Consider the following 71,710-nt stretch of genomic DNA (forward strand, 5'->3'; position numbering starts at 1 on the left):
TCTAAAATTTTGGAGTAGTATTCTAGTTAGTTCTTGATTATATATAACCTAGTTCTATTTTATTTGTTGTGTTATGCTTATGTGATCAGTCATTCTAAACCATCGGCTCTAGTACTATTAATAGGTTATGTTTCATACGTTACGGTTATAGTCATTGAGATATTGTGGTCAGCATATATATGACATTGGTTTTACACATATAAGGCATTTGACACCAAAACCTTAAGACAATAGTGTTATGGGTTTTTATTTTTATATAGTATTTAATTTTATATATTCTATCCAATGTGGGGCTTTGACTCACACTTGGACTATTCCCAACACCTGATCCACTATAAAAAAATCACTTGTTACTCGTATCTTTAATTGTCAAGTACCTATTTAAAAAATACCCATAAGGGTTTTAAAATTCACATACACATATGGATGCTCGAAAATATACTTTATAAAATTTTCAAACAAAATTGCAAAAAGATATATATATATATATATATATATATATATAAATTTTAATTAAATATAATATAATATAATATAATATAAATCAAATTTTAATTTTAACTAAATTTAATCTAAAAATATATATAAATTAAATTTTAGTTTTATTTAAATTTAACTTAATAAAACTTTTTTTTTGCAGGTAACAGATACCTACGCATACAGATAGTATAATATCCGCACCTGACCCGTTTATAAACGCGTATTAAAATACCTGCTACCCGTAGGTACCAACTATTTGTCGCTGATTTTATTCGCTGATATAAGTGGGTACGAATATTTTTGTTGTCCCAGTTACCACAATATATGTAACTTATTTTCGTTGAGATTAATCAGACAAGATTACTATTCTCACATTTGATGTTATATATACATATATATATATATATATATATATATATAATTTTTATAAAAAGTTAAGTTTGACACGATCATAATTCTTTTAATTTTTTTTTTACTTTTAAAATGATTTTTTTTTTCAAAAATCAAACTATTAAATTTGAATATTTGACATTTCTATCATAAATTGACTTTACTTGTTTGAAGTGCAATATGGATAGTACTATAAAATCAATGACCAAAAGAAATACAGAAAGTTTGACATTAATAAATAATAGACAAACTTATTTAAAATTTCACTGCAAATTTAAACTTAAGATCATAAAAACTATGATTTTGTAAGTGCTTATATATTATTTATATTATTCATTTATACCTTGTGACTTTTAGTTCATATTTAATAATTTTACGAGTATTTGCATAGTAGAGTATCTCTTTTTACAGTAAAAATTTTTTTAATCGTGAATAATTTAAGGGTTAAATATTTCTCCCAATTATAAAATTAAAAATTATTTTTTTCTAAACTTTAAAATAAAAGATATAATTCTTTTAATTTAATTATATTAATTTCTTTTGACATGTCAAACATACTTCAAATTAACAATTGAGTTATTTACAAATATTCTATATGAATATATTTTTTAAATATATAATAATTAAAAGCAAAAATAAATTCCAAAAAATAAAAACATATTTATCCCATAATTTTATAATAACTTTTGCTTAAACGAATATTTATCACCAGAATAACATACATGTAAACATGATACTTCTTACATAGACTTTTTATAAGACTAACTACCTATTTTATACTTAAGTCATGAAGTCAAGGTAATACCTTTAATAACACTTCTGTTTCTTTAATACCATTAATAACACTTTGAATTCTACAAAGAAAAACACTAAAATAATTGACACCTATAACCCAAGAATAGGTTCGAAAAGTACAAACATAATTAGTCAGACTTTCTCTACAGTCTCAATCCGCTAGATGATAGGAGAGTACAATTTTCAATCATTTTATTGTTTTTTTTTTTCTTTTGTATTGTTGAGTCCATTTCTTTTTTGTATTAGATTTGGGAAGGTGTTCCTCGCAATTAATAATTTTAATTTCTATTTTTTTTTCAAAATTTTGATATCTAATATTTAAAAAAATAATATTATTGTATATCAATATTATTAATTCGAAAATAATAAAAATATTTGAATAATTAAATTTGCATATTTATTAAACATTGAGGCATTAAACATATTAAGAAAAATAGAATTACCAATTTTAATATTTACCAATTTTACAGATACCAAAAACTTATTTAATCCAATTCTATTAATAGGATTAATTATAATCTTTAAACGTTTAAATATATGTGAAATCAATGATTTTTTATTTTTCTCCATATAATTTTTTCTATTTTTTATCCTTATAAAATTTTGAATCACTTCTTTTAGCACTTTGTAGAGTTTGGTTTTAAACCCTACATTTTTTTTAATCTCTAAACAGTTTTAAATTCTTTTTCTAATTCTTAATGTTTATTTTAAGATAGATGAATAAAATTTATTTTATGATTTTAAGATTATTTTTAGATGACATGTATCCACGCTCTATTATAACATTGCTATTCGTCATTTGGAATGATGATTTTACATGTTATTCCATATATACTTACTTAACTAGTAACATATAATACTATAGTTTAAAATTGCTAATTTTTAATTTTTGAGGTATTAAAAATAAATAATTGTTTTTACAAAAATCAAAATTCAAACTCATTCATTTTACAATAAATAAAAACACATTTAAACTGAATTCTTTTTTATATGTAATAATTCTCTCTCAAATTTGCCGGGGTAATTATTTTTTATTTAAAAAAATCTCTATTTTATTCTTAAAATCTTCGTATTCTCATTTTTAGAAAGTGGTAACTAATTCAGAATTATTATTTTTGTTCTAAAACGTTATTATATAAAGTGAAATGAAATATCCACTTAACATAATATCTCACTTTTAAAACATATATATATATATATATATATATATATATATATATATATATTTTAACGTGGTGCATACCAAATGAACATAAAATTAATCTTTAGGCTGGGTTCGTTTATAAAGATAAATTTGGAAGAGAGTGTGAAGATAAATTTGTGTTAATTTGAGTGAATGAATGTGTGTTTTTTTTAGTGGATTTAGAGAATAAAGTGAGTGGATTTGGAGATAAATTTTGTAAAAGTTAGTAATGATTTGAATGATGTGATAGATTAAAAAAAACTTTTAATAAACAAAATTTGAAGATTACTAAAATATTCTTGCTGATAAAAATAAAATAATTAATAAATCAGTTAAAAATATTAAAAATTATTAATATTTTAATTATTATAAAAATTTATATATTTTTATTATTTTTAATTATTATATACATATATTAATAATAATAAAATTAATTATATGTACATAATTATATTTTTAACAATATTTCAATTATTATTAATTATAATATACGTATATTATTAATTTATATATTAATATATTAATATATTAATCATAATATTTTAATTATTATATAAAAAATATTAATAATAAGTATTATTATTAATTATTATATATATATATATATATTGAGAATATTATTATCATGCAAATCTTTACATTTATGAAAGGGTGAGATTTGACTATTTAATCGCAAATCCATCGTCTCAAATTTGTTCAAATACTTTTATGTGAACATGTGAAAAGTAAAAATTCTATCATCACAAATTTGCATATTTACAAAATCGCGTACAAACACTACCTTAAAATATTCGTTGAGTTCGATTGGGATAATTAGACCATCAATATATCCAATTAGACTCTTTTCTTCTGCACTTTCATAACACCCATAAATCTTAAATTATTTTTAATTAAAATTATATTAAAAGTAAAATATATTTTCCACTTCTTTATTTTTTTAATATTTTTTAATTATGCCATCCAAAATGAAATTTTAGACCAAACATATATTTCAGATTTTATAATTTAGAATACAATAGAAAAACATAAAAAAATTCAAAAAATTCAAAAAATCGAGGAACTGACATGTGGCACTCCCTCTAATGACGTCAACTTTAACTTAACGAAAAAGGTAAACGTGAGACATTTTAACCAAAAAGAGACCAATTTGAGACTTTTAAAAATTTGGGTACCATTTTGAGATTTTAATTCCAAAAAGGGGACCAAAAATATAATTAAACCTAATTTAAAATATATTTTAAAATAGAGAATTATATTATTTATAAAATAAATATTCTGTTTTTATGTCCATATTTTAAAATACTAATTTTATTTTTTAAAATATAACTATTTATTAAATTTTTAAAAATTAACTGTTATTTTTATAATTTTTTTAAAATTATTTATCTATATTTTTTCTTTTCTTTTTATTGATATTAACCGTTATTCTCTCGTATTTTGTTACATATTTTGCTTTACTTTTAATAAATATAGTTTTATTTTATATATTAATTTAATAATATTCCGTTATCATCGTTTACTCATATAGTATCATAATATAATATCACTATTTTTAAAAGAATGGCTGCACACACGCCTCCGTCGCGCTTGTTTCGCGCCTGGTTGTACCAGTACCATCTAAAGTTTATACCTGTCGATACATTTATAATCTAAATTTTACATCCGCATTTTCATTTTCCTCATTTTTTTCCGCGTTTTCTCTGTTCTTCCCGTGCAGCATTCTCCCACTCTTCTTCATCCTTGACAACAACAATGGTTGGTGATGGCGGCAGCAGAGACAAAGGTGGAAGTGACAGCAGGTGCGGTGAGTAATTATGAGGTAGAGAAAGCAGGTTATGTTATTCATTAGCAGAACTTTTGATATTTACCTCCTAACACTTTATTAATTACTATTACTATTATGTATAATCCTATATCGATTCTATTAAGGATTTTATCCAATGACATTTTATATATAAGAAACTGCCTAATGTTATAGATTGTTGTTTTTAGGTCACTTTCCAAAATAGAACTGATCAAGTTTGACCTACTTTTTTGGCACCACAAAAAAAAAAGGTGGGATAGGTATGAACATTTGATTATTTTCCTTTTTTTGTTTAAAATCGTATTTAAAGGAAGGGATGCATTTAGCCGTAGATCCTTTTTTTCTTATTTCTTTTTGGACAAATGGTACAAACAACTGTGAATATAAAAGGCAAAAACAAAAGTGTAATCACTATAAAAAAGCTGTTTTATTTACAAGACTTTAACGTAGACGCACACAAAAGCAAATTTGCTACTTTTGGAACAATGCATTGACTAATTCAAACTTAGATATACATATTCCAATCATCAAGTAAAGCCTAACCTTACTGTAATTTCAACTTTCAAATTCAAGTAGAGTTTTAATACATAGTATAAACAGTTAAATGCGTGTGGAAAATGAAAATAACATATTTGTACTAGTTATGACACACTATTTCTGGAAGCCACTAAGCTTGTTTATGGTTATCATGCCAAATGGCTGGGAAATATAAGCTTGAGTAGTAGCCGATAGCTCTTGTGCCACAGCACGCATGATGGGTCTGGACTCTGGAGCCTCACGTGTGCATGCCAAAGCTATGGTCATTGTGAACACTACTGCTTCTGCCAATTGCCCTGTTGGAGGTGCAAGCCTTTGGTCTAGCACGTCCTTCAGTAGCACCTGTGGTTCCTCCGTTGATGACAAATACTTGTTCGAAGATAGTGTACCCAACAGTTCTCCAGGATGCTTTCCCATCATTATCTCCATCACCACCACTCCAAAACTATACACGTCACACTTCTCCGTCACTTTCATTGTTTGTGCTAGTTCTGCAGATTGCAACTTTTCTCAGTCTCCTCACACCCTTCAATTTACATCACACTATATATACATGTACTGAATAAAACTCTGAAGCATTGTAGTGAAACAAGAGTATATTCAGACAATGATTAAGAAACATATAAACAAGTGTCTAGAATATAAAACATGTAATACATATGTTTTTAAATTGTCAGAAGCATTTAAAAGAACATATTGAGACTGCCTTAGTATGATGCATACTATATAGTATACATAATGTAATTTAAATAGATTGGATGATGTACCTGGAGCCATGTAACCATAGGATCCAGCAACTGAGGTCCAAGTTGAAGTGTCTGAGCTTAGTAGCTTTGCTGTGCCAAAATCTGCAAGATGAGGTTCTAAGTCGGAGTCTAATAGTATGTTATTCAGTGTTACATCCCGGTGCACGATTGGTGGGGAGCAATCTGTGTGCAGGTATGAAATTGCATGTGCTAATCCTTGCACAATCTTTAGCCTTTTGGCCCACCTTAGCTCCAATTTTCCTTCCTCTCCATACAACACCTTTGCCAAACTTCCTCTGTCTATATATTCATAAACCAAGAACATTTGTTCCCTGCATGAACAGAACCCATAAAGCTTTATTATATTGCGGTGCCTCACTCCTGTAAGTGCTTCTATTTCATTCAAAAAGCTCTGGCGGTTCATCGGTGGAATGTCATCAGAGTCTGATATGTTGAGCCTCTTGACAGCAACGACTTGACCTGTGAGCAATTGTGCTCTATAAACACTTCCGAATCCTCCTTTTCCAATGCAGTACTTGTCATTGAAGTCATTGGTGGCCTTAACAAGATCAGAAAATGTGAATTTTCCATCTCTTCCCCACACCACGCTGATAGGCTGATCACTTTTTTCATTGCTTTTGGACTCTTCATCAAGGTGTTTTATGCTATGCCGCCGGCGAAGTATTACTCCAACAATAATTATTCCAATTAATACACAAACTGGTATGATAACCCCAAGAAGAACCTTTTTGTTAACTCCTCCAGATTTGTCCGGGGAAAGTGATTTGGTGCAAGTTAATCCATTTATCTCACCACACAAACCTGAGTTCCCAGCATAGGCTTCGGCAGTAGCTGTCTGGAAAACACGGCCTGTGGGGATTGAACCACTCAGTTTGTTATAAGAAAAGTCAATAGATTGAAGGCTGATCATGCTTGAATATGATCGTGGGATTGTCCCTGAAAGATGGTTGCGTGACACATTGAGAATCTCCAATGCTGTTAACTTTTCAAGGTTCTGGGGAAGAGCCCCGGAAAGAGAGTTGCTGCTGATGTCCAACATGATTTGCAGTGAGAACAGATTGCCAAGTTCATTTGGTATTTCCCCAGATAGACTGTTATGGCTTAAATTCAGGCTCAGTAATCCATCACAATCACCAAGCTCTTTAGGAATGCTTCCACTGAAGTTGTTATTTGATAAATCAAGAAAATCTAGCTTAGCCAATCTACCATAACTCTTTGGGATTTCTCCGGATAAATGGTTACTGCTCAAATTGAATCTGAAAAGCCGGCTTAGATTCCCGATTTCAGGTGGGATACTACCAGTGAATTCATTGGAATGAAGGTTTAGATACCCTAGTTGGCTCAGCTTACTGAGCGCAGAAGGAATTTTTCCAGAAAGTTTGTTGTTTCCCATATCCATACTGGTTAAACTGGCACACTCGCCCCATTCCGGGGAAAGCTCACCAACCAGTTGGTTTGTACTAAGTGAGATCAAATCAAGATTTGGGAGAACCCCAAATGCGTCTGTGATGTTTCCGGTGAGCTGATTATTATCAAGCCGAAGTCTAACAAGTGATGAACAATTTCTCAAGGACTTTGGCAATGGCCCTGAAAAGCTGTTGTTATTGACAGCCAAAATAGTTAGCTGCCCACCACTGCACAAGTCGAGTGGCAGTTCTCCGGAAAAGCTGTTGTTTGAAAGGTAGACATTAGTCAAAGAAGGGTTTCCCTTTCCAAATTCTCTAGGAATTATGCCTGTGAAGTTATTGCTGAACACAGAAAATTTTCTTAATGGAGTTAGTTGAACAATGGTTTCTGGCAATTCCCCATACAAGTTATTGCTGTTGACATCAAAGATTTCAAGAGAGGTCAAGTTTCCAATATCCGGGGGAATGATTCCAGAGAGCTCATTGAAGAAAAGATTCATGACTCGAATGCTTGTCATATTCCAAAGAGTTGATGGAATGGGGCCAGAGAGTTGGTTTTGTGAAAGGTCTAACTCTGTCATTTCCATCAGGTTTCCAATCTCAACAGGAATGAGACCAGAGAAGTGATTATTGTACAGATAGAGGTACTTAATTCTTTTCAACAAGCCAATCTCTGAAGGAATATTTCCAGTAAAATGATTGTTTTGGACTTGCAAGGAGGTAAGCTGGGTCCAATTAGAGAGGAGCGTAGCAGAAAGTTCACCAGAAAAGGAATTATCTGATAATCCCAGTTCTGATATTTTAGTCAGATTAGCCAATGACGTAGGCAAAGGACCAGTCAAATCATTCTCTGCTAAACTCATGAAGGATAAATTTGTGCACTGGCCAAGCTCAGAAGTGATTGTAGAGTTAAAAGAATTTAAACTGAGATCAAGATGCCAGAGCTCCCTAAGTTGGCCTAAGGAAGAAGGAATCTTCCCATAGGCAGAAATGTTATTCAGTTCAAGAAATTGAAGCCCAGATAATAATCCTATCTCAGTGGGAACAGGACCATTAAACATGTTATTACCGATACGAAGTTCTTTGAGATTAGAAAGCATGGACAAGTTGGGTGACAGTTTTCCTTCAAACCCACTGTTGGTGAGGTTGAGGTATTCTAGCTTGCCCAAATTGCTATACAAGGATTCTGGTATACTGCCATGCCATCCATTCTGAGAGATGTCAAGGTATGTGAGGTTATGGCAGTCCAGTATGAAACTTGGGAATTGACCAGTGAGTGATGGATTTAGATGTAAAGCAAGGCGTGTCAAGGAAGGCATGCATGAATATTGGGACCAGTGAGGAGGAGTTATAAAGTAATTAGATCCAAGGTCCATGTACCATACCTTAGGGAGATTCATGAGCTGATAAGGAATGGTGCCATTGAGATTGTTGTTGTAAAGGCTGAGGTATTGAAGCTCCCTTAGCTGGCCTAGCTCATTAGGCAGTGTGTCTTCAAATAAGTTGTTCCCCAAGTCCAACAGTGTGAGCTTGGAGAGGTTACCAATTGCTGATGGTATTGACCCCTCAAACTTGTTGGTATTGAGGTTGAGTTGGGTGAGGTTAGGGAGGGAAGCAAAATCCAAAGCAGAGAGAGTCCCAGTGATATTGGCAGCAGACAAGTTTATCTGTGAGACTGTTGTGTTGGTATTGTCACAAACAATGGCATCCCAAATGCAGAGGTTGGAAAGGTTGGTGAGAGACCATGAGTTTAGAGAAGGAGGAAGAGGAGGGGATAGAGTGTTTTTCCATTTGACAAGTGCTTCTGCTTCTGCTGTTGCTGATGAAGCGATTTTCAATGGAAGCAAACATAGGAAGAGAATAGGAAGGAGTAGAGTGTGAACCTTTTGAAAATTTGTCATGTCTAGCATTTGGCGTGGTCTCTTTGCAAATGGATTAGTCTCTTATATAGCAGAATCGGTCTGTTAAGTCTTTGGAATGGGAGCTGAAAATCCAACTAGTAATTTGTTAAGCCAGATTGTGTCCATGAACGGCAGTGAGGTAAATTTGAATATCATGAAAACATAGGTATGTGGACGGGTCCACACTATGTGATTTGTAGTGTAATCATAATTGTTATAAAAAATATGATAGTCTTTACTCGGAGTTGATTATTGACCTGAGAAGCACCATCACACTTTTATGTTGAGCAAGAACGGCTTTCTTTGGTTGAAATTAAAAAAAAAAAAAAAACTTAAATTTTAATTTCTTCGTAATTTTGTATATGTTTAATTGAGTTTTATTAGATTTTTTTTTTGTTACTCAAACTTTTTAAAGTTTTTTAGTTAAGTAATTATTGTTTAATTTTTAGTTATTTGAGTGTTAATATTGTTTTACATTAAACATAAAAATTCATTTTTTTCTATACATGAAAATGAAAAATCAAGATGATAAGATGAAATAAAACTCATTTGGTTCCATTAATAAAAATATTAAACAGTAAGGACACAATTAAAATACGTAAATTTATAGGAGACTAATTTTTTTTTTATCGAATCATTATACTTACTTATAGATTATGTATCATAAAGTTAACTTTTAAGAATATTTTACAAGTATATAAACAAATTCAAAGATTTCGAAAAATTCATAATTGTGAACAAGTTCTCAATTTTGTATACATTTTGAAATATTTTGACCCAATTTAACTCTAGATCTACTACAGTTATTTAAGTTACTAAAAATAATTTAATTATTTAAAATATAAAGAACATGTGAAATTAAGAATTACTATAAAATATACATTTTAAAATTTAAGCAGTAAAATCAAGAAAAATAGTAGGAAAATTAAAATTAAGAACTAGAAATTAAAGAGAGAAAAATACATTTTTTAACCTTAAAATTATTGACAAATTGCATTACTATAAGTAAATCTTTAAGTGAATAACTTATTAAATTATTTAAGGAGATATTTAGTAGAAACAAAATAATGAATAATCATGATTCTATACATAACTATAATATGTTTTGTTGATCATATATATATATATATATATATATATATATATATCCTCAACTGTTTACATAAGTTTATTATAATAAAATATTTTTATATTTTCTTATGTTTACTAATCTCATATTGTATAGATTTCGAGATTAAAAGTAAATTTGAGATTTAGGAAGTTAATTTTATCTTAATAAACTTAAAGTTGAAACATATTTTAATAGGATTTTTTAGTTCTTTTATATAAAATAATTTATTATCGTAATATTAAGTCATAAACCCTAAAAGATTTAATCGAATATGGTCCAAGTTGTTTGCGGAATACAGTTTTGTATGTGAACTCAAGAAAATAGAGATTATTATTAGAGCTTTTTCTTATTGCATTTTTAAAGAAAATAATGTTGGAGGAAACTCAGGTCAACCAATTGGTGCGACCTTTTAGGGGTTTTTACCAATACGAGAAACATTTCACAAAACACAATAAATGAATGTGTAGAAAACTTTTAGTGAGTGGGCCTTCAACTCCGTTTCTAGTCAAACATAAAGAAATAAATTAACCTTTAAATACCCTTTCTTTGAGTTTGGATATTAATTTATTAATATTTTAGAAATTGATATTTTACATTACTAAATAGTCAAATATGTATTTAAAACATTGGAAAATTATCATTATTTTAATAAAAGTCTCCATGTCAAAATTCTCTTTTTAATATGGTGTGAGAGTGTCAATGTTAAATATAAAAGTCATATTTATTTTGATATAAATGTCTTATGCATGTCCTATTTAAAATATTAGGAAAGTTGTTGATAATATTCTTTACAGAGTTTTTGTCAAACTCCCTAATTTATATTAATTTTGTTAGGGAACTAATAATTTTAATTGATTATGAATTTAAAATTAAAATTAAAATTGAACTAATATACAGTTTTCTATTGGAATAGCGTGCTAACTGGTTTAATTTAATTTAGTTTCTCAATATATATTTTTCTTAACAATTTAATCTCATTTTCTAAAAGATGTTCACTCTTTTGTTGGTTAACTTTGTAACATCCTATTTTAGTACTTAAAATTAGTAAAATAGAACAATTCATAATAATATTCAACATAAGTAATCACTTATATATTCAAACTAAACTAACAAGTAATGTATAAAATTAACCATACTAAAGGTTTCTTGAAATCTCCCATTACTCTAGTTGAAAGTTCTTTATCCTTTAGAGATGTCTCTAAACCTGTAATTTCAACTGCTCCTACCAATTAGGTGATTATCACAAAAGAAATAAACAAATTAACTTTTTTTTATTAATGTTAAAGCAATCAAACAAACGTGTGGTGTGTGTGTGTGTGTGTGTGTGTGTGTGTGTGTGTGTGTGTGTGTGTGTGTGTGTGTGTGTGTGTGTGTGTGTGTGTGTGTGTGTGTGTGTGTGTGTGTGTGTGTGTGTGTGTGTGTGTGTGTGTGTGGTGTGTGTGTGTGTGTGTGTGTGTGTGTGTGTGTGTGTGTGTGTGTGTGTGGTGTGTGTGTGTGTGTGTGTGTGTGTGTGTGTGTGTGTGTGTGTGTGTGTGTGTGTGTGTGTGTGTGTGTGTGTGTGTGTGTGTGTGTGTGTGTGTGTGTGTGTGTGTGTGTGTGTGTGTGTGTGTGGTGTGTGTGTGTGTGTGTGTGTGTGTGTGTGTGTGTGTGTGTGTGTGTGTGTGTGTGTGTGTGTGTGTGTGTGTGTGTGGTGTGTGTGTGTGTGTGTGTGTGTGTGTGTGTGTGTGTGTGTGTGTGTGTGTGTGTGTGTGTGTGTGTGTGTGTGTGTGTTTTATATATTTAATTATTATTACTGATATATCAAAAGTATATATAATTTTATTAAAATTCTTATATGTTTTTTTCCTTCAAAAAATTATAGTTTGAAATTGTATTTGATATGAAACTCATTTTAAATTAGTTTTTCTAATTTCATCTCTTTTCCTAAATATTCTCATATTTGAGCACGTTTTCTTATAATAAGTCCCAAAGAAGTAATATGACACATTCTGCCTAATTTAAAAGAAAGGTTAAATATGTTTTTGGTTCCTTAAGTTTGTTTCATTGAAATTTGGAATTAGTTTCTCTTCAAAACTTTTGACCAATTTAGTCCTCCATTTTTAGAAATGCGTGATTTAGTCATTCTAACCAAATTGTGTTAAGTTTATCTGAAGTTATAAATGCATTTCATGATAGTATTTAAATTGTTTATACCGTTTGACACATTTTCGCTACAATGTTAACTCAAATATTATCATAAAACGCGTTTGAAATGTCAACTAAACTAAATAAAATTTGGTTAGAAGTACTAAATTCACACATCTTTAAAGATAAATGACTAAATTGGTAAGTTTTAAAGAGGGACTAATTCCAAATTTCACTAAAAGATGATGGATAAAAAACATATTTAACCCTTGAAAGAATTAATATGAAACTTCCCATTTATAATTCTTTGAATTTTAATAAATGGTTCTCTAATTCAACAATTAAATTCATAGTATCATGCTTGAAAATAGGTGAAGAAGTAAATTTGTATTGTTTTTATCTTCAAGGGTATCTTTCCTTCTATCATTTTACAAAAAAAAATGAATCTATTATTTTATTTTTTAACAATATACCTATTTTAAAAAAAATTAAGACTAAAAAATAATTTATCAAAATCTAATCAAAATTTGAGAGACGTAATTATTAAAAAAAATATGATAGTCAAATCACATTTAATAAATGGTTATGAAAAAACATATAGTACACAACTTTTTTCTTTTTATATTCATAAAAAAAATAAATATACAAAAAAACTCACAAGATGAAAAATAAAATATCAAACAAATATTTTTCTATCAAGGGAGAGAGTTACTTTTTTTTTATTTTAGAAAAGAACAGATGAGAACTAAGAGATAATAAATTTATATCTAACTTTGTATTATTTTTTATAAAACAAAAACAAAATAAAATATGCAAGAGTAATAGAATAAGATATGTGAGAAACTTAAATTGGGAGAAAAAAAACTATCACAATAATTTTTATTATTCTTTATTATGTTTAATTTTTAATTTTATTATGTATTATATAAAATATTATATTTTATAAAAAAAATAAAAATCAATAAATAAAAAATCTTGGGGAACCCTGTCCTACCGAGCTTCTAAGGTCCATATATATATATATATATATATATATATATATATATATATATATATATATATATTATTACTACCTAGTATAATAACTGTTAAGTATAATTCATGTAAATACACGTCCATATAAAAAGAATAGATTATGGTTGAATCTTAACTGTACTTTACCACACACCTACACATTTTCATTTCAAAATCTCCGAACACTAATTTTAATAAATAAAATCTTTCTTGATGCTCAACAATCATATAAGCTCGTCCAATGCTTAATGAGCATTCTCACTTGTCCAATGAAACGCCTTGCAAGTATACTCACCCAACAAACACTTGACTTGTTTAGTGATCAATTTCCTCTTCTAAGCTCCCTAGATTTTAATTAAAAACAATTTGTTCAGTGAGGAGATTGACTTGTCCAACGAGCAAGTACTAGAAGCTTATGATAAAATAATTCACTCAACAAGACCAAATTTCGTAGTGATCCAACCACCCTGAGTTTTCTAAATTTTAATAAAATGAATCTCGTCCAACAAACAATTTAATCGCCTAACGACCTAAAAGTGTTTTTCTCATAGGCTCACTCAAAAAGTCTTGACTTTTTCCACCAGTAAAATGACCAAAGCTCTCTAGATTTTAAAAATTATAATTTCACTCAGCAAATGAATGGCTCACCCAACGAGTTTGCATAATTCCAGAAAATTTGATAAATATATTCGTTTGTTGCATTGGCTCCGATTGCCTTTCTTGGATCTCTTTTGCATATATCAACAAATACATTTTAATTTTAAAATATGATAGCATGAGCCAATTTAACCTAACTAATATATTAATCATCAACTTATTCCTCAATCACATAACAATATCTCAATCATCATCTAACAATGATATTTAAAAATCAACATGTCTTTAAATCCACAAAACAAAAAAATTAGATTGTAACATCCTTACAATGAAATCATTCAACTTATAGTACTAGTAGAAAAATAATATAGGTTCCCTTTCAACTAATTCTTACAAAAAAAACTCATATCAACATATCCTAACAATCCTAGACAAACATAGATTCATCTTTAAGTCCTTTTGAGCCACATGTAACAACTGTGAAACACATGTATGTAGAATCTCTAAAAATTGATTCAAGAGAAAGAATAAAGATGAACTTACTCAAAAAAAAAAAATTATGACCGAATTTTTATTACGGTCTCCAATTTTCAAAAAATAAATAGGTAGATAAAAAATATAAAAAAAATACAAAGAAAGGAAAAAGAATAATTTTAGGAAGACTATATATAAAATGAAACTCAACTGATCAAATTTTTTATTTATAAGCTTTTAAAATCTATTAATTTTCAATTTTTAAATAAATGAAGGTAAAGATTTTTTTTTTTTACGGAAATCAAAATTTAAACTCATTCATTTTCCGATAAATAAAAACATATTTAAACCTAACTTTATTTTATATGTAATAATTCTCACTTAAAATTTCTGGAGTAATCATATTTATTTCTAAAATAAAAAGCTTATCTTTATTTAACTTTTAAAAGAATGAAAAATGGGTCAAAGTGGTCTACCATAATAAAACGGATCAAAATTTGTAATCTGTCCCGCCAAAAATGGCGGACATTAATTAATTAATTCAAAACATAATTAATTTTCAAATTTTAAAATATATATATATATATATATATATATATATATATATATAATCAGATAAATATTTATAAACTTTAAATTAATTAATCAATATTTTAATTAAATAAATTGAAATAATTATTATATTTACGTATTAAATTCTTTTGACTAAAAAGTAAATAGGTAATGATAAGTATTAATAATTATTTTAATTTTTAATTTTAAAAAAATAGTCAGCAAACTAGTCTTCTCTATTCCACTTCTGACTGGTTAATTTAATATGTTAGGTTGGTCAAGTCAGACCAGGTTGACAGGTTGAAAATATTAATTTATCATGTTCCATTTTAAGTAAGTTGACGAGATAAACGCGAATTGAGACTTATTTTCTTATATCTAAACATGATTATCACTTTTAAAGCAAATATATATATATATATATATATATATATATATATATATATATATTTATGTCGTGAGCATAAACATTAATCTTTAAAGTATTTGTTTGGTTGGGCTAATTAAATGACTAGCTCTTCAACTATATATGAAAGTTTTCATTGCATGCTTACAGGAAAATATTCATTTTCGATGCATTGTAAACAAAAATTTCGTTTTCCAACACAATAAACTTTAATTTATAGTGTGTATTTATGAAGCTCAGTAATGCCAATTTAAATCTTCTCTCGTTTCTACATTTCTGCATTGGTTGAATTGCTGCTTCCAAAAGCACCTTTCGTGTTTGGAAATTTGAAAACACGGTAAATGAAAATTCACACTTTCCAAAACAATATATGCAGAATGAAGCGGGTTACCAACATTTACTTCCTCTGGAAAAGTATATTTTACTAGTTTTTTAAGAATATTTGTTAAATGATACTCTTACATTAAGAATAGTTGACACATTTTTAAGCGTATTCTTTTAGTATGTTCTTCGATGTGAATCACCATGACAACCAAACTACTAAATTTTCTATTATTTGATGTTTTTTTATTGAATACCATATGGAAGCTTTTGCAAGTGCGGCAAACACTGTCATTCCTTTTAGGATGGAACATCTGAAATGTGAACGACAAATCCATTTGTGCTTCTTAAAATAATGATGATTAATGATATAGTCAACCAAACAAATCAACCAAGCAAGACTATCAGCTTCCAAATTGCATATCTTTGTTTTAAAAACAACCAATGCAGTTATAATCAATCAAAACAAACCACATGGCGTGGACCAATTCACCATGTAGTTTTTTATGTTTTCCTTCTATTTATATTTAGAGGTTGTGCCATGAGCAGAAGCTAGCTCATTCATTTCAAGATTGAATTCTTGTTTCAGAATATTTTTGACAATTCTGAAGCCTTAATAAAAGAAATGCATTCTGCTATATAAGTGAGTAAAACATTGACATAGAGGTCACGCCAAGTCCCAGACATGACAACTTTCCAAAAGGTTCATGCTCTAGCCTTTCATATACTCTTGCTAGCTTTGCTTCCATTGAAAATCCTTTCATCACCAACAGCAGAAGCAGAAGCCCTTGTCAAATGGAAAAACAGTCTCTCCCCTCCTCTTCCTCCTTCTCTAAACTCATGGTCTCTCACCAACCTTTCCAACCTTTGCATTTGGGATGCCATTGTTTGTGACAATACCAACACAACAGTCTCACAGATAAACTTGTCTGCTGCCAATATCACTGGGACTCTCTCTGATTTTGATTTTGCTTCCCTCTCTAACCTCACCCAACTCAACCTCAATGCCAACAATTTTGAGGGGTCAATACCATCAGCAATTGGTAACCTCTCCAAGCTCACACTGTTGGACTTGGGGAACAACTTATTTGAAGACACACTGCCTAATGAGCTAGGCCAGCTAAGGGAGCTTCAATACCTCAGCCTTTACAACAACAATCTCAATGGCACCATTCCTTATCAGCTCATGAATCTCCCTAAGGTATGGTACATGGACCTTGGATCTAATTACTTTATAACTCCTCCTCACTGGTCCCAATATTCATGCATGCCTTCCTTGACACGCCTTGCCTTACATCTAAATCCATCACTCACTGGTCAATTCCCAAGTTTCATACTGGAGTGCCATAACCTCACATACCTTGACATCTCTCAGAATGGATGGAATGGCAGTATACCAGAATCCTTGTATACCAATTTGGGCAAGCTAGAATACCTCAACCTCACCAACAATGGGTTTGAAGGAAAACTGTCACCCAACTTGTCCATGCTTTCTAATCTCAAAGAACTCCGTATTGGTAATAACATGTTTAATGGTCCTGTTCCCACTGAGATAGGATTCATATCCGGGCTTCAAATTCTTGAACTGTGTAACATTTCTGCCCATGGAAAAATTCCTTCTTCCATAGGCCAACTCTGGGAGCTATGGCATCTTGATCTTAGTATAAATTCTTTTAACTCTACAATCCCTTCGGAGCTTGGCCTGTGCACAAATCTATCCTTCTTGAGTTTAGCAGTGAATGATTTGACTGGTCCTTTGCCTTTGTCATTAGCTAGTCTGTCTAGAATATCAGAATTGGGAATATCACATAATTCCTTTTCTGGTGAACTTTCTGCCTCGCTCATCTCTAACTGGACCCAGTTGATCTCCTTGCAAATCCAAAACAATAACTTTACAGGAGAGCTTCCTCCACATATTGGCCTGTTGAAAAAACTTAACTTCCTCTATCTGTTCAATAATCACTTCTCTGGTTCCATTCCTGTAGAGATTGGAAACCTGAAGGAAATACGAGAGTTAGACCTTTCACAAAACCAATTCTCTGGCCCACTTCCACTAACTCTTTGGAGTCTGACAAACATTCAAGTCATGAATCTTTTCTTCAATGAGCTCTCTGGAACCATCCCCCCGGATATTGGAAACTTGACCTCACTCCAAATCTTTGATGTCAGCAACAATAACATGTATGGGGAGTTGCCAGAAACCATTGCTCAACTAACCGCTTTAAGAAATTTTTCTGTGTTCAGCAATAATTTCACCGGCAGCATTTCTAGACAATTTGGAAAGAATAATCCTTCTTTGGCTCACGTCTACCTTTCAAACAACAGTTTCTCGGGAGAATTGCCACCTGACATATGCAGTGGGAGCAAGCTAACAATTTTCTCAGTCAATAACAACAGCTTTTCAGGGCCATTGCCAAAGTCCTTTAGATATTGTTCATCACTAACTAGAGTTCGGCTTGATGATAACCAGCTCACTGGAAACATCACAGACGCATTTGGGGTTCTCCCAAATCTTGTTTTTATCTCACTTAATTTAAATCAACTTGTTGGTGAGCTATCCTCGCTGTGGGGCGAGTGTGCCAGCTTAACCAGTATGGATATGGGAAGCAACAAACTTTCTGGAAAAATTCCTTCTGCGCTAAGTAAGTTGAGTCAATTAAGGTATCTAAGCCTTCATTCCAACGATTTCACTGGTAGTATCCCACCCGAAATCGGAAATCTAAGCCTGCTTTACACGTTCAATCTGAGCAGTAACCATTTATCCGGAGAAATCCCAAGGAGTTATGGGAGATTGGCTCAGCTAAATTTTCTTGATTTATCAAATAACAACTTCAGTGGAAGTATTCCTAAAGAGCTTGGTGATTGTGATCGTTTACTGAGTCTCAATTTAAGCCATAACAATGTATCTGGGGAGATACCAAATGAACTTGGCAATCTGTTCTCACTGCAAATCATGTTGGACATCAGCAGCAACTCTCTTTCTGGGGCTCTTCCCCAAAACCTTGAAAAGTTAACTGCATTGGAGATTCTCAATGTGTCACACAACTATCTATCAGGGACAATCCCACGATCATTTTCAAGCATGCTCAGCCTTCAAGCTATTGATTTTTCTTACAACAAATTGAGTGGTTCAATCCCCACAGGTCGTGTTTTCCAGACAGCGACTGCTGAAGTCTATGCTGGAAACTCAGGTTTGTGCGGTGAGATAAAAGGATTAATTTGCCCCAAATCACTTTCTCCGGACAAATCTGGAGGAGTTAACAAAAAGGTTCTTCTTGGTGTTATCATACCAGTTTTTGCCTTATTAATCGGGATAGTTAGTGTTGGAGTAATACTTCGCCGCCGGCATGACATGAAACACCTTGATGAAGAGTCCAAAAGCCTTGAAAAAGATGATGAGCCAATTAGCATGGTCTGGGGAAGAGATGGAAAATTCACATTCTCTGATCTTGTTAAGGCCACCAATGACTTCAATGACAAGTACTGCATTGGAAAAGGAGGATTCGGAAGTGTTTATAGAGCACAATTACTCACGGGTCAAGTCGTTGCTGTCAAGAAGCTCAACTTATCCGACTCTGATGACATTCCAGCAATGAACCGCCAGAGCTTTCTGAATGAGATAGAAGCACTTACAGGAGTGAGGCACCGCAATATAATAAAGCTTTATGGGTTCTGTTCTTGCAGGGAACAAATGTTCTTGGTTTATGAATATATAAACAGAGGAAGTTTAGCAAAAGTGTTGTATGGAGAGGAAGGAAAGTCGGAGCTAAGCTGGGCCACAAGGCTAAAAATTGTGGAAGGAATAGCACATGCAATTTCATACCTGCACACAGATTGCTCCCCACAAATTGTGCACCGGGATGTAACACTGAATAACATTCTACTAGACTCCGATTTTGAACCTCGTCTTTCAGATTTTGGCACAGCAAAGCTACTAAGCTCAGACACTTCAACTTGGACCTCAGTTGCTGGATCCTATGGCTACATGGCTCCAGGTACATCATCCAATCAATTTAAATTACAGTATGTATACTATATAATATGCATAACGATATGGCAGTCTTTAATATGTTCTGTAAGATGTTTTGACATTTTAAAAATTGTATTACATGATTTGTATTTTAACTAGAAATGTATAGTTTGTTTCTTAATGAAAATTGTGTATATATTGTTTTTAATTGATGTCTGAATATACTCGTGTGTCACGTACAATGCTTTGGAGTTTTATTCAGTATATGTATATATATATATATATATATATATATATATATATATATATATATTGTGATGTAAGTCTTAGTACAATGCATCATACTAAGGCAGTCTTTAATATGTTCTGTTAAATGTTTCTGACAATTTAAAAACATATGTATTACATGATTTATATTCTAGACATTTGCTTATATGTTTTTTAATCATTATCTGAATATACTCTAGTGACACTAGAGTTTTATTGAGTATATGTATATGTATATATAGTGTGATGTAAATTAAAGTGTGAGGAGACTGAGAAAAGTTGCAATCTGCAGAACTAGCACAAACAATGAAAGTGACGGAGAAGTGTGACGTGTATAGTTTTGGAGTGGTGGTGATGGAGATAATGATGGGAAAGCATCCTGGAGAACTGTTGGGTACACTATCTTCGAACAAGTATTTGTCATCAACGGAGGAACCACAGGTGCTACTGAAGGACGTGCTAGACCAAAGGCTTGCACCTCCAACAGGGCAATTGGCAGAAGCAGTAGTGTTCACAATGACCATAGCTTTGGCATGCACACGTGAGGCTCCAGAGTCCAGACCCATCATGCGTGCTGTGGCACAAGAACTATCGGCAACTACTCAGGCCTATCTTTCCCAGCCATTTGCCATGATAACCTTGAACAAGCTTAGAAGCTTTCAGAAATAGTTTAATGTAGAACTATCCCTGTGGGTTGTCTGTGTTCTGTTGATATTTTAATCTCAAATATTTAGTCCCGGTTGTAATGTTATATTTAAAGTTGAAAGTTAGAAATAGAATTTTATGACGGGAGCAGATGAAGCAAATTTGGTTATGTGTGTGTATATTTTTTTTATTTGTTGAAGAAAGAGCACAACTTGTTTTTGTGGTAGTATAGAATGCATCAAGATTGCATCCGTGTCACCTAACAAGTTTCATAGAAAATAAATTAACTTAATATAGCAATTAACTGTAAACAGGATCAGATATGGAAAATGGGTGCTGCTGCAAGTATTGACTTGAGTACTAATATTGTAGGAGTTCAGCATGCCCTATGTTGAGCTAGAAGTTGCTACTTTTATGAGAATATGACCTTGATTTCGTACAACATTTCCAGCAGCTACGACATCAAGAAAGACGAAGTTTTGGAGGATGGCAAATGTAATAGCCATATTACATTTCCGTCCACCGTTGTTAATAAGGACCACAAAAGTATATTTATATTTTATAGGATATAAATTAATACGACTTTTTTTTGTGTTTTCTAAATTTCCCTTTATTACAAGGATTGAAAGCATAATTTATCCCTTCTGATAGATTAAAATAAACAGTTCATATGGTAGTATTTGATAAGATGCTATCCTAATTCATTCCTCACTTATGATCTGATATTTAGCCATTATCTGTACTGTACACTAGAATCTCATTCTAACTAGGATGCTAAATACGAAGTTTGAAGAACGGTATGATCAAAAATTTGACTCATCATTTGTGTAACAAAATGACAGATACATATGCAAGTCCTCATTGAACACAAAGGACTGAGGGGGACTCAAGTTATGGAGCTCTAGACATCAATCTACCAAGTCTTCCTTACTAAATAAAAATCTTGAATGAATCAGTATCGTCTTGTCAGTTCAATGCTGATTCAGTATATCATATGGCTTAATCCTCAGTCCTTTGACGCTTTGGGGCTTGAGAACTATCTTCACTAGCATGTTGCTTAGGATTCTCAGAAGCTTTACTTTCATGAGGATCCTGCTTCTCATCCACTTTCGATGAGCTTTCCTCAACTTTGGTACTGCCATTGGCTTGATTAGGTCCTGACTCGCAAAGGTCCACTTTGACAGTTTCGGAATCAGTTTTGGCTGTAGAATCTTTCATGGCATCAGAAGAAACTCCAGATGGACTCTCAACGGCAGTCGGTGATGCCTTAAATGTTTCAATGCCAGATTTGCACTGTTTCTCAAACATCATCTGAAGGTACCTTCCTTGCTCTTCTATTCGCAACTGTAGATTTCTTTGAATCTAACATAAAAAATAAGAGAGAAATGTATCAAGATCACAGCATTGGAAAAAGGATATTAGAGCAAAAGTCCCATACTCCAAAATTGTAGTAGGCATAACCTATGAGCCAAATAATATAATAGAAATTACTTTCACGCTTCCAAGAAAAAAGCAAAAAGTTCTCACTATTGTCGCCAGGGATATCTGTAGTCTATGTGGCTAAATATAGTAATCATATTCTTTTATGCCTCTCAAAACAAAAAGGGTAAAAAGATAAAGAAAACACACAAAGTTCAAAAGAAAGTTTACAAGATTTGTCAATTCAATGAACATGCTCTGTTTATAAAGAGAATTAAAATCACCTCTTCCCGTTTTGAGGTAGAATGGCAACTGGTTTGAGGGTGTATGGTGTTAGGTAGCTAATCACCATTAGTAGTTAGTTATGTCAGTCTAATCACTACAAGGGGTTATGTTGACAGGTGTGCAACTTGATGAGGCCCATTGACAGTGAGATTATGTTAGTAGACCAATAGCTTTATATAAATTAGAATAGGGAATTAGAATAGGCATAGAGAGGGATTTCATCTTTTCAAAGGTGAAGAGTTGGGGCCTTTAGGTATAGCTGAGGTATAGACTTTCTAAGTTCAGCAGTATCTAATGTTTTCAGTATTTTGGGAATATCTAGAAAAGGCAGTTTTCCTTCTGTTTCTGATACAATTTTTTATTATCTGGTATCAAAGCCGGTTGTCAATACCTCTGGGAAAACAACCTAAGAAGGGTTTTGGTGATAGAGAGTTCCAATCAACGAAAAATTTTAATCAAGTATTACCCAGTAAAGTTTCACATAATGAAAGTCATCAAAACGTCAGCTTTCAGGTCTAATGCTTTGATAAGGAATTAGGTATTATGGGGTGTCTAAGTTCAACATTGAATAGTATGAGAAGCTTAATGAGGTGTTTAAGTGTTAGATTCTCCCTTCATATCTAGCTGATGCTTGCCAACTGGGCAGTTCAGAAATTACTGGAAGTCAGCCTGATCTGCAGGTTATGAAGGTATTGGGAGTAGGAAAGTGTCCTCTTCTCAAAAGAACTAGCTTATTCTGTTAAGAATTTAATTCCATAAATTTAGAAATATTTATCTTCCTCCACAACTTTTATGGGAAACACTTTCCTAGCCTCTTAGCAGGTTTCCCTTAAGGTTTTTTTAAAGTGTGATTCTAGATAGTACTTGCAGAGAGGCATGGTTGGTCTTTTGAGCAGCTTCTTTCTGCTGTTGATTGCTTAGTAGCTTTTGGATGAGTCAGGATCCTCCTGTTTTCTACTACAATTATCTAACATTGAAGTGAAACTAATCTATTGACTATATATTGAGACAGCTTTGTACTCAAACAAAAAATAAGAGTAAAAAGGCACGGAACACGAGAGGAATAGTAAACCATATTAACTCCTTTCCTTCTAGGCAAGTTACATTCTTTAATTACTTTCACCAAAACACCAGTTGAAGTTCATAATGCTAGCAAGTTCTGAAAGCTTATTCTCACTATTTCCATGAAGCTATAAATGATGGATTTTGATAGTCATGCTGTGACAGAAGTACACCTTGAAAACTAGCCTTTTGAATCACATTTCTAGGTTTTTAATAATTCAATGATCACATTAGAAGAAAATTTCCAGAAGAACAGAGTTTGTACCTCAAGCTGTTCATGCAACCGCTTCTGAACCTCCATCTGCAGTCGCAGAGCTTCAGTGATCTCAATACCACTGTCAACAATTCAGTTATAAAATCATTGTAACAATCAGTATTCATGTCTGTGCATGCATCAAATAAGAGCAAAAACTCTACATAGTGCCATTAAATATTAATACTATCGTAACCCTTGTCCTAGATGGGTCAAAGAAAAGCTCTTTCCTGATTCCAACATAACCCACTAAAAAGAACATTGATGCAAACTGTCACTATCTAAAAATCCTCCTCTTTTTTTATTACTTCCATATATTTATTCTTTGACCTTTCCCTAATTTTTTGTTTATCTACCTGTTATCTTCTCCAGTTAAGTGATAATAAGATTTGGATAATTACTGACAATAGAAGAAATAAGCTTTACAGGGATGAAACTCGATGCAAGTTGAATACTAGTGCTATGAGTGTTAGTGTCAGTCTCTAGGATCTAATTACTACCTAGCAAATGTAACTGGATATAAAATTTTCCAGCCAGACAGAACAAATAATTAACACAAATTAAAACTGGAAAACTTACGGTACACATTTTTAAGTTCCAAAAGCCATGTTTTCTTAAAATTTGAAGAGAAAAATACAACATATTTAACATATGCTGAAAATATGTATTAGCAAAGTCTCATCAGAGAACAAAGTGTTGCTGAACAGTTTGATGTATCAATTTTCATTGAAATACAAAACTACAAAAGAGAATTTTAAATAGAAATACATAGTTTACTTACGTTTTCAAATCTAGAGATGATATCTCTTCAATTGGACTTAGTTTTTTCTCTGCAGCTCCTGCCAATAGTCAACAAATTGTGAATTTTAGAACCACAGAGAAAGTTCATTGCTCTAGATTTCAAGAGATATACTACACGCTACTTCAAATAACAGACTTCAAATATGTAATGGCAACAGGCAAATAACAGACTTCAAATAGAGTTAGGACTCATAATCTCACAACTAAGTCAAGCCAAATATAGGAAAAGAATCCATGGAAACTTGCATATTAAATGGTTTCATAATAAAGAAGCCAATGACAAGGCAAAAGAAAAGAAAAAAAAAAGGTCATATACCATAAACAAAAGGTGAAGCCAAAAACATGTAATCAAAATATTACTCACAAAGGGATTAAGATCCACTGGCAATAATGTAAGACTTCACTTGCACCATTCAATAACCTCTTATAGAAGGTTTTATTATTGTTTGAAAAGCATATTTAGAGTAAAATTCCAATTATCTTTTATATACAGCAAATTAGCTTCCCATCAATATGAAATTCTATGAGAATCGTCAACTTGGTAAAAGCTTTTGCACAAGTTTCACACATGAAAGTGTTATTCAATAGCCAATTATCTCCGCATCCATACATGAAAAACATAAGCTATACAGTATACAGATGGTATATGTCCAAAGAATTGTGTACCTTCAGATGACTCGGGCCTATATCTAGCTGTCCTGTACTTCTGCATTTCATGAAGTAATATGTTTTATCAAAAGCATGCAAGGAAACAAACTAGGAAGACAAAGAAAATGGTATACACCTGTAAGTGGCTTTTAACATGGTATATAGTTAGTCCTTCAACTTTCATAAGCTTCAGCACACCTTTAGGGGTAGCTCCTGTAAAAAGAAAATGGGAAAAAATAAGAGCCAGAAGTTTAAGAAACTATGGCCTTTCTCTGAAAAGAGAAAAGAAGATCGACATACTTTCACTCCCACCAAGTTGGTTGACAGCCTCCACAAATGCCTCATGAAGCTCAGGTGTCCAGCGCATTCGTGGCTTGGAAGGTACCGAATTTGCTGACGAAGATGGGGCAACACCAACACGATTTTCTCCAGATGAAACACTAAGTTGTTGATGGCTTTGGGATTGGTGTCCTATTGGAAGTTGTGAAGATGAATTTGAGGCCTGGTACAATGCCTTATGAAATAAAATGAGTTTCTAACACATTCCTTGAATAAATAGCTAATAAGTATACTCTGCAAGCTCATGTTGGTTTGATAAATTAAAAAATTTAACCTTCGGTTCAAGATCTTGAATGTTGTCAGCAAGAAGATCATTCCAATTAGAAGTCAACGGATCATCATCACCGATTAACTGGTCAGCCCACTCCTGCCAATCACTTCGCTTAGAATACTCTTCATTTGCCATAATATTGCCGGCACTGCTTTCTACTTGACTATTATCAATTGAGGTATTGGGAGGGAAATCAAGAAAGCTAGACAGGGAATCTGTATGCCAGGAAACACTGTTTCCATTGGAATAAGGTGTTGATGTTGTAGAAGGTAATGGCTCACTATTTGAAGAATAAGATAATGGCAGTGAAGCCATGTTATTCAATGACTGTGAAATAAAAGGAGTATTTATAGGGTGCTTTTCATGAGATGAAAAGGATGAGTGATGAAGATCAGTTGAATATCCAGGAGAAGATGAAAACATATGCCCAACAGCTCCGCTGGTAGTTAAATGATTTGAACGAGTAAAAGGTTTTGCTTTAAGCTCTTTTTCCATAAATGCTGGCTGAGAATCAGATAATTTGGGGCATGTCCCTTCTAGAGTCATTGGAAGGACAGGCATCGATGAAGGAAATGCTTCAGACATCCCCAAGTTATTGTGTTGCTTAGCATTTGATCTTTCAATAGAGAAAGTAGGACGTGCTTCCATAATTTTCCTAAATTGTTAATTGAAAGGATAAAAGTGTCAGCTAACTAGTCAAACTGGGCAAAAGCTTTCAGACTTTACATTTTCCCTTGGATTGAAATGCTTACCAGAAAAATTCTACGAAGGTTGTTTTTTGTTCTTGATGCCCAAACCAGACAAGTTGTCATCAATCTTCACAACGTGAAAGAAAGAAAAAAAGATACCTTAGCATCAGTTAACCAAAATTAAAGCAACTCACTTGTTTCTTCAGACTGTATAACATCATAATGAATGTAAGACAAATAAAAATATTGTGTAATCATAAACACAAATCCAAACATGAACATATGGACAATTTAAAAACCTTAAACCATCATAACTGTTAATCACAAACCTTGAAATTGAGTACAAGGTAAATATCCAATGCCCTGGATTTCAATGTATTTGAAATATGAAAACTAGCTTTCTGGAAGTTACTGTTAATTAAACTTACACTCTTCTTGATTGGAAAATAACACCTATCTCCTTCGCAACTCCATTGCTTTGATATTGTGAAGGGTAATGTATGAATTGTTCAGATATAAAAATAGTGAGGTACGTCTTTCTTATAACAATGATTGGCAATGCATAATATATAAAGTAAAGGAGGTGAACTTCTATGGGAGATACAACTGTCTAAATTATAACTACAAAATATGCTTTGATACACTTCTATTTGTCAAAATAAGCTGCTAAATGGTGCAACAAAATTCAGACACTAAGTATCACAGTATGAAATGACAAAGAAAGGGGTTGAGTGAAAATTTTAGGAGTATGCAGAACGACCCTTTAAGTGTGATTGTATAATACACTGTCCTAAAGAACAGAAGATGAATTAAGAGAGCAAAATAAAGACTTTCTAAGTTCCCCTTGACAGAAAAAAATGCTTTACTGTCATCATGCAATAGGAAACAAAGTCTGCAAATTACACATCCCACTGATGTATGTATAAGTGCGAACATCTAGGTTAACTATCAACTTCACCATCGATGCTGCTGCTCAGTAAAAGTTTAGTTTACTGACTAAACAAAAGTCCACACATCAATAATGACGAGCTTACGCAGATATACAAAATTTGCACACGAATAACGAGAAAATACATGTTCTCTCCCACATAAACTGCAAACATCAAGTTTCACTGTTGCATTATGCATTGTTCATAGTAGGCAAAATATAAGTAACAAAGAGTTCTATCCGTATCCCAGACTCTACCAAGTGTCAGTTTCTTCCCAACAGTTTTCACACGGTTCAAACTTCAAAGTGTTAAACGGGCTCAAAAAACAACACAGATAAATCAACCCAACATGCAAGTCACCACTGTCAGGCTCCTCTATAAAAAGTAATTAAAAAAAATGTATAAACTGATGATCAAACATATCCATAGCAAAAAGAATAAGACCCCTTAGGACGCAATTCACACCCCACAAACAAATCTTCACGAGATATGCATAACAAAACGCATGCAAACTCACAACCTATAAAATTAATATAAAAGAAAAAATTGGGTAAATTAGGAACAGACTTCCTACCAAGGTAGAACCAGTACACAAAGAAAAGGAATAGAAGCCACCCAATGCGAATTGGACCCAACAATCAACGAAAAATGGGGGAATTTAAGAAAAGTGTGTCTTCGCAAATAACAGAAAATACAGAAAAGGAAGGAGGAGGAGGAAGAGCAGGAAAATTCACGAAATCGGTTGCGTCAAACTCTTACCCGTAAAGGGTTCACGTGAAGCTGGAAACTTTGATGCAAACTAGGGCGGGTGCTTTAAATTCCGTCACCGGCAAGGAGAAGGTTGGGTGCTGGCAAGGAGAGTGAACGGTGACAAAGGAATGCGCTTTGGCTTTGGCTCCCTTTTGGAGGAATAGCCGGAACCAACTCTACGCGCCAGCGTGGCGCGTGAATGTCACTCTCGGTGATTGAATTGGTGTGTGGTAGTACCATGTAACGTTCATTCCACAATGTAATTATGTTTGATTCTAACATAGGACCTTGTCTAAGACTATGGTCATCATGGAACCCAACACAAAATATCTAACGGTGTACACGTCAGGTACAGGTTCACTTGGTTTGCACCCTATAATTACCAAAATGTTTTTTCATTTCTCTCAAAAGCCAAAACTAGATTCATAATTTCAAAGGTAAATATTAATTATAGTAACTATCTGAAAAGTTAATTAAATTATAATAAATATATAGAACAAATTTTAAAATATTAAATTTTAGTTTTAATTTTGTTTAACTAATATAAATTTATGTTTGTCTTTTAAAGTTTGTTTTTCCTTGCTTTAAAAGTTATGTATTGAAAGGTAATTAAATATTAGTCTTTAAATTGATTTTATTTAATGCAGGTACACTTAATAAATTTTTATTCAAATTTGTATATAATTAATTAATACTAATGAAAATAGGTGTGTATTATTTTTTATTAATAATAAAAATTAATAAATTAATAAATTTATTATTATTATTTTATTATTATTACAGTTATAAAAATATAAATATTTTTATAACTTTATTTTAAATAATTTTATTTATTTTGTATGTAGTTTTATAATTAAGAAATTATTAGATTTAAAATAACGGTCTAATTAAAAATGGTTTACTTTAAAGAAATCACAATTTAAACAGTAAAATTAATAAAATAATTATTTAATTTAAAATATTTAAAGGATAAAATTGAAAAACAAATTATGTAAAAAAAAAACATTATATAGATATAGACACGTAGGAGAAATTTTAAAATTATATATATGACAATAACAATTTATACTTTTTATGTTTGACACGAATGATTTTTAATTAAAAGTATAATTAAATTGAACAATGATATTTTAACTCTTTTTTCATCTATTTTTAAAGGGTGATCGAAGTCATGGATTAAAATTGGATAAAAATATTATTATTTAATAAAATTAAATGTTAAGTATGTTTTTAATATTTAACACGTGAAATTAGGATTCATTCATATATGAAACTTTGATATAATTTGGTTCAAAATTTTAATAATATATGTACATAGTTATTTTACTCAATTACATTAAATTTCTTTTAGCGTATCAAACACTAGCATTTGAGTGATTATTACCATTATTTAACATCTTCACTACAACTTATTTAACACGTCAACAACGCATTTAATACGTCAAAAAGAAACAATTATATTAATTATATTAATGTAGTACACATAATATTTATTTATTGGACACTAATATATATTTGAACTATCAATTTTGGAAGAATAAGTATTTAATTGTGTCATTATAAAATCAATTAAGAAACATATTTTTTTATTCATGAAAAGTATTATTGATTGGATTTAATAATATTAAAATTAAAATTACTTTTAATATTTAATTTAATTTACTTTTATAATATTATTTTCCTTTAGTTACAATCCCATTAAATTAAAATAATTTATGTTATAACTCTTTTTTCATGTAATTATAATCACATTAAATTAATATTTGAATATATTAAATTAAATTAATTTTTAAATCATAAAAAAACTGAAGTGCTAATAAAATTTTATTAAAGTGTAACATTTTAATATTATTGTAAAACTTGCAAAAACAATTTTAAAATAATAATAATAATAATAATAATAATAATAATATCAGTGACGACTACGATGTAGGACGATGAGATCACGTCATAAAAGTATCTTGTGAAAAATTATATTGATATGATCTTAATTTTTAAATAATGCTCACAAAATTCATGCAAGTGGAGAACTTTGGTTTATTTATTTTTTTAAAGTGCGTGATTTTCTGTGGCTGGACAATGTTAATCAGAGATCAAGGAAATCCAAAGTGGAACCCATAGATTTGTGTGCTGGTTTGCCATTTTTACTCTTTTATCAAAGTTTTCATTGTTCAAAATATATAACAAAGGAATAAAGAGAGAGAATTATAAATATTTGAAGTTTTAGTGATTTGTGAAAAAAAAAGCAAATTGTAATCTTTGAAAACATTTATGCATGAGTAAAAATTAAATATACTGCTTTTTTGGATAGAAATTAAAACTTAAAATAAGAGAAAACAAAATAAAATAAATAGTTTAATTTGCAAAACAAAAGATAAAAATGAAATGGAAGAAAAGTAAAATGTTGGAACATAATAATAATTGGATTCTGTGTTGTCATCATTAAGACCCTCCCCCACCTTACACTTTTTTGTCTTCTTATAAGTCATCATGTGTGAAAGAGAGTCTCATTGGTACAGCTTCTTACAAGCAACTTGAGAAAATTAAAAGTATTTGGCCCATGGACCACATTATACATTATTTTCACATTTTAGTACTCACCTTAATTTAAGAGCTCTTCAAATAAGTAATTCGGATTGATTTAACTCCATCCATTACGGATCACAGTGAATTACCTCAATTTAATTTATTTATTAGTGAACTAAAAAAATTCAAATCTAATCTGATTTATCATGAATTAATGAAAAAAATATTTTTTTTCTAATATAAAAAAAAATAAATTATAATTTTGATTCAAATATAAATAAATTTTAATAGAATTCAAATGAATCAAAAAAGATATTAAACTTCAACTACAAATCAAAATTAAAGAAATATAAATGTGTCAGCTAAAAAAAATAACCTAACTAGACTAACCTCGAATTCAATCTAAGTTAGTCGGATTCAAGATAGACTGAGTAAAAAATTAATCCGAATTAAAATTTGTAAAAGAAATTCAATCCAATCCGGTCCAAATCCGTTGTGGATCGGGTTGACTCGCGAGTTTCAATTTATTTTGACAACTCTATTAATTATTATGTTAATTATTTTTACAAGCCAGATAAATTTGTTATTATTATTTCACAATATCAAATACTAACTTCAGAAAACATAATTGAAAGTTAACACCACACTAAAACCAATCAATCAATCAATTTTTTTTACAATAACTAGTGATCATAAAATCTATAAATATTAGGTATTCAAAAATATATTGAAAACCATGTCATCAACACTTGAAAGTTACTTTTATGTATTTTACATAGCATCTATTATTCCCAATGAAGAAGAAAAGTAGAAAATAGAGTTCATTATGTTGGCAAAGAAGAAGAAAAGCTAGCATGACCCTTTTCAATAAATAGCCTTTTTCCTTTTCCCACATGTTTTTTATTTTTATTTTTTTTCACAATGAAGTAAGAAGAGTTCCATTTTGATAAACCTTTGACATAGATGAAGGGACAAAAGCTTGTGGTAATGGTGATAAAGGTAAAAGCTTTATATATATAATGGTGATAAGTGGTAGAGAGTGAGAAATTTATGCTTTATAGTAAATGGAATTTGGTAGTTTGAATGTTCTATTTGGGATAGGAAGTCCATCAAAAGTGCTCCATTGATCTCCAACAATGCCCCATATGCGATAACCTTCATCAACCAATTCTTGTCTCACCTTAGAATTGTACTTTTTTACTTCCACCAATTCATCATCAAAACCCCTGCCAAGTTATTCAATTTTGTTTCACCATATCAATCTAAGCATTGAATTAAACTTTTTACTGATTAATGTCAAACAACTGCGAACATTCATAAAATATTGATTATTTATAAAAGAAAATAAACTTAGTAATTTAGTCGTCCATGATTCACTCTGATTTTTATATTTTTTTTTTCACTCATTCGAGTTTCAACATATTTTAACTTTGTCATTTTCATTAAATTGTTGTTAATGTATTGTGAAAGGCATCACATGTCAAAATCTAAGTCATGATTTATGTAGGAATTTCTTTGTACTTTACTATATTTTGACATGTGATAGTTTCTAAAGAGGATTAACATCAATTTAATGAAAGAAACAAAATCTACTATATTTAAAATTATTGAAACTAAATTGAGTAAAAAAAAGTTTATAAAGACCAAAATGAATCATAGACCTAAATATAGACACAAAAGAGAATCATAAACTTAAATATGGAGACTAAATTACTAATTAAACAAAAAATAATAATACTACTTTGTATTATAAGTTGAATAAAAATGAATTAGATATATAAGTCCAATTCTCTTTATAAATTATCGCTATTAGGAGATTAATTTCATGAGTAAATATAGAGTGTAGATAATGAATTAATTACCTCAATTTAAGAGTAGTCCAACCATGGTACCCAACATTGACTAGGTTGTCTACTGTGGCAGATCTAAGACTTTCCTTTCTCGAAGAAACCAGAAAGATTTTGAATCCTTTGTTCTTTATTTCATGGAAGAGCTCCAATGTGTGATCAAGAGCTGGTGCCTTGCTTTGCTTCATCCATGCTTCTAAAGATGTTAAATTCAACTTTTCTCCCCTTGTATATTTTAATGTTAATAATAATCAACAACTAACACAATAGATTTAATAATCAAGAACTTCAAAACAAAATTGTCCATTACACATGATTCACTCTGCATTTCAAACCTTTGCCTTAAACTAATCTAGCTAGATTAAGAAGTAAAGTCTGATTAGATAATGATTTCGTTACAGAACAAACTCAAACAATATAATCTTGAATCCAAACATTAACCAATTATGTGCAACTCTTGATTTTATTTCAAGTATACCAACTTTTTACACCTTTTTCCATTCAAATGGAAGTAGATTTGTTCTTTTTTTGGCTACATCAGATTAGCTACTAACCTAATTCACCTTTCTTTGAAGAATCTTCACAGAGACGGAATTTTGGCTAAATTCTAGGAACAACTTTGGGAACTTTCTTCAGTGGAAATAAAAGAATGTGGAGTGACTTACACACGTCACTGAATGACGCATCACAGATTGCACTTCCTTGGTAAAAGACACAGCACAAAATAAACAAATTGAACCACAAAACTCAATTGATTCCACCACATCTTAACCATTTATGACATGAACCAGTTTTGCACCCTTTGGACAAAAACAGCAGCAACTGAATCTACTCAAGAGTCAGCATGACAACATTTTAAGAAACAAATCTGATGAAAAAAAAAAGTAGCCCAGACATGATTCCAACTAGTAAACATTAAACAACAATATCAGCTTTTTCATGAGATTAATTCAATGTTTTCTGAGTGCATTGTGGACACCTAGTCATAGTTAATGTTTGAAATCTGAACGGTTCCCATGATTATACTATACCAGATTAGAGTAACACCAAAAGTTAATCACATGTGTGTACACTATGTATATATATAATAAAAACAAAAGGCTTAGTAGTATTAGGCACTTACCCAAAACCATGCTTCTTATAATAAGGAATTGTGGACAAAAGGGTCTCATCAATATCAAAAATCCAGGAATCTTTGCCATCACCTTTCAAAGTGCAGCATCCACTGAGATAGAGCCTAATCTCTTCCACTGCTCTCATAGAGTCAGCTTTGTACTGAGATGAAGTCATGTACTTCTTCACATGCTCCACACATTCTTGAGGCACAACACTGAACTCCCTAATGTTGTTTAGTTCAACATTGATCCTCCAACTCTCACAGTAGCTCTTCAAGTTGTCTCCAACCACTTTCTCTCCGAATCTTTGGTTCAGTATGTTCCATTCTGGATTCACTTCCTCAACACTTTTTCCCCATCCTAGGTTCAGAATGTTCCATTCTGGACTCACCAACCCAATGAAGAGGCCTAATATGATCAGAGAGAGTGCCAGAAGCTTGGCCATTTGCACACAACACAGAGAGGGAGAGAAGAATTCTGTGAAAAGGAAACTGAGTAAAGAAAATACATATAGGCGTGAAATGGAGTGTGGGACAGACACACAATGATGTAAAATTTGTGTGTAGAAATTTGACAGATGATGTAAAATTTACATAAAGACAGTGTGAATTGTTCAACATTATAGTATAATATACATACCCTTTTAAGGGTATGTGAAATTGTAGAGAAAAAAGCATCCTTTGCATGTAATTTTACTGGCAAATGTAAAATACAGAGTGTATTTAAGCTTGAAAAACAAAAGTAGAAGTAGTATTTTGCATTGCTTAGTAATTCAGAGTTTGGGGTCAAGACTCAAAAGTACTATACCAGTGCTTTGTGCAGTTGGATAATTGACAACTATTTTAGTGATTATAATTACAAGCATTAACTTCAATAGCACTGCATTGAATGTCCTGCATGTGAGCCTTATTATTTCGTTCCACTTTATTGGTTGCGTTTGTTAATCATGTTGGTTTAGATGTCAACCCACTTACTAAATACATAAACTGAATGTAAAGAAAATGAATACATCAGTGTTATTATATGTATCAAAACATGGATACCTTTTACTAATTTACTATTATAAACTACTGTTATATACAGGTTTGTACATAAAATTCAACCTTACTTATGCCGCAATAGAGGACTTCAAGTAGAAGCTATAATCACACTACCTTGTTGCACATCACCTATTAGTGAGGATTTTAAATTATTTTATGTGTTTGTTCATCCATATTCCAGGTTGGAAGAAAACTTCTTTCGGCTAACTTTTACTAACCTTTAAGAATTTTGGGCCAGTCGATCATCATTGCCACACATCACGGGCACCTTATCTTTGGACAGCCAGTGAAATCTTATCATTGATATAGACATATAGATATTTTTAAAGAGTTCTATATTTTATATTCTCCTAAGCCATATAAACAGATATATGAAGTAGTTCACCGCATAGAAAGGTTGGACTGTCTTCTTAGATATGAGAAAAGGTTACAAAAAAGGTTGAATGAGTATTTATGCATAAAGATGATAAAACTGCTTTTTTCTAACAGAAACAAAGGATTCATCTTTTGAAACAGGAAAATCGCTTAGAGGATTAGTTTCTTTGAACAGAAGTTTTTTTCTTCCAATCATCATGAATTCAAAAATTTAACTGTCGACTACTTGTTGATTAATATTTCATACTATTGATGAAAAAACTATACAGATACTTAAACATAATACTCTATAGTTAAGTTACCTTTACAATGTTATATGAACTATATGTATGGACTACAAAGTTATTTATTCTATCAGTTCTTGTTGTTATTACTTTGAATATGAAATAAATCTTGCTAAAAAGATTACCCATTTTATTTGCGCTTAAAATTTGATTAAGGATTAATCCATAATAATGTCCAACTACTCTATCCTACCAAAAAGATAGAGTCTTATGTTAGGAGAACAACAAAAATGATTCTTTTTATTATTGGCATGGACAATATTCTGAATCCGAATTCTCATTCTGTTTGAAAAGATGTTTGTAGGTTCTTTAATCTTTGGATTCCCATATGGCAGAGACACAGTGACATACAGGTATATTAACAATTGATTAAGTCGGTAATTTGGTTGTGTAACAAAAGGATTAATAAGGGGCCCGAAGAGAAACAAAGTAAGCTGCATAATATTCTAAATGTTCCAGCTAAGGGGAGCAATTTTGCCGACTTTTGTACCTTATTTTGTTGAAAACTAAATGAGGTACTGATATGGGTTAGTGGATCTTTATTTTCCACATCCATGCCTAAAAAGTAGATATCGAAAGGGAAATTGAACTGCATAAAAAAAGAAAGCCTATAAAAAAGGATAATTAAGAGAACAGCTCATCCAAGTGGCCCACTTGTAGTGACTGTAAAATGAAATTTCAACAGATCCCAAGAGAAGAGAAGAGTGAAAATTATCATTAAGACACAGAATACAAATTTGCAATCACAATTGCACAGACTCAACAACATTGATGCCTTATTCCAAACTTTAACTCCTGAGCTATGCAGAACAAAAGATTGAATGACAAATTACCAAAGCATGTTTACAATTAAGCAATATGCCAAGTATGAGCATAGTGGAATGAGAATAAGCTGTAGGAAAACTTATTATTCATCTCAGAAAATGTAACTTCAAATTTCACTTGTTGATGATGTATAAATAACCATAGTGGGTAATACTAATATACAGGTACTTTTGAAAACGTCCTTTGAATTGTGTCATAAAAATGAGGAAAGGAGAAGATTATAAGGAAAAGATATATGATCAGGCAAGAGGAGGAAAAGGGGTGTGGATGTGGTCGTTTGAAGGGCCATGATCATCACTGAAGTTGAGGCAATAACTGCGAAAATCATAGCTGAATTGGGGACCTCTCTTGTGCCATCCAGTAGTTTTCTTCCAGCTATGCTTCAACTTGGAAATCAGCTGTCTGAGAACTCTTGATGAAGTGCCACCACCAAGTAACCTCTTTCTTGGATCATTACCAAGTGTGACTAAAGGGCTAACTCTCATTTTTGCTGTGAACTGAAGCTTCAAGAACTGAGTTCTTTGAGATGTATAAAACTGTGACATTTTCATTCTGCTGGCTGTGCTACCAAGCTTCACATTTAAGATGAAGTGAGAAGATGTGTTGCTATTAGAAATGCATCATGAGGAACTGGACTGGATGAGTGTGGACCACACAAGGAGGGTACCGAGTATAAGGTGTCAACTTTTAATTTGTGGAAAATGAGGAGCGTGATCGTCATGGACTCTGCAAGAAGTGATAAAGTTTAGTTTGTTGCCTTTTCAAAGATTAATAATGGTCCCAGGGTGTAATGGTGTAACATCAATGAAGTGCTCAAGCACTTTTCTGAAGAGTCTTCTATACGAGTATAGCTACCTACCAGTACTTGCAGTGTGCATCATTTGTGATTTACCGTGTTTTGCTCGTGGTTTGGCAATTCCTCTTATGCTTCAAGGTATGAAAACAACCAGATCAGAAACGATTCCTTTAACTTTCTTTCATGCTCTGGTGTAAAAGAAATGAAGTTCACCAATAAGGGTAGGATTGAACTACCTAAAACGAAGGTCTTGTCCCTTTGGGTTCAATTTCGGCTGGTTATCCATTTATTCATGAATTTATCGCTTAAAAATTTAAATTTGTAGCATAGACGTCATGCAACGCCCTATCATAACAAATTGGGTCCAAAAAATAGACTAAGCCCCAAAGAACTAGGTTTGAGTTGTGGGACAAATAATCTCATTGCTTATTTAAGTATAATGTAAAGGTACGCATAAAATATGCCTTTATATTTTATACAACCATCCCACTACTATATATAAATATTTACATATATTTCTTTTTATTATCTGAGTATTACATTTTATTATTAAAAAGGTTATCAAATAGGTATTTAAGAATACTGATTTCGGAATGCTATTTTCCCAAAATTTAAAAAAGAACCTGGAATGCCACATACCAAACTATACACAAATCAAAGCCTGCTTTCTACGATACCGAAACTCTCAACCTTTTTGGGTAATACCAAGCAAGATTGCACAGGGAGAACGACGAGATAGAGAGTAAACTATTAATATGATCAATTAAAACTCTTTAACAAATTTTATGTTATTACCAAATTCCACTATTTTGCGAAAAGTCTTTACAATCTCATTTTTACTCACTCCCTTCGTTTGATGAGTGAATCATTTGGTATCTAAATCATACAAAAAGGTTACATTAATTAGTAATTCTTTTAAAATATCTTGGGCATATACTTTTATCATTTAATAAATAAAAAAAATATTTAATAAAATAAATAACTTTTCCTTTAAAAAAAACATAAATTTTCATTACATTCATAAAACTACATATATTTAATTGATTTTTTTTCTTCATAATAAATTAATCATAAAAACACAAAAAAAAATATAATTACATATTTTAATGTAATAAAATAATAAATTCACACCTCTAAGTTACTTCATTTCATGAAATACTTCAAATTCTAAAGGCATTTGGCTAATCAAAAGAAATAGGCAGATTACTGTAAAACCCGTTTAGAAAAAGAATAGATTATAATCATTCTTAAGAAGAAAGTCGAAAAGAAAAACAGTTCACAAAAATCTTTCCATAGAACTTCTGTAAAGAAGTTCAACATATTGCAAACATTTGATAGAACTTGTTACAGCACATCCTCACATTCATCTAAACATTCAAATTAAACTGAAGAAACTGCTGCGATTATTCTCTACTCCACTCAATTAAAAATAACACTCTTGATGTTCCGCAGTTCACTACAATTATTTTCCAGTAACTCCTTCCTTAAACAAAAACACTTTATAACGAAAAGTATGCTAGTTTTCTTCCTTGATAAATTGAAAACAGAATTAAACGCCCCGAGTCTCAAGCGACTGCAGAGGAATATTTGCTGGGAGAATCCAATTAGAATTGTCAAGATTTAAACACAAGATTCATAGTAGATTACATCAGTAAACTAAACATTCATGTTTTTCAACATTACAGTTGGTCCGTATTACCTTTCTTAGGAATTAAAATTCATCACACTACTCCCAAAGGACCATCCGACACTTACTACACGATAAGAAAATCAAAACCTAACAAATTCATTCCGCATGACTGCAATGCAACCAGTCTTATCTTGCGGACAAGACATGCTATTCCTCTCATATAATCTAAACATTATTAAATCTACCAGCATTACAGAGGGTCCGTGTTACCTTTCTTAGGACTTAAAATTTATCACACTACTCCCGAAGGACCATCCGACACTTACTACACGATAAGAAAATCAAAACCTAACAAATTCATTCCACATGACTGCAATGAAACCAGTCTTATCCTTGCGGACAAGACATGTTATTCCTCTCATCTAATCTAAACAATCATTAAATCTACCAACAAAGCCATGCACTCACAACGACAGAAACAGTATAGTAAAGCAAATTCAACAATAAAATAAACGGCATAGCAAAGAAAAATTAAGAAAAGAATAAACAAAAAAAGCTCCTTTAACTATCAATAATTCCCATCAAAACAAAAACAATATATGTGACTCATTGTCTGCAACTCAACCTAAATAAATATAAGAAACAACTTAAAGAAACAGAGAAATCAAAAAAACACTAGAAACCCAACTTAAACAATGGCATTAGCAGCACTAGCAATCCTGGGCCAGAGATCAGCACACTCCTTTCCAATTGGTCCAGTGATAGCAGAACCTAGAAATACAAGTGACACACAATCAAACATAATAAAACCAACAAGTATCACTGCTTAACAAGACTACAAATGGAAAAGATCCAATCACAAACCCTAAACACATTCAAAAAACAACGAAAGTCAAATTCAAACCAAGCACTGTCAAGGATTTCGAGAAGCGAATTTCACAGTCCATACCTTTCATTTCACCCTTGGGATTCACGATAACACCGGCATTATCTGCAAAGCAAAAACAACAAAATAAAAAATCATTCGAATACAACAACATAACAAAATAGCAAAAAGAGAAAATACAATACCTTCGAAGTACATGTAAACGCCATCCTTTCGGCGCCATGGCTTGCGCTGACGGACGATGACAGCGGGCAACACCTTCTTACGGAGATCTGGCTTTCCCTTCTTGACAGTGGCCATAACCATGTCTCCAACACACGCTGAAGGCAAACGGTTCAACCTCCCCTTGATCCCCTTCACTGATATGATGTAGAGGTTCTTGGCGCCGGTGTTGTCGGCGCAGTTCACCGTCGCCGCCACCGGCAGACCCAGTGACATCCTAAACTTGTTCCCCGCCGATCCTCCGCGACCTGAAACGCCATAAATTGGTTAAGTAACACACGATGAGCGACTTTAAGAAGAACTAATCGACGCATTCGATAGTTAAAACGAACCTCTCTTCGACATTGTTGCGTCTCGGTTGAACAACACAAACCCTAAGCCAAGTTCTTTCGGTTCTATATAGGCATGCTGACTAGGGTTTAATCGCTATGGGCCTGGGCTTCGCTCTTATGATCGGCCCATCCATATCGCAGGCCAATTTCAATGTTTATATATATATATATATATATATATATATATATATATATATATATATATATATATATATATATATATATATACACACACGTGTGTGTGTGTGTGTTTTTATTTTTTTATGATAAAAAATAAAGAAATTTTTATTATTTTAATAATAAGTATAAATATAAATAACTTTTATTATTTTATTATAAGTAACTTGTATTTGTCTTGTAAATAATTTTTTTATTATAAAGAGTTATTTTAGTTTAAAAATAATTAAATTTTAAAAAATAATCACTTAAAATTTCATTTGTAAAATATGTGCAAATAATTTTATATTAAGACCTATTAAGTTGTATGTTACTAAGTTCAATGATTCCAATACTTATGACTCTTCAGGTTTTCACAAAAGATCATGATCGTCTTATCTGTAGTTGACACATTCCATCAACTTGGTCACCCTCTATACAAGTTTCAACCCAAAAGTTTTTCCACAACAGAAATCAAATAGTTGAAATTGGTCTACAAGAAGGACCCTTGGAAGTTGGAACTCTTAGTGCCACTAATACAGAGAAATTATGAATCATCCTCCTCCGTGTGTTTTGTGATTCTTCCCCATTCAACTTTAAATTTGGCTATGAAAAACTGGTGATGCTTTGGGAGAACCAAAAATGAGAGATCCAACAAAAATTACATAGGTGTGTTAACTACAAATTTCATACTTTATTTTATTACTTCAAAAAGACATTACATATTGGAGAATTAAACTCCAGAAAAATCATTTGTTACATACGATCAAAATAAAATTTCAAATGCCTATTCACATATTTCAAAATTAAATTTCAAAAAACATACATTTTTGACATTTCAATATTCAGCTTTCTGATATCCATTGTTACATATTTCGAAATTAGAATAGGCTTGTAGATTTGAAAGTTTAATTCCATAAACATACATCTACAGTCTTCCAAAAGTTAAATTTCAAACTAATATACATAAACTAATGAAAGTTCAGTTATGAAATATAGCTATGATAAGATTATACATTTTCAACAATTGAATTCAGGAATAATGAAATGAAGCTCATCTATTAAAGTATTACGGAAACCATTGAATCCGTCATGCATTTGGCATAACATAAACTTGGACAGAATTATTAATGCCTAAAAGCTGATTTCTTTTTCTTACTTTTTCTGGGCAATGACTGCAGTTTTCAGAATCCTGTAACTAGTAACTTGTATCCAACCTCCGAGCAAAATCATGAAAAGTAAAATACAAAAAGGGCTAATTAAGTTCGTCGGAACCCGTTACAAAAATTGCATCATCATACACAAAATCGGTTTGGCAGAGAATGGCCATCATCATGCAACTGACGATCTGATGGATCCTGCAATCCAAAAGCGTAAATGAATTAGTATGATAACATTACATTTTAAAAGAACATAAATGAAACACATACACTACCTAGTAATGATGAAAAACTAACAAGTAAACCTCCAACTTGTTTCCATCCAATGCAAACAAAAGGCTATTATGTACATGGTGTTTGTCAATATTGCAATATTATCTTTATCTTCTTCATTTTCCTACTCTTATTCCCACTTTCAGTTTGCTACACAAGTTCTCATCCTATTTTCCTCGTTATTCTTCATTGCTTTTTGTATGTTTCTTGCTTCCTATATTTCCGTTATTCCAAAATTTATATCGTAAGTTTGACCTTATTATTCATAAAATAAGGCAAACTAAGAGTATCAGGCATGTCACAAGTCAAATTTATTTGTCGCCATTGTTTGCACTCAAATAAGTGACAAACATACTAATTAAATATAGTCAGTAGACCACCCTACTAACTAATCAGTGTTTTGCAATAACACTAAACTCAGCTAAAACATTAACTGTTGAGCTTGGTCCAAAGCTCAAATTTGTTCTGAACGCATGAATCCTCGCCATCACTCAACCTGACTAATAATTGTAAAGGTCCTGACGAAAAACTCTTCCAGAAAAGGAAATATAGCAAAACCACCTCATTATCAATATTATATATGCATTATTACCACAATAAATTAGCTGTAATCTGACTCATGATACCTAGACTCATCAATCCAGTCATCGAAATATAACTCACCCTTTAAAGCACACAAGATAGATACTTTTGCACAGTAAGCAAATTGGAATTTAATTAGGATTCACAGAAGACAACACCAATATGACTGGTCACTTCAGCATAAGCATTGGATGGTGAGTTAGTGACAAACAGTGTTTGAATATAAAATATAGCAAAAAGGAAACATCCAGCAAGCAAAGCACGAGCATGATCATAAGTCTTAAATTTTTACAAAACATTTGATGCTAGGGCAGTTTGGCTATAGGCCATATGATCAAATAACCCCAAATGGAATATATGCTGGTACAAACAAATCAAGAGAAATTAAATGTACAACAAAACAACTTCAGTATGACCGGAACCTTTCCAACTTTCAATCATGCATAATGGTGACTAGGTTACTTACTGTAAAGCACAATTAAAGATCACCTTGAATTGACTAATAGAAGTTAGTTTTGAAATGATAATTCATTTTTTAGAAACTATTGTAATGATTTCATATTAAAGAACACCATTCATATCGATTTGCAGAAAAAGGAATAGCATCCATTGAATGGAATCACTGACCAGTTTAGGAGTGAATGCGTTGTATTTCATAATTATTATGGAGTGAAAGTTGAAATACATAATTTAAAACAATGAAACAATGCAAAAGCAAAAACAAAAAAAAAAAATAACATGTCCTACGTTTTTATATTTTGAGCAAAACAAATTTACGCAAATTACACGTAAATGGGAGAATAACTAACTATTTGATCGCTTAATATTCCTGCAGAATTTACTGCCACATCTGCACCGGAAAAGCTCAACAGACTCATCGTGATCGTCAAAGTTGATGCCATAATCCTGCAGATACACTATGCACATAAGCTTTTCTACACAAAAAACCCTTTAACTAATAACACAATTTGAAGTAAACTACATAAAAATGATAACCTATGATGTTTGGTAACAAATGGCCTGCCAACCAAACTACCTAGTATACATAGTGGCATTACTAAATTAGTAACCAGAAACAAATAAAAACTATATTTTGATAATGAATTACTCAAATTATCTCAACCTTTGTTGCCAATTTATATGCTCTACTTAATATCTCAGACCATTTAGTACGAACCACACAAAAAGACTGCAGCAATCGAACGCAATATATTCACCAAACATATTAAAGAATCAAACTCACTCACCCAAGTGAGTTCTTCCTGTGCTGCTATTTTTCTGGTTGCAAAGAACGCAAACTGCACATTTGAACACATTAAAAACATCAACCATCATAGTTGTGTTCTATAGAGTCATTCTCCCCAAATGCTAACAAAGGTAATTAAAAAGTGGAAATGGAATTGGTGGGTTTGCTAACTTCTCACATGATAGTATCGATGAGTTGGGCACTCGACTTCAACTGGGATCTGAATTAAGTTTGCATCCAAACATCTGCAAAAATAAGTAGAAATATTAAAAATTTTCTGATTTACAATAGACATATAATGAGTACAAGGTCTGCACAGCCACTTGGAAGTGTACTGTTAACAAACCATCAACCCAGTGATTTTACTATTTTCATTACTTTATATACAAACTTCGGTAGCAAGATGGGATTATCATAATTGAAAGTGAAAATTGAAAATAAAAACAAAAATATTTTCATTAAACGAAAAAACTAAAAAAATTTACTTATCATAAAATCAATTCCAATAGCTGCACAATTGATTTTAATAACCTAAAATCTAAAATAATCCATTACGATCACAGCAAATACCAACTTTTGTTGAGGAAAAAGTTATTTGTACGTACCAAACCAAGCAACAAACTACTTAGCTTAATTTCAACAAAACTCAAATGCAACAGAAACATTTACTACTTCTATTAAAAATTATTAATAAGAGATAATCAACCGGGTGATTTTGTGATATTACACAACACCTCATTTTTTTCTATCCCTTCTCTTACGTCCCTTCATTATCTAAAAAACATTACACCAACACCTTTTTTACAATGAGTTTGTGTTTAAAACACAGATATGTTTGTGTAGTTTCATGATACCTTAGGTGGGGCTAGTGTAATTTACTAAAATAATCATTTTAAACACATTATAAGAAAAGGACAAAAGTCTCTACAGCTAAAACTTTTATACATAACTGCAAAAGACGCCTGTGAAATATGAGAAACACAAATACCTGTGATTAATAAATCTAGCAACATTTCCATATGATGCCGCATATAAGCAAAGAGCTTCCCTATCCTTCACAACTCCTAAATCCCAGTCTGCATCCAATAAAACTGGAAATGTATATTTCCCACCTTTTGGATTTTTCATGTTCCTCTCGTGCAACTCATTGAGAGTTAAAATTTCCCCAACAAACTCGCATACAAAGGTGCCTTTTGGAAGATCCTCTAAGGTACGAAGACCCCACCCTTTTCCGTCTGAAGTTAAAAACACCTGAGTAGCACATAATCGGGAAGGCATATCTAAATAAATTTCTATCCGGGAAAAATGAATTTGAGAACATAAACAATGAAATAATGTCACAAATGATTTCATCATCAAAGACAATACATTATTTTACTATTGGCAAAGATTACTTAAACAATTACCTGCAACTTGCAACTTATTCCACGCTGGACAACCCGATTTCCACAATGTTTTCCACAGCCACATTTGCTCCAGCACTCTTTAATAAACTTCTGCTTTAGGTGTCCTTTACATGGTTCCAAACAATCATCATTCTTTGATTGTTCGAATGGACAGGCTTTGCAATAGAAATAATTTTGGAAATCACGGTTGATGGCAATACACTCATCCAAGAAAGCTTCCTTTAGTAGGCCATGTGCCGTAAAAGCAAATTCACCCCCAGTTTTATTTGTACAAGGACATGGTTTAGATGACAATACACAATTGCCCTTACAAGCTGAGCAACAATCCTCATTTCCAATACGAGATAGAGAAAAATTAACATAAGCATCTCGGTACACAAGGTTTTGGGGTATGTAGTGAAAGGGTGGTGGAAGATCATTAGTAGTGTTATTCACCCATGAAATATTTACTCTTTCTTCACCCTTTGCCAGGTCATTAACATTGTGAACAGCCCTTGCATCATTTTCAGTCGTAAATTCACATTTTGGAATAACCACTAAGGGACCTGAATTTGTAGATATAGGATCCTCTGGATCCTTCCCACCATTACGTTGTAAGAAACCATTCGTCCTAACCTTCTTGGAAGCTAGTACAGCCTCATCTTGATCACTTGGGCAGGGTAAAGAACTAGGGACTTCAGGTTCAGCCAAGGCTGAAAAAGACCTAACACTGATTTCGTTTTCAATGACAGGATCTTTATTTCTTCTCACGCTAGGTGAGACATTGGTCTCAGATTCCTTTGAAACATCATCAGTTTGTTTTATCTTTACACATTGTTCCTGTGAATTATTATTTGAATCAGTATCAAATTCCAAATGCGACACATCTCTCCATAGTTCCAGGATAAAAATAAGGGTCAGAGTGGTTGTATATAATTGCAGACATGTATCCAAAACTATTTTTACAATTTGATCATTCCTATGCAACTGAAAAACCAGTTCCCAAGAACCGAGAAGCAGCTCTTGAGAAATTTTTACCTCTCCAATAGATGGCAATGCTACGTCTACATAAGAAGTTCGCTCTTCGATTGAGGAAGAATATTCATGCCCAACGTCTTCATCTCTGCATTGTGATCCCAGAGTATCGTGGTCATCTTGCTTTTCAGCTGCATCCATTAGAGAGTCTCCTCCACTTGATGGTTCTTTTCAGCGGAAATAAATAATAAAGCTCATCAACACAAAGTTTAGTGTGGGGTTAGAAACAGAATAGCAAAAAAAAGGCACAAAAGTAACATTTCTATGGTTTAACTGAAACACAAGGGCATTTCTGAATCTTTGGTACAAGGAACCCAGGATCTTCCACATAGAGTAACAGTGAACATGCTGATCTTCTGAGAGATTTTCAGCGAAAGTAAAAGTTGTACTGTATGCAAGTAGAGACTTGCTTGCTGCATGTGCAAATGAAAGAATGTGGTGGGCTCGGGGCCAACATTTCAGGGAGAGAAACCAATAAGCTTCTATGTGGCTGGAACTATTTCACAGCTCAGCAAAAATTTATTAACTTCTTTTCTTTTGAGACCCCTAGGAATTAAAGTGTTTTCCTATATTTTACTAAGAATAATCTACCTACTTTCTCTGAAACATAACATTACCAACAAAGTACAGCACTACACATTGGTTCAATGAAAGTGTACAATGAAGTAAACGTCATCACCAAGATCTCAGAACAACAGAAAATGGAAAGAAAGTAAGAAGCCTCTCATCAAGGCATAGTAAGTTGAATACCAGGAGGAATCATAGCAAGGGGAATCTCACAATCTGGCAAATCATCAACAGGCTCATCCTTCGGCTTGATCAAAGTAAATGGAACAAGCATTTTGTTATTGGCCAACGGAGCAGCTCGTGGTTCAGCTACTGACTCTTTTAGTGGTTCTGCAAGGGAAGTATGGTCGGACATAGACCTTCCCCCTCTAGGTGTAACCTGAGGTGATACAGGTTGCTTTCCCCTGTTGACAATAGCATCTTGTGGGGGAACATGAGGAGCATCATTCCTTGCATTTCCATCAGATAATGCAGCACTGCATTGAGGCTGCAGTCTGGAACTAATTTCAGGCACTGTGCCTTCTTCCAATTTTGGAGTTTTCAACGGAAAGGCAGCTGAGCTATGGCCACGATTAGTTAGAGGGCGTGAAGATTGACCCTCTTGGCCTCTCAAACGCAACCTCTTCAAAGGTCGCATAGGCTCCTCATGCATATGAGCTTCTTCATTGTCCACCTCTCCATCCTGGATGTTTGAAAATCCACAACACATTTCAGCAGCCACAGGTATAATTAAGAGCGAGAAACAAATGCAGACAAACTCAGCAAGACAGAATAACCAGAGTTAGTACGGCAACCTTCTTGTTTTTGTTATTCTGGTCTGGCTCCAGCAACTGTCAAACCATATCAAGCAATAGATTAGTCACGTAAACAAGTGATCCATTACGTAGATACTGGATAAACAAGAAGATTCCAAAATACACCTTATTTTCTTCTTCCTCAAATATTGCATCAGCCAGAGCCCTGTAACTCTCTTCTTCAATAAGCTCCCAGTTTTTATCATACAATTTAAGCAGCTTCTTCAACACTGGTTTCACTTTTGATTCATGAATCCCGAGATTCGCCATTGCCGAAAACGCCGCTATGACTCTTGGATTCGGCGCCATTTATGATCTGCCAACCGCCACAGGCTACAAATTGCAAAGCACAACTAAATTCCAAAGACATTTAACACGAAAAAAAAAAGGATACAAAATAATATTTACGAGCAATTGAACTACAGTGGTAAACAACCTTAAGATACTAAATCGTGAAACAAATAGCAGAGAAGATCTTAGCAGAAGAAAAATATAATTAACAATCCACACCTGTAGACGACAGAGAAAGGGCAGAAATGAACGGTCAAAGGAACTGCAAAAGAAAGTCAAAGCGAGAAATGGCACACGACTCGTTGCATGGTGAAATAGAAACCTAAAACCTGCGAGAAACAAAGAATTGTGGATGGAAATGTTGAGGAAGAAGAGAAGAGTTTTGAATATGGAAGGTAACACGCATTTTGGAGGGTGAAATTTAAGAGTGTTTGATTGTGGGAGGGAAAGGGAATAGGGCAGAATCAGAGAGGGGAAAGAGAGAAAAACGTGAGAAACTGGTTTCAATGTACCTGCTATTTCACTCTCTGCTGGTTAGGTTTTACAGGGAGAACTGAATGAAACTGAACTGAGGGAGAACGGTGAAGAATGACTAACTTCTAACTGTAATAGTACTTCACCTCCCAACACGATATTTGCATTTTAACTCTATGTTGTGGCATGAATTTATTTAGGATTAACGAAAATTTAGGTTTCTCTAGCAAAAGAATAATATAATTTACTTTTTGTAGAGTTTAAGATAATCGTGCTTTGTTTTATATATTTGCATATGTATGTAGTATAATTTGATAAATTTGTTCTTAAACTTTGTAATTAGATTTAAATATTACTAGTGGATAGTAAAATAATTGTCTCATCTTTTATACATGTTTAGAGATATACAAAATTATCATTGATTTACCTTAACCTACATATTAAAACAATTTCTACGGTAATTTTAACTAATCTTCCAAAAAAATTTGTTTATATTAAATGATGGTCACAATTATTCTTTTGCGGTATTTGTCTACTAATATTCTAAAAAACAAAAAAAAATGCAAAGAAGTCACTTTCACTTTCCTCTTTTTTAAATTTGTGAAATAGGAGTGTAAAGCATCATACAAATATTTGTACTAGTGTAAGAACATAACAGTTGATTATAAACTTAAATAAAAATAAAGTAAAAATTTAGTTAAATGTTATAAATTGATTCAAACCAAAATGTAAAAATAATAACTTTAATTCGTAATTCTTTTATATTTAAAACTAACCGTAAATAAAAGAATGATATAATTTATTCACCGTAGTTAGAGTTATAAATAGTACTGAGTTTTTATCTTTCTCTCATTTAATTTTTATTATTTATTTTTACATTGAGTATTCCAATAAAAATATTTTTGTTCTTGTTGGACGGATAAATATTCTAGAACGGTCCTAAAGAAAATATCCATGAACATTCTTTCTTCTTTTATTTTGAAATAATCCAAAGTATATAATAAAAATATAATAATATTTTAATTCATTTTTTTTAACTCACTCTTAACTCACCACTTTCATCATTTTTAGATCATCTATTTTGATTTTTTTTTTAGTCTTGTGATATGATAATCCAAGGATGATTGAAATGGTGGGTTAAGAATGAATAAAAAAGTGAGTTAAAATATGACTGTCCAAAAAGGATAATGATATTTTATGGAATAATACCTGTAAAGACTCTTTGACATTCATATATGTGCGCAAGACAGTAATAAATGTTAGAATAAATACATAATAATTACCTTATGAATAGTGCAATTTATAATAATTTCATGATTTTTACCTGGGACCTAGTCAGCCTAAATACCTTTCTTGAGTTGTAGAGTTTATGCCTTATGGTCTGTTTGGATCCCCAAACGGATTTGCACAGATAGACTACTAGCAAAGAAATGTAAGAATAGTGTGAAAAACAAAAAGAAAAACAAGATATGCAGTTCACCTTTTGATTTCTTTGTATATTTGAACAGGTTTGTATAGAAAAATAGTGAAATATCTTAAAAACATTATTCATAATTTATTATATTATAAAACTTAATATAAAAATAATAATAATATAATTAATAATAATACTTATCATATTACAATTACAATTTCATTTTAACATTATTTTTCTATTTATATTTAAATTTATATTACATCTATCATCAAGAACAAAATAGTAATCATATAACTTTATCTATTAAATTTATTTTTAATTTATCATACATATTACATCATACACAAAATTTCATAAACTTTAATATCGAATTCACATCATATTTCTCTTAATCCAAACAATTCCATGTTCACTTCAAATTCACTCCCTTTGTTTCCTCAATCAAAACACAACATTAACCTCCTTTTCATTTATATTTAATCCTTATATATGCATTTAACCATGGTTGATGTGTGTTTTTCTTCCTTTGAGGTGACTTGACCTATCAATATGACTTCATCTTGGATGGTCAAAGTGTTATGGCAAAAATGTCTTTGTTGGCATTATGCTCTAGATTTGTTATAAATTGACAACATCATCTAAGTTATATATGATATGACATAATTTTAGTGTAATCAATTCTCTTGTTAATCATTAATAATATTTATTTTAATTTATCTTTTTCACAAGATTTCTAATTTAAATTTTATATTCTAAAACGTTAATTTTGGCCCTGTCATTTTTAAGCGAGATAGTCATTGTTAAGCTTAGAATTAAAATAGTTATTGAAATTAATTAGTTACCACTCTCGTTTTTTAGTGTTCTCATTTCTATAAATAAATAAAAGATAGTAGAGAGTATATCTTATGAAATTTGTTGTATATAATAATGTTTGTTAGTTTAATTGAAAATTAAGGCACGGAAGATTTTGTGTTATTTAATATAAGTAGAAAATAGAAAAAATAATAAAATATTTAAAATTGAGACTCTTTATTTAACTGTTCACATTACATTATATTTTCATAATAATATATATCCTTAAATATAATTTTCCAAGAAAAAAATTATAAACAAAATACACGCAATAATTTAGCAGATATTGGAACTTTTTTAATACTTCGCACATACTATTTAACCAAGTGAACTACAACTTTGAGAAATGTTAATACTTATTTATTATTTTTCTAAAATGATAGTTATAATCTATCTAACATAATTAATAATCTTAGACTAGGTTAGAAATTAAAGTGTGAGTTTAAGTTTCATTGTTGTATCTTTCTGGTGATTCAAAGATTGTATCGAGAAAGTGTCAAGCAAAATTTGTCTTCAGAGAGTGTCAAGCAAGTGTGTCTCGTTTACACTGTTTCGTAAGAGCATCGTGTCTACCAATTTCACCATAGGAGCTTACTCAAAATTATAATAACCAAATTTTACTCAATTGTCGAGATTCAAAGAATCAATTAAAATACAATATTTGTTTATTAAATATTCAATAAAATAATTTTAAAAAATATATATTAGATCTATTAAATATATGATGTAAATATTATAAATTCATAACCGAATACTATATCCTATATAAATTTTACATTAATATTTTTTGTATTTAAAAAAGAGTCGTTTAGTTCAGTTAATTGAAAAAAGATATTTTCTTCACGTGCAATATTTTCATCACAGAAGAATTTGAAAATAATATAAATTTCAAAGAGATTTGTTTTTTTGAAAAAATTAAAGACTCTTTTTGAACGTTTCAAGTTTCAAGTTTCAAGTGTCATAAAGGTATTTTCTTGCATTTGAGTAGAGGCTTTACAAAGTTCGAAGTGTTTATTTTGTTTTAGATATATTGTTTGTAAATTATAACCAGCATTTTTTTCTTTATACAAACTGTTATATAAATTTATATTATTTTAATTAAGAAAATTAATTATTTCAGTTTTTAACGTATAAATAATAAAATCAAAGTGTCTTTAATGTACTGATTAAAAATATAACCGGCATTTGTTAGTATTCTCCTTGTTAAAATAAGGGTTTTGCTAACAGTGCCCTTAATGTACTGATTAAAAATAATTAATATGCATCGAAACCTACAAAAGTACATAATTAATTGTCATATTAAATAAAATTTGACTTAATAACTATTAATGCAATTTTATTTTATTTAAAAGACAGAGTTATTCATAAATATTGTACTTGTGTGTTTAAATTATATTTTAACTGTATTTTAATATTGCAAAAAATTAAATATATTTAAACATGAGGAAGTTTAAATTATCATAAAGAACCAAAAAAAATAGCGTTAAATATTTAAAAAGTTTACCAAAAAAATAATAGAGATTCTTTTTTTTTTTAGTATAGACTTTACAAATTTCAAAGTTTTGTTTTCTGTAAGAAAATTATTGTCTACAATAGAAGGTTAGTTTTGTTTTTTATAAAATATGTTATATGCATTTATATTATTTTAGTTAATGTACTTAATTATTATGGTTTTCAATGTAAAAAAGATGAAACTATTATGCATTAATTATTCTTTAATCAGTATCCTTAGGACATTTTTCATTTAATATGCAACACCCTAAATAAAATCAAGTGCAAAAATATCCATTTAAATCTATTTTTTTTATTTGGTGGTAGAAATGAACTAAGGTGAAAACCGATTTTTAATTTTGGTTAAAAAAATGAAAACCTTTTTTACTAACGTGATTTTACAAATAAGAACCACTAACAACATATCAACGTATTCTTACAAATAAATGCTGCAGACAAAACAAACATTCGTGTAAATTCATAATTAAGTTCCTCGATAAACATTCACGGTCTCAAATGAAAAATAAAATATTATCAAACAAATCTCATTGAAAAAGATGATATAGACACAAAAATTAATCCCAAACTACTACCATTTTGTCACAAAAGATCAAATCCTAACTCTCAATATATTTTTACTATTTTTGTGAATTACAAACGAGGAGGACCTCTTTTATGATATATAAGAAAACATTTTACGTCAAACATTTTTTTTATGTCAAACAAAAAAAGTTCCGAAGTAAATAATTTTATAAAATGTCACTATATTATTCTGTGAGAGAGAGACAAAGAGAGGCAATTTTAAAATTTAAATTTAGAGCAAAAGGTATAATCAATGTTGTATTTTTCATGCTGATGTCATATATTTTCTATGTTTCTGTCACACTTTTCATATCTAACTTACTTGTTTTTGTTTTTTATATTGCTAAAGAATTTCATAGGCTCAAATTAAGTTTGATTGATTGTCATTTGGTTTTTATTAATTTATTCTCAATGTTACACCTTCTAATGTATTAGGCATGATATATCAAATTACAATATGAATTCAACATGATTATCTGTACCAAATTCATATTGAAAGTAATTTTTAATCAAAGTAAAATTACTTTTTTTTCCTCGCTTATTTAATAAAGTAGAAACCCTTGAAAAAAAAAGTGGTTAAAACAATTAGAGATGTACGATTATTTATAATAATACATTATTGGCTATGCTATTTTTTTTTAAACAATAGTATTTTTTTTCTCATTGTTTTAGATTATATAGTTGAATATGGTTTTATTCTCACTAGTATTTTGATTATTTATTGTTACAAAGTATTTACATTTTCTTTTATATCACGTATAAATCCTTATTTTCTTTTGTAAAATGGTAGTTGTGTATAAATGGTTTTACAGGGTGGCAACTCAACTAAAATAGTTTTGAACGTGTGGATAAGAATATTGACACTTTAATGTGGAAAAGAATAACACGTTGAAGAATTCAAAGAAAGTGCATAAGGGTGAATTTTAACGTCAATACCCAAAAAAAAAATACACAAAATTACTAATGTTATCATAGGACTAGATTGAAATACATAAAACTTTTCTTAAAAATTGTTTAGATAGAATTATTAACCTGCACCAGTTGATAAAGTTACCACATAAAAGAACAAAAAAGTAGAAAAATCCACTAAACCTATTAATATGTTATTATATTTAATTAGTTAATAAAGCTCATTACATATTGTATAATTTATTAATTTATCAAATCTAATTAGTTGAATCTTATATTAAAAAAGAAAGTCAGTTTTAGGGAAAAAAAGTCCTTTTAAGGTTATGTCTTTTTATAAATAGAAGTTAAATCAATTAAAACTAAGGTTATTTTTTTAAATATACATTAAATTACAAATGTTTGTTTCATTAAATGAATAAATTAGTAAACAGAAGAATTTAAAAACAATGTTGGTTAATAATTGAAAAATGGAACATCATGTTTGGAAAGAAAAATACACATTTATAACCACCTAATACATTGAACTAAGAATTAGACATTGTAGAATTCTGAAATATATTTCTCACTTATTTTTGAAGTAACCAAAACAATATCAAAAGAGGAATTTTCCTAATTCGACAAACAAAATCATTTACAAATCAAAATAAATAAAATTATATATATATATATATATATATATATATATATATATATATATATATATATATACTAATATAAATACAGGCGCTATCGCGTCTATGTGTATACATCTTTTAAATATGCGTGATATTACGTAAGTAGGTGATAATATTGTAATGTTATTAAATTAATATATAAACTAAAATTATATTTATTATAAATAAAGTGAAATATATCAGAACAGATGAAAAAATAACCATTAATAAATAAAAAAGAAGATAAGAAATAGAGATAGCCGATTTTATCAAAAACTTGTAAAAATAACAATAAATTTTTAAAAATTTAATAAATTATTATATAAAAAATAAATTTGATATTTTGAAATGTGAACATAAAACAGAAAATTTCCTTTATATATAATTATAAATATAAATAAATAAAAGGACAGAGTCTGCCGTACGAAACAAATTTAACTAAATTATATCCATAATAGTATAATTGTGGAGTGCGTCAATGCACAAAGTTATATACATAAATATGCAAACTACTTTAAACAAACATCTTTTTTATCCAAATAAAATAATAATAGTAATATAATTTCCCTATTGCATTCATTTTTTATAGGCATGTTCATTGTATATTTCAGCACAAATTTATTTGCCATCGACATTTTCAACTTTACTTATCATTGAAATTGAAATAATGTAATATCTATTTTACTTAATTATCTCATTGTTCATTAATTAGGGTTATTTTATTGAAACTAGATTAAAGTTAAAAATACAGGGCTATGTTAAAGAATGTGTCGGTTTGAGTGTAGATATTGCTAGCCAATAACCGGATATTAATTAAATATAATTAATATGAATTAAATTTTATAAAAATACATAGTTAAATGTGATATTAATTAAAATTTAATTTTATAATTATTAATATTATTTTATTTTATTTAAAGGATAAAAGTGACCATAAGTATTATACATGTGTATTTAATATTTTATCTAATAATAGTTTTAAATCCGTGCATATGTATGTTTCTTTGTATGTTTTTTTATGTTATTAAATATATATTATATTTTAAAATAAAATATATATTATATTAAAAGATATTTAGAAATAATAATATTTTTTAAGTTTATAATTAATTTTTGAATAAAATCAACGCGAAAACAATTTATAAGTCTAAAAGGTCAATAAATATGTAAAAATGTAAGTAGTAGATTTTGTAAAAATACAAATGATACATGCTAAAAAATACAGAGAAAATTGTTTGAAAATATAAAGGATAGACTATGCAAAAATAAATCAATGCATCGACAAATCAGTTATAAATACAAATCAATGTATGAATATATTGGTCTAATGTGTATTATTAGACTCCTATAATTAGTCCATCAATAACTTCATCTAATATGTAATAATATACTTGTCTAATTAATATATGGACACACTAATCTATAACGTGTGTTGCTACACTCAAGTTAAAAAATAATTCAATAATAAATTAACTATATTTTAATGTTGCAAAAAGTTAAATATAATAAAAAATAAGAAAGTTTAAATTAGCATAAAATTCAGCAAAAAAATAGAGTTAAACATCTAAAAAATTTTAAAAACAAAAACAAAAACTAAAGTATCAACTTGGGTAGAGACCTTAAAAATTTCAAAGTCTTTGTTTTGTATAAAAAAGTTTTTGTCTACAAATTTAAAAGGGTGTTTATTGTCTTTATAAAATATGTTATATGCATTTATCCTATTTTAATTAATGTACTTAATTATTTTAGTTTTTCATGTAAAAATATGGAACCAGTGCGCATTAATTATTCCTTAACCAGTGTCTAACATTCTCCTTAAGTTTAGGGTATAATTAGGGATATTTGATTCCATTGCATTTACCTTAAAATATGAAATAATTAATTCAATTAATTAAAATGAGTAGAATGTTATAACTATTTTTACATTGAAAATATTGGAATAATTAACCTCATTAATCAAAATAATATAAATTTATATAACAAATTTTATAAAGACAAAAATACTCTTTAAAATTTTTAGATAATATCTTTTTTTTTTCAATGAAATCTCACATTCATATATTTCTTTTGTAAACTTTTTAGAAGTTTAATTCTATATATTTTGTTGTTTTTTCTTTTTCTTTTAATTTTTTTATGTTTAATTATATTTTAATTTTTAACAACATTAAAATATAGTTATTTTATTAGTTTTTTAACCTTTTATTTGTGTACATTAAATAACATATTAAATACATTAATACTACATTTATGAATATTTTGTCTTTTAAAAACGTGTAAAATTGTAATTATTAGATCAGGATTTATTTAATATCACAATTATAAATGAATCTTAATAAACTTTTATGTGTATTAATTATTCTTAAACAATATTCTTAGCACTTTGGTTACTATGACTCTTCAAATTTTATAAATTCTTCAAGTGATATAAAGTTGTCATTGATTATAATAAATGAATTATGACTTTCATAATTATTAATGTAATTTTATTTTATTTAGAGACAATAAATATTATACAGTTATAATTGATAATTTATTTAATACATATAAAATATTAAAAAATAATTAAATAATTAAATGATTATATAAGTTTAACACTTTATTACTTAATAGTTAATATGCTATTGTTTAGTTTTTCTCTATTTTATTTTGGGTTTATTTATATTTTTCATTTTTGTTTGTTGTTTTTTATATTAATTTAAATTTTTTTACCTTTAATTATATTTTAATTTTTAACGATACTAAAATAAAGTAAAGAAAAATGATATAAATATTAAAGTTATGTTGTTGTTTAATTATGTTTTTATATGCATTAAATAAATTATTAATTATAATATTTAATATTTGTGGATATTTTTTATTTTTTAAATAAAATAAAAACACATTAATAATCATTAAAATTAAAATTCGTTTAATATCATTGTTAATTATAATTTCTTTTAAATTTTAATCTTGATTAGTTATTTTTAACATGCACCGTTAAAGACTAAAAACCATAGCAAATAATTAAATACAAGTATTATTATTTATTTACAGGGAGCATTCAAAAGTTACCTTTTATGTCATCCTTTCAGTTTTGGTCAAAAATAATCTCAGACTTAACAGCAACAACAGCAACAGCAACAGCAACATAACCTCATCATCACATAGCATTTGCTTTCAATCAAGAACCCAATAATTTAACCCCAAAACATAAACATTACTTCCTTTTTTCTTGGTTACACAAACACAATAAACAGTCACAGTTAATTCACATTGCTTGCATATAAAGAACAACAAACGCTCAAACAAACACACACCAACCACTTCCCAGATGGCTACACTCAAAACAAAACACGACATTCACACGCTCCTCTTTCTTACTGCACTCATATTTTTCCTTTCCACACCCACCTCCCCTGCAGACAACACAAACTTGATCTACAAGGGTTGCGCGGACCAGAAACTGCAAGAACCCTACTCGCAGAATCTCAAACCCCTGTTATCGTCCTTGGTGGCAGAGTCTGCGCAAAAGGGTTTCGCCGCGACTACGCAGAACGGGCTCACCGGCGCGTACCAATGCCGGGGAGACCTCACCGGCTCCGACTGCCACAGCTGCGTGGAACGGATTCCGGACATGCTGGGTCGCCTGTGCGGCGAGGCCGCTGCGGCGGCGCGAGTCCAGCTCAGCGGGTGCTACCTGAGGTACGAGGTGGTCGGGTTCAAGCAGGTTGCGGCGACGCAGCTGCTGTACAAGGTGTGCGGGGCCCGCAGGGTGGTCGACGGTGGGGGGTTCGAGGCGAGGAGGGACGCGGCGTTTGGGATGGTGGAGAACGGCGTGCAGAGCAGTGGGAACTTGTTCTACACCGGGAGTTACCAGAGCCTGTATGTGTTGGGACAGTGCGAGGGTAATTTGGGAAATGCAGATTGCGGGGCTTGTATCAGGAGTGCTGCGGAACAGGCTAAGGATCAGTGTGGCTACTCCATTTCCGCGCAGGTTTATCTTCAGAATTGTTACATCAGTTACAGCTTTTACCCCAATGGAGTTCCCACTTCATCTTCTTCTTCCTCAGGTCAGTGCACTATTCTTCAACAGTGAAAAAAAAATCACTTTTTTGCTGATGATGTGATGTGTGTTGGTTATTTGTTCGATTAATTTGAATTAATTAAATACTTGAAAATGAAACGAAGGGATTTAATGAGTGGGGTTGCGAAAGGGATTTGCAGGATCTGGGTAGGTGGGGTTTGTGTTCTGGTTGTGAAAATTGAATAAAAGACTGATTTTTTCATTTTTTTTTTGTGTGTGTGTGTTTTGTAGGATCGGAGGGAGGAGGGCATCCACACACGGAGAGGACGGTGGCGCTCGCGGTGGGTGGGGTGGCGGCTCTGGGATTCTTAATTGTCTGCATGCTATTTCTGAAGTCGGTGTTAAAGAGAAGACATGGGAAGCGTTAGAATCAATCACAGTATCTTAAGTTTTATTTGTTCTGATACTTGTTCTCATTCTCACAATTTTGTTCTTCTTCAAAGTTGTTTTGATTCTAAGAAGTGTTTATAAATATGATAAGACTGTTATTTTGATGAATTGGATCATGTGTATATACACATACCTCGGGATTCGTAAATCAGATTTTAACGTAGGTGAATTTGAATTGAATATACTTTTGTTGCCTTTGTATAGTTCTGATCCAAGGGATATTCTTGTGGTATGAACTGAAGAAAGTGTGCAATAAATCTCTGTCCCCACTCCATGACTTTATTAGCAATGACATGAGATAACATAACATAACACCTTTTCTTTTTCATTATTTTTTTCTCAACACAAACCTGAGTTCTTTCTTGTTTCACTAAGGTGGAAGAAGGTAAAAGGTAAAAACTCCATTGTAAGTAATGTCGGTGTTTCAAATGGTAAAGTTGTTTTTATAAAGAGACAAAAACCTTACACATTTTTTAGTTTTTTATTGGTTGTATCTTGGTGTCATTCTCTAGAAGCTGTACACGGTGCAGGAAATGTAGAATGTTACAGAAACAGAGTTTGTTTTTTTTTTCTTAGTTATTAAGAAATGAGAAGTGCTCTTAAAAGGTGTGACCAGACTCCATATTGGACCATTAGACCATTTTGCTTTCTTTTATGCACTCAATAATAACAAGTAAAATGATAAGAAACATTAGGCACAAAAGTGGGAAAAAAAAATAAAGGTAGAAAGGTGAAACAAAAAATCCAAATCAGCATTATTAAAGAGTGTGTGTCCACTATAAATGATCAATGTCATTTTTAATGGGAGAATTTCTAAAACAAGCACGTAGATGATTGGGTTTTAAAATATCTCTGTATTAGGCACAAAAAAATAGCAATGGTAATGCAAAGTGGCTTATTATAGAAATATCACTATAAATAATTCTTGTTTGTTCAAACACGGTATCTTTCATTAACATGATTAAAGCATTTTTTTAAAATAATTTATGATGGAAAAGTTTAGTGACGTTTTTTTATTGATTTAAAAAATCGTTTCTTATCTCATCAGGATAAATACCAACATTTTCATCCATTTCCGAATTCAATTGAAACTTCTATATACCTCTTCCTCCACTATAAATAAAAGGGTGATATACTTGTTAATTGAGCTTATCATTTCTAACGTAGGAGCCAACATTGTCTTAACTTTTCATCAGGTAATGCAATAATACACTAAGAAAAAACCTTCATTTGCTCGTAACTTTAATCAATCTTTAATCCTTAAATATTAAATATTAAGATAATATCGAAATAATGATAATCACTTCTAAAAGAGACCATGCTCTAAAAATTCTTTAAAATTTTGATATATTCAAAATTGATTTATAAATGACTATGAACTTTTATCATTTAAGTATTTAAGTTTACCAAATCATCCACTAACTAGTCTTTCACTTTTGTTTATGAAACATTTGAATCATTTTTAAAGTACACATCATTATTTGTTTATGTGTTATTTTTTATCGATATCAGATTCTTTAATTTAATCACTTCGGTCATAATTGCAATTAATCTTGCCCCCAACATTTTGTTATTCCCCATCAAAAAACTTTATTTTCAACACCTACTTTCCTAAGCTCAAATTCAATTTTTTCACAATTTTCAAATGTCCTATTTTTGTTGCCTATCTATTCATGGACTACATCTCATAACTTGTGATACTCAACTCAATAACATGTCCACAATTAAATAGTATTACATTTAATATCACATTCAAAACACAAACTTCACTCAAATAATACCATTTTACAAAATCATAGACTTATTAAGCTAATTTTAAATGAGATTGCATTTTGGAACAAATTTTCCTTATCAACAAAGAATAAAATGCTCAACATAGGCTATCAGCTAACAAATCATAAATACCACAACGCTAATTAAATTTGCCAACATCCGCGATCTCATCTAATCTATTAAAATGACTCAAAAAGACACATTAATTTGTATTTAGAATATAAAATCGAAACAATTAATGAGACATACGTGTTTGAACTTTATCTACAAAACAACAACATATATACTACTTAAAACAACATAACACAATTACATATTGTAATAATAGTGAACAACATCCACCTAACCATAATATCCACCCGTAATAACTATTTCCACTTCTAAATGAGGGAGTCAAAGTGAGCCAACATGTGACGAGTTGACTCGCATAGGTTGACTCACCACAAGTTCAGCTAAAAAATGATTAACTCAACTTGACTTGTTTTTTGGTGAATCAAAATTTTTTTAACCTCACTCGATCTACCATGGGTTGGTGATTTAGTGAATTGACTCGCTTACAAATGTTTTATTTTTGTAATTTATTTTATATATTTGTTGCAATGCAGTGAAAGTGGATTAACAGGATTTACTTTTTATAATAGTCGAATCAAAGTGTTTGCCTGATTATTCAAATATTATTATAAAGATGTTTGTTAAAAATTAAAGTATCAACCTACACAACTTAACAAACAAATAAATTAAACATCCAAATTACTCAAATGTTATTAAATAACATTTCATAATTTAAAGAGATCAAATTGTGAATCTATATAATTAGAAACAATAAATAATTATAATAAACAACTTATCAAAATTTGTTAAAAATATTAATAAAATGTTGTTTTGGGTTATGTGTCAATCCACCTTAAACCCAACTTGAGTTCGCTTAACCCGTGAATTAAGTAAGATGAGTTTAGTTCAACCCACATTTTAAAAAATCAAAACTTTTTCAATCCAACCCAACTTAAACTCATGACAAATCGAATCGACTGTAAGTAAAAATCAAGCTTAACATCTATAATTAAAACGACATATATGAAGAAAATAGACGATTCCTTTCATTTATTTATTTATTTATTCTGCTACATGTCTTTGAATTTTAATCAATATTTTTTTGTGTTTATCCTGAAGATTTAATTATAAATTTTTCTTTTGATCATTTTATTTTCTAAGTTTTTCTCAAGTGTTTTTGAGGTTTGTTGTGAGTGTAATGAATTGAATTAGAGTGTTAAGTCTATTCCACACATTTTTCATTTCACCATCTCTCATTATCATTTCTTCTGGTGTTAAACTCTTGTGTATTTTATTTGAATAATTATTTTTAATTGATGTTGACTCATGTTATAAACAATTTTTTTATATGCTTGACTCTTGAAGATGCTTTTTAACGTGTACATGGTTATTTTTGTATGATCTATACAAAATATGTCTTATTTTGGATACAAAGGAGTGACAATATTTCGACATATGTCCAGTCCTATCCTGAAACAAAATTTGATAGCTTTTATAGTGATGATTGCTTATATGTTTTTAATAATATATTTAAACAAATTGGCACGTTTAGTGTTGCTCCACTTATTTCCTTGATTATGACAAACATAAACTTAAGTATCACAAGCACCATAGATTGAAGGAAATTAATGATATTAAAATTAAAATGTTTTTTTTTCCACAATTTTAAATAACAAATCAATTAAAATTCGTATTTCATTCCTTTTGAATCAAATAACCCACAAGTAATATAAATAATATTATTCTTAAAATTATAAAATAAAATAAAAATAATTAATACATTTTTACAAGTACTATATCTAATAAAATAACTATATTGGAGAAAAATTAAAAATTAAAGCATAAACAAATTTATCTCACTACAGCGATTAATAAATTTGTTTTACTTATTAATCTAGTATGTGAATATTTTATCTTACAGTGATATTTATGAGTTGATACACATGATGTCTTGCCTTCTAGGACATACAATAAATATGTTACAATTTTAGAAGTGTGTTTCACCAACTTATATACCTATCAATATCATGACTTAAAGTTGAATAATATTTTGTTATTTTTTTTACAGTCTAATTAATACAAATATAATGTATTTGACTTTTACACTACATGAAAATTAATAAATTGCAACTAAATTTTAGATATAAAATAATTAATCTATTGACTAATTTAAACACTGTTTTACAAACTAAAAATAATTTATATCTAAAATAATGTTTATTGTTAACAACGACTTATAATTAAATTATAAATTAAAGTTTAAATTAATTTTTATTATTAACTATCAATATTTTAACTACTTAAATTATCAGATTCTAAATTATTTTTAAACCCCAAAAGCGAATCTCAACAAACTCGAAATATCAACCAATGTCTATAATTTGATGTAAACATGTTAATATAGCCAATATTTCCAATCTAATAATGGTTAATTGAATTTACAAATATTTTATTTTTTTTAAAGCCTAAAATGGATTTTCGCAATTCTTGAATCTGATTAATAAGATTTTTCTTTTTTTATGTTGTAAAAATCATTTTTTATATGACAAAAATAATGAAAGAAAGATAGAGAAAAGAAAACACTCAATTCTATACTAAATCGATTATAACCAATCTATATTCAATTATCTTCTAAACAACCTTAATTATAATATTTCCACTATATCAAAGGATTTAGAGGAATTAAAGTGTTTCTCAATAAATATAAATTTTAAGATATCAATAAATACATAATAAAACAAAACAATGTTACATATAAGAGCAATAGAATCTTTACCTACACATTGAAAACAAGACAAAAATATAAAATATGAAGAAAAGTAAAAGGAATGAATGCATCTTAATATGCAAGAAAAGTAAAGAAATAGTAAAATTTTATTTCTTGCTTGACTATAAAAATATTGCTTCAATATTTCTATAGTCAAGCAAGAAATATTGAAATTAAAGTCATTTGGATTGCTTCTTTGATAAAGTTGAAAGAACTCAACAATACTTTCTCCACATTGCCTTTTCTTTTCAATCACATAACTCCTTAAAATCAAATTTTGTGATTTTAAAACGTGGATGAAACTGGTTTTCAAAGGACAATTTGTTTATTGATGATATTAATTAATTATAAAAGTATTTTAATCAATTGTCTACTAACTGATAATATTAATCGATTAAAAAAGTATTCTAACCGATCAATAATCTTCATCTCTTAAACTTTATAAAAGTGTTTTATTTTAATCGATTAGATTAATAAATTAATGGGTTACTAATGTCAATTACATACATATTTGAAAAAGAATAATTTTTTTTTTCGAGTCAAAACTAATTTTAATTGATTATATAATAGTTAGTTAGATTTCAAAAACATTTTGCTGGACGTACAATATTATTTAGATTTTCTATATTCAATATACTTATCTAGACTATGATAGTATGGACATCATAAAAAATCAAAGGCTTGACAGAAAATCTACGCCTCCCCTTTCAACAAAACATTTTACTAAACCATAAAAATCATCATTCATCTCATATGAATACAAAAATTTGATTGATTAAATATGTTTTTGGTCCTTCAAGTTTCAGTAATTTTTGGAATTAGTCTCTCATCAAAACTTTATATCAATTTAGTCATTCATCTTTCAAAATGCGTGAATTTAGTCTTTTTAACCAAATTTTGTTAAGTTTATCTGACGTTTCAAACATATTTTATAATAGTATTTGAGTTAACATTGAAGCAAAAATGTGTCAAACAGTGTAAATAATTTAAATATTATCATGAAATACGTTTGAAACGTCACATAAACTTAACAAAATTTGGTTTAAAGGATTAAATTCACGCATTTTGAAAGATGAAGGACTAAATTGATCAAAAGTTTTGATGAGGAACTAATTCTAAATTTCGCTGAAACTTGAGGGACAAAAAACATATTTAACCCAAATTTAATTAGTAAATATTGAAATATTTTGAAACTATCTGTTTATTTGTTTCTGTTAGACTTTTATACTATTTACATGTTACGAAGGAGTCTATTATGTGAAAACCAACCTTATGGATTCAGTAAGTGGAAAATAAAAAGGAGAGGACCATTTCCTTATGCACCACAGTAGTTTTCATGTACAGCTTCATAGGGTGAGTAAAAGATTACACTTTTTTTGTTCAGCGTTGTGGTCACATTTGTTTATGTGTTGTATTATAAATGAATTTAAGAAATAAAATTTATATTATAGAACTTGAAAGTTACTTTTTTTAAAATGTTATAGATTGTGTAATTCAGAACATTTTTATATGAAAAATAATTTCCACATTGCATTGTGTGCACAAAAGTTTTCAAATAATATAATTTGAAAGTAAAATAATTGTTCACAAAAGTTTTCAAATAATATAATTTGAAAGTAATATAATTGTTCAGTTTGCATAATCTAACAATAAAATATGACTTACAAGTTTTGTAATTCAGAATAAATTTTTATATTAAATTGTAACTTTCAAAATATATATTTTATAAGTAATTTTTTAAAGATAAATGGGACGTGCCCTTTTCTAACTGTATCTTTTAATAAGTAATTTCTAACCGATTTTTAAGATTATAATAGTTAACTTACTAGTTCTATTTCATGAGTGATTTTTTTTATTTGATCATTTTATTTTTAAAATTAACTATTTTTAAAATAAAATAACTACTTAAAATTAACTATTTTTTAAAGTAATTTTTGTTTTATCTAATTATATTTACTTTTATAATTATAATTTTATATTTATTATAAAAAATGAACATAACAAATATTCAAATATTTCTACTAGTATAGATGTACTAGAATAGATGTATGATAATGCAAAAAGTAATTGGCTAAATTAGTATATTAGTAAAAAGTAAGAAAAAGGAATGTTTTGTAGAGTTTGGGCTGACCAAAAAAGGAGTACGGAGCCCAACAAGTGCGAAGCCCCAGGTTATTCTGGGTCTTTCTTCCTACACCTCCAAAAAATCTTTAAATTCCCAAAATACCCTTTGACCATTTAAAGAAACGCACAGACATCACATCCCCAAAAATACTTCCTTCCGGATGTCGACTTCCGGAAGTCAAAATATATGACTTCCGGAAGTCAAAAATCATCACCGGAAGTCGACTTCCGGAAGTCAAAAATTATCACCGGAAGTCAAAAAACATCACCGGAAGTCGACTTCCGGAAGTCAAAAAACATTACGGAAGTCAACTTTCGTATATAAAAAAAATTATATATTTTATTTTATTTAATTTTTTAAAATATGTATACAAAATTATAAAACATTTAAATTTAAAAAAAATTACTTTAAAAAATAAAAAATAATAAAATTACTAAATAAAAATTTGAAAAATAAAATTGAAAAAAAAATTAAATTCAAATAATAAAACTTTAAATAATTTAAAAATGAAAAAAAATTAATATATATATATATACCGGAAGTCGGACTTCCGTGTATATATACAAACAGAAGTCGACTTCCGGTATTAAAAATTATAAAACATATATATTTTATAAAGTTTTATTATTTTAATTTAAATTATTTTTGAATTTTATTTTTACTTTTACTTATTTTATTGATATTATTATAATTATTTTATTTATATATTTCATGTATATTATTTTATATTTTATTCGAATTTTTTTAATTTTGCTTAAAATTTAAATATTTAATTTTAATCAAATTTTTAATTTTTTTTCATTATATATTTTTTTATATTTTTAAATTTAAATTTATTTTTATATAATTTATTAAAAATTTAATAAAAATAAAAAAGAATAAAAAAAATTATATTTGAAATAACATATATAAATAATCAAATTTAAAATAAATTATATATCACTAAAGTTCGATTTTCAAAAATATTCCTATTTTTTTTTTATTTTAAATTTGATTATTTATATATTATTTATATATGTTATTTTAAATATCATTTTTTTAATTGTTATGTATTTTTATTACATTTTTAATAAATTATATAAAAATATTAAATTTAAAAATATAAAAAATATATAATAAAAAAAAATTTAAAATTTGATAAAAATTAAATATTTATATTTTAAACAAAATTAAAAAATTCATATAAAATATAAAATAATAAATATGAAATATATAAATAAAATAATTATAATAATATCAATAAAATAAGTAAAAGTAAAAATAAAATTAAAAAATAATTTAAATTAAAATAATAAAACTTTATACAATATATATGTTTTATAATTTTTAATACCGGAACTTCCGTTTGTATATATATATATATATGAAAGTCCGACTTCCAGTTTTTATATATATATATATATATATATATATTTCTTTTTTTCATTTTAAAATTATTTAAAGTTTTATTATTTGAATTTAAATTATTTTTGAATTTTTATTTTCAATTTTTTATTTAGTAATTCTATTATTTTTTTTTATTTTTTAAAGTAATCTTTTTTAAATTTAAATATTTTATAATTTTGTATACATATTTTAAAAAATAAAATAAAATAAAATATATATATATTTTTTTATATACGGAAGTCGACTTTCGTAATGTTTTTTGACTTTCGGAAGTCGACTTCCGGTGATGTTTTTTGACTTCCGAAAGTCGACTTCCGGTGATGTTTTTTGACTTTCGGAAGTCGACTTCCGGTGATAATTTTTGATTTCCGGTGATGATTTTTGACTTCCGAAAGTCGACTTCCGGTGATATATTTTGACTTCCGGAAGTCATATATTTTGACTTCCGAAAGTCTACATAATTTTGGGGGTGTGGTGTCTGTGAAGTTTGTTAAATGGTCAAAGGGTTTTATAGGAATTTAAAAAAAGTTTGGAGGTGTAGAAAAAATTTTGGAGGTGTAGAAGAAATTTTGGAGGTGCAGGAAGAAAGACCCGGTTATTCCTTATGAGTAGCCCATATAATGTACGTGTTGTTAATGAGCAATGACGCCACGAATCCAATGGCAATCTCAACAAAACTAGGCCCATTACATCATGTTAGCACGGACGGTTCAGATCGTAACATTATCCATCACGTACGGCATCAGATCTAACAGAACCATCACGCGCCATGGAGCCGCCAACTCCCACTTCTCCGCTATATAACTGCAGCACCTCACGTTTTCATTGCCCTACTTCGCAATTCCAATTCGTGTTACTTGATTTACCACCAAAAACAGCCACCACAGGTTTCAATTTCGTCTTCGAACAAGGAAAAGCACAATCTTTCCTCGGCGACGAACCTGTCTCTCTTTTTTGAGGTACTTCCAGCGTTCCCTTCACTCTCGGTTAGGGTTTTGTGTTTGAAACCCTAGGGATTTTAGTTGATTGGAAATACCTGTTGTTATATTGTCCTGGTTATCTGTCTTTGAAACCAAATGTTGTGTTGTGCTGATGCCTGCATTGGATTATCTGGTGTTGGTGATCTTACATTTCGAATTATTGTTAATATGATTTAAATTCAAGGTTTCACCTTCAGTGCCCTCGCTAATTGGTTTTTATGAATTTTGTTATCTAGGTAAAGACATTTTATTCTAGTATGGCAGATAGTGAATCCGTTGTTACCGAAGCATCCGCTCATTCCGGTGCGGAGGCATATGCTTCGGCTGGTTATGTGGAGTCTGGAACAAATCCTGCTGTCGAGGCAGGTTCTACTGCTGATCAACCTTCTGGAGAAGGAGCTCAGTCCACTTCAACCTATGGATTTGGTTATTCTAATACTGGTGATGTGAATTCTTATGCTGGGGATCCGAATTCTGTTCTACAACAATCCCAATTCAATGCAACTGGTGATACCAAGCCAGCTGGTGGAGTGCCTGATGCTAACGAGGCCTCTGCTGGGGTTGGAAGCACTGCTGCTGAGCCTGCTCTGGCTTCTGACTACAGTTCATCTATCAATGGTGGTGTAGTCGGTTCAGTGACGAATGTTGGCGGACTTGAAAACGGGAATGCATTGGAAAACATTGACGGGTCAGCTGATGAAAAACAACTCGCAGATGGCTACGGTGTGTTTTTTTTTTTTTTGTTTTTCTTTTCATGTTATTAATATATTTTTATGTAGTAATGTCAAGCTTAGGGGCAGAACTATTTGGTGTATAGTTACGAGGAAGACATAAAAGGTCTTAATGGTTTAGTAACTAGCAAATATCTAGCAGAGCTTTCTGCAATTTCTTGTTATGATTTCCACGGGAAGTAGCATATCCATGTAAGTAGCATATCCATGTTGATAGTCAGTGATTTTTCATAACAGTTTATATATGAAAAAAAAGGAGTTTTACTCATCACACTCACTGGAAGTGGAGTTGAAGGCTGTAAAGGAGTGGTCTCTAGTTTACATAGCATACAGGTCTAAGAGAGTAGATGTAGAGTATTTTTAGACGCAAGTCGAACTTGCTTGTCCAGTCAGATAGCCACATCAATTTGAATAAAAATATGCAGAAGGAGTAATGCGATGCTTCTGGTATACGTGATTTGAGATATGATGTGAAAGAAAACGAAATACTTTGGTGTGATGCTGTTTGGATATTTATGTTCACTTTAATTTCGAGTGGCTTGATATTTAGTCTAGGTTAAACTTATAATTTGACATGGTTCAATTGAAAATATGGATAGACCTTATTTTGTGTATAAATATGACCATGCACTTAAAAATTGTAGGAATAAAACTAGTGTGATTTCCTGTTGGATGTTGTCTTTTATATTACTAATCCAATGTTTATTGTATGTGAGCCTTTCAGTAATTCTTTTTTTGTAACTTTTGCTCGTCTATGAACATGGTGCTATTTATTCAATTTTTTCTTACCATTAGCAGCTGCCTTGTCTGCTGAGGAAGATCGACTATGGAATATTGTAAGAGCTAATTCTTTAGACTTCAGTGCCTGGACTTCCTTGATTGAAGAGACAGAGAAGGTAGCCGAGGTATGTTTGTTGACTTGAATTACATTTCTGGGATGCGCTACTATTTTCATATTTCAGATGCACAGTTGGGGTGATTGGGTAATTTTTTGTATCTGGTGTTATCATGTATGAAACTGTTTTTTGAATGTTTATGGCGGAAGAGTTGGCAGCCAAATACTTGTTAAATATCTGTTTTTATATTTGTTAGATATTTTCTTTACTCAGCACTGTATAACATGTAATGTAATACAAACCAGTATTCTAACAAGGTTGGCTGTGAATAAATAACTGATTCATGTCCCATTGCTTTCAGATTTGTTAAATATATGATATAAGATATACAATATAATATGCATTTTATAATAATGCTATATTTTTTTAATTTGTATTTCTGTTGCCTTTGTATTCATAGTTAGAAGTGTCTATATATACAATATTTTTTGTGGGCGGATTCTCTTGTTTTTATTGCAGTAGTCAAACAACTATTTGCAATTTATTGTTCCGTTTGTAATTTTTATTTATTTTGTACCAAGCGACATCCTTTCCCCCTCTTTCCTCTGTACCTAATTTTGTGGATGTTTAATATCCTTGACATTGTTTGGTCAGTTGTGGAGTTAATGCAATATATTTATCACTACTGTGTGGGTCTTCTTTCTGATGGTTGTGAAGCTCATTAATGATTTCTCTGTTGAAGGACAATATTCTGAAGATTCGAAGAGTTTATGATTCCTTTCTAGCAGAATTTCCATTGTGCTATGGTTATTGGAAGAAGTATGCTGACCATGAGGCACGACTTGGCTCTATTGATAAAGTTGTTGAGGTGTATGAGCGTGCTGTTCAAGGGGTTACATATTCAGTGGACATGTGGTTGCATTATTGCATATTTGCTATAAGTACATATGGCGATCCGGACACTGTTCGTAGGTAATGGAAGTTTAGTTGTTTGTCATCCTTTGTTTTTTTCTTTTTGTTTTTTTGCATTGGGAGATTTTGATTTGATTTTCCATTCACTAGGCTCAGCTGTTCATGCCTGCTTTCTAACCTAATTTCAGAATGCGTGCAACAGTGATGTCTCCCTTGTATGGCGGAAAAGCTTTGATGGGATTACATGCCAGAATGTTTTCCATTCTGATGTTTAAATCCTTGGTTTTGAGTCCCCACTATTTTGTGGTAGTTTGAAAATATTAGGGTCATTTTCTCCAATATACTTTTTTTCCATTTGATTTCAAAGTCCATAGTTCTCTAGTTTTTTCTTTTCCTTTTTGGAATGGTAGCTCTGTTTATCTTTGACACTCTGAGGTGCATCAATTTGCAAATTGCTGCCGAGAAGATCACATCTGGTTAAGGGCTAAGATGGCCTCTATGACTGCTCCATTTCTCAGACATAGTATGATTTATTGCAGGAAGGTAAATGCAGCGTTTGGATGTCTTACATGATGTTACGAGTGATTTGTTTGTTCTCCTTGAACATTAGTGCTGCTGTCTCCCATACATGGATGTGCATCAGTAAAGGGATGTTTCAAAAGTGAAATATTAACCAGAACTGTGTGTTAACATGTTTCAGGCTTTTTGAACGAGGATTGGCTTATGTTGGAACAGATTATCTTTCTTTTCCCCTCTGGGATAAATACATTGAATATGAGTACATGCAGCAGGACTGGGCTCGCCTTGCTATAATTTACACCAGAATATTAGAGAATCCAAATCAACAGTTAGATCGGTATTTCAGCAGGTGATTACGTGTTTTAAATATATTTCTCCCCTATTATCAGAAGAAAACTGTTTTTGTTTTAAGTTTTTGCAAATACTCTGTTTTTGGGGTTGATTTTAGTCCCTTGGTGGTGACTGTGTTGCAGCTTCAAAGAGTTAGCTGGAAACCGACCTTTGTCAGAGTTACGAACTGCTGAAGAAGCTGCTGTAAGTGTTGCTTCAGAGGCTACTGGACAAGGTACTGAAGGAGAAGTTCATCCTGATGGTGCAGAGAAGTCTCCTAAATCTGTAAGTGCTGGCTTAACAGAAGCAGAAGCGTTGGAGAAGTATATCGCCATTAGAGAAGAGATCTATAAAAAAGCTAAAGAGTTCGATTCTAAGATCATTGGTTTTGAAACAGCTATCCGAAGGCCCTATTTTCATGTACGGCCTCTCAATGTTGGAGAGCTCGAAAATTGGCACAACTATCTAGATTTTTTGGAAAGGGAAGGTGACTTAAGCAAGGTAACAACTGGTTTCCTTTAAGATTGTATTGTGTTCCTGATTTTTATTGTTATAGACTGACTTACAGTAAGTAATATCTGTTGCATCATATGTTTTATTGGCTAATCCGTTGGATGAAGCAACTTTTTAATCGGGAAATTGAACTGAGACTAAAGCATGGCCCTTCAATTTGGTTTCTTGAGGCTAAGTACTTCAAACCCTAATTTGTCAGTGGACATTCTAGGTTCGTCATGCATTTGTAAAATTTACTCTTTTTAAAGTGCGAATGTTATGCATGCAGGTGTCTTGTTATCTTCATAATCATCTGTCACAGGCAAGGAGGGTCCCTCCTTTCATATTTGAGGGGCCTCTCTGTCCCGCTAAGGAGTATTTCTTGATGCTTTGTATTTTCCTTTTATGTTTTATATTGTT

At 30.4% G+C, this 71,710-nt stretch overlaps 8 protein-coding genes across 17 annotated transcripts in view; 3 read left to right on the forward strand and 5 right to left on the reverse strand.

The window, feature by feature from the left end:
• Window positions 1-4,530: 4,530 nt before the first annotated feature.
• On the reverse strand, window positions 4,531-9,385 carry LOC114191785 (MDIS1-interacting receptor like kinase 2-like). 2 transcript variants are annotated; one of them, XM_028081213.1, is made up of 2 exons: window positions 5,957-9,385; window positions 4,531-5,680 (listed from the first exon to the last, which is right to left on the reverse strand). In XM_028081213.1, the coding sequence occupies exons 1-2, from the start codon at window positions 9,270-9,272 to the stop codon at window positions 5,304-5,306; spliced, it is 3,693 nt and encodes a 1,230-aa protein (XP_027937014.1). In that variant the 5' UTR covers window positions 9,273-9,385; the 3' UTR covers window positions 4,531-5,303. The 2 variants fall into 2 exon arrangements, with proteins under 2 accessions (XP_027937014.1, XP_027937096.1); XM_028081295.1 differs by having other exon boundaries at window positions 5,541-5,759.
• A 7,055-nt stretch (window positions 9,386-16,440) lies between these two features.
• Window positions 16,441-20,886, forward strand: LOC114186310 (MDIS1-interacting receptor like kinase 2-like). Its single transcript, XM_028074371.1, has 2 exons — window positions 16,441-19,857; window positions 20,392-20,886. The coding sequence occupies exons 1-2, from the start codon at window positions 16,548-16,550 to the stop codon at window positions 20,766-20,768; spliced, it is 3,687 nt and encodes a 1,228-aa protein (XP_027930172.1). The 5' UTR covers window positions 16,441-16,547; the 3' UTR covers window positions 20,769-20,886.
• Window positions 20,887-21,396: 510 nt separating this feature from the next.
• LOC114186320 (protein PHOSPHATE STARVATION RESPONSE 1-like) lies at window positions 21,397-28,460 on the reverse strand. 2 transcript variants are annotated; one of them, XM_028074383.1, is made up of 9 exons: window positions 28,200-28,460; window positions 26,575-26,638; window positions 25,826-26,477; window positions 25,513-25,726; window positions 25,349-25,425; window positions 25,231-25,270; window positions 24,545-24,602; window positions 23,776-23,845; window positions 21,397-22,106 (listed from the first exon to the last, which is right to left on the reverse strand). In XM_028074383.1, exons 3-9 carry the CDS (start codon window positions 26,468-26,470, stop codon window positions 21,744-21,746), a joined length of 1,467 nt encoding a protein of 488 aa, XP_027930184.1. In that variant the 5' UTR covers window positions 26,471-26,477; window positions 26,575-26,638; window positions 28,200-28,460; the 3' UTR covers window positions 21,397-21,743. The 2 variants fall into 2 exon arrangements, with proteins under 2 accessions (XP_027930184.1, XP_027930191.1); XM_028074390.1 differs by having other exon boundaries at window positions 25,513-25,714; window positions 28,200-28,459.
• Window positions 28,461-31,513: 3,053 nt separating this feature from the next.
• Window positions 31,514-34,240, reverse strand: LOC114186334 (acid phosphatase 1). Its single transcript, XM_028074401.1, has 3 exons — window positions 33,687-34,240; window positions 32,579-32,788; window positions 31,514-31,942 (listed from the first exon to the last, which is right to left on the reverse strand). Exons 1-3 carry the CDS (start codon window positions 34,121-34,123, stop codon window positions 31,765-31,767), a joined length of 825 nt encoding a protein of 274 aa, XP_027930202.1. The 5' UTR covers window positions 34,124-34,240; the 3' UTR covers window positions 31,514-31,764.
• A 4,931-nt stretch (window positions 34,241-39,171) lies between these two features.
• On the reverse strand, window positions 39,172-40,188 carry LOC114170112 (60S ribosomal protein L23). The gene is made up of 4 exons (XM_028055619.1): window positions 40,069-40,188; window positions 39,700-39,984; window positions 39,578-39,619; window positions 39,172-39,399 (listed from the first exon to the last, which is right to left on the reverse strand). Exons 1-4 carry the CDS (start codon window positions 40,079-40,081, stop codon window positions 39,317-39,319), a joined length of 423 nt encoding a protein of 140 aa, XP_027911420.1. The 5' UTR covers window positions 40,082-40,188; the 3' UTR covers window positions 39,172-39,316.
• Window positions 40,189-41,241: 1,053 nt separating this feature from the next.
• LOC114192465 (probable inactive histone-lysine N-methyltransferase SUVR1) lies at window positions 41,242-48,263 on the reverse strand. 2 transcript variants are annotated; one of them, XM_028082201.1, is made up of 12 exons: window positions 48,070-48,263; window positions 47,777-47,886; window positions 47,393-47,599; window positions 47,267-47,302; window positions 46,656-47,154; window positions 45,909-46,072; window positions 44,892-45,710; window positions 44,474-44,736; window positions 43,664-43,730; window positions 43,487-43,537; window positions 43,049-43,145; window positions 41,242-41,582 (listed from the first exon to the last, which is right to left on the reverse strand). In XM_028082201.1, the coding sequence occupies exons 3-12, from the start codon at window positions 47,573-47,575 to the stop codon at window positions 41,557-41,559; spliced, it is 2,205 nt and encodes a 734-aa protein (XP_027938002.1). In that variant the 5' UTR covers window positions 47,576-47,599; window positions 47,777-47,886; window positions 48,070-48,263; the 3' UTR covers window positions 41,242-41,556. The 2 variants fall into 2 exon arrangements, with proteins under 2 accessions (XP_027938002.1, XP_027938009.1); XM_028082208.1 differs by having other exon boundaries at window positions 43,026-43,145.
• An 8,825-nt stretch (window positions 48,264-57,088) lies between these two features.
• On the forward strand, window positions 57,089-58,496 carry LOC114177252 (plasmodesmata-located protein 3-like). Its single transcript, XM_028062529.1, has 2 exons — window positions 57,089-57,984; window positions 58,230-58,496. Exons 1-2 carry the CDS (start codon window positions 57,246-57,248, stop codon window positions 58,364-58,366), a joined length of 876 nt encoding a protein of 291 aa, XP_027918330.1. The 5' UTR covers window positions 57,089-57,245; the 3' UTR covers window positions 58,367-58,496.
• Window positions 58,497-67,256: 8,760 nt separating this feature from the next.
• LOC114183870 (retrovirus-related Pol polyprotein from transposon RE1) overlaps window positions 67,257-71,710 on the forward strand; it is a 15,153-nt gene continuing 10,699 nt past the window's right edge. The window contains exons 1-6 of one of the 7 annotated variants that reach the window (XM_028071090.1): window positions 67,257-67,449; window positions 67,707-68,193; window positions 68,997-69,106; window positions 69,780-70,009; window positions 70,650-70,817; window positions 70,942-71,299. In XM_028071090.1, coding sequence (XP_027926891.1) covers window positions 67,728-68,193; window positions 68,997-69,106; window positions 69,780-70,009; window positions 70,650-70,817; window positions 70,942-71,299 — 1,332 coding nt within the window. In that variant the 5' untranslated portion in view covers window positions 67,257-67,449; window positions 67,707-67,727. The other 6 variants (XM_028071033.1, XM_028071041.1, XM_028071049.1 and 3 more) reach the window with 6 other exon arrangements.

The sequence above is a fragment of the Vigna unguiculata genome, chromosome 1 (genome assembly GCF_004118075.2).
Source record: "Vigna unguiculata cultivar IT97K-499-35 chromosome 1, ASM411807v1, whole genome shotgun sequence".
Taxonomy (NCBI): domain Eukaryota; kingdom Viridiplantae; phylum Streptophyta; class Magnoliopsida; order Fabales; family Fabaceae; genus Vigna; species Vigna unguiculata.

Bases quoted from the DNA above. Each gene is read 5' to 3' on its own strand.
- LOC114191785 (XM_028081213.1), bottom strand. From the start codon at position 9,272: ATGCTAGACATGACAAATTTTCAAAAGGTTCACACTCTACTCCTTCCT. The intron at 5,681-5,956 runs GTACATCATCCA...TGCAATCTGCAG, and splicing joins CTATGGTTACATGGCTCCAG to AACTAGCACAAACAATGAAA.
- LOC114186310 (XM_028074371.1), top strand. From the start codon at position 16,548: ATGACAACTTTCCAAAAGGTTCATGCTCTAGCCTTTCATATACTCTTG. The intron at 19,858-20,391 runs GTACATCATCCA...TGCAATCTGCAG, and splicing joins CTATGGCTACATGGCTCCAG to AACTAGCACAAACAATGAAA.
- LOC114186320 (XM_028074383.1), bottom strand. From the start codon at position 26,470: ATGGAAGCACGTCCTACTTTCTCTATTGAAAGATCAAATGCTAAGCAA. The intron at 25,727-25,825 runs GTTAAATTTTTT...TTATTTCATAAG, and splicing joins TTCAAGATCTTGAACCGAAG to GCATTGTACCAGGCCTCAAA. The intron at 22,107-23,775 runs GTACAAACTCTG...TTTTTATGTTAG, and splicing joins GGTTGCATGAACAGCTTGAG to ATTCAAAGAAATCTACAGTT.
- LOC114186334 (XM_028074401.1), bottom strand. From the start codon at position 34,123: ATGGCCAAGCTTCTGGCACTCTCTCTGATCATATTAGGCCTCTTCATT. The intron at 32,789-33,686 runs GTAAGTGCCTAA...AAAATATACAAG, and splicing joins TATAAGAAGCATGGTTTTGG to GGGAGAAAAGTTGAATTTAA. The intron at 31,943-32,578 runs GTAATTAATTCA...ATAACTTGGCAG, and splicing joins TGGACTACTCTTAAATTGAG to GGGTTTTGATGATGAATTGG.
- LOC114170112 (XM_028055619.1), bottom strand. The intron at 39,620-39,699 runs GTATTGTATTTT...TTTGCTTTGCAG, and splicing joins CGTTTACATGTACTTCGAAG to ATAATGCCGGTGTTATCGTG. The intron at 39,400-39,577 runs GTATGGACTGTG...TTGTATTTCTAG, and splicing joins TCCCAAGGGTGAAATGAAAG to GTTCTGCTATCACTGGACCA.
- LOC114192465 (XM_028082201.1), bottom strand. From the start codon at position 47,575: ATGGCGCCGAATCCAAGAGTCATAGCGGCGTTTTCGGCAATGGCGAAT. The intron at 45,711-45,908 runs GTAAAAATTTCT...AATAATTCACAG, and splicing joins CATTGCCATCTATTGGAGAG to GAACAATGTGTAAAGATAAA. The intron at 43,146-43,486 runs GTGAGTGAGTTT...GTGTATCTGCAG, and splicing joins CACAGGAAGAACTCACTTGG to GATTATGGCATCAACTTTGA.
- LOC114177252 (XM_028062529.1), top strand. From the start codon at position 57,246: ATGGCTACACTCAAAACAAAACACGACATTCACACGCTCCTCTTTCTT. The intron at 57,985-58,229 runs GTCAGTGCACTA...TGTGTTTTGTAG, and splicing joins TTCATCTTCTTCTTCCTCAG to GATCGGAGGGAGGAGGGCAT.